Source organism: Hordeum vulgare, chromosome 1H (assembly GCF_904849725.1).
Source record: "Hordeum vulgare subsp. vulgare chromosome 1H, MorexV3_pseudomolecules_assembly, whole genome shotgun sequence".
Taxonomy (NCBI): domain Eukaryota; kingdom Viridiplantae; phylum Streptophyta; class Magnoliopsida; order Poales; family Poaceae; genus Hordeum; species Hordeum vulgare.
Window position 1 is genome coordinate 365,305,088 of NC_058518.1, and position 72,089 is coordinate 365,377,176.

Sequence of the window (72,089 nt, forward strand, 5' to 3'; positions counted from 1 at the left end):
CCAGCGCCTCCTCCCTCAGCCCGACCCCCTCCCCCTCTCGATCCCGCAGCAGCCGAGCTGCTCCACCTATCCACCGGAGTCCCTCGCTGCTCGCCCCCCACCATGCTTGCCTCCCGTGCCAAGCCCCTCCAGGTCCTCTCCGCGCCGCCTCGCTATTCTCCCTCGCCGCGGCCCCTGCCGGAGCCCGAGCTCGCGCGGTCGCCGCCATGGCCGTCCGCCGCCTGCCGCAAGGAGCTGCTCCTCCCCGTGCGCCGCCCTATCCCCAACGTCGGCCCTGTGCCACCACCCCGCGTGCAGGTCTCCTGCACCCCGCCGGTTACTAGCCTCGAGCCTGCCATGGCCCCGGCCTCCTCCTTCCTTTTGATCGCCCTGAGCCGCCTCCAGCTTCCCTGTCGGTGCCCGACCACGTTCCGAGCTCACCAGCCCCGCCGCCACCGGCCTCAGGTGCGCCTCCTGCGGTCCCGTGCCGACCTGCCGCCGCTGTTGTTGTTGTCGTCAACGTTTTGTTGCTGCCGCTGTGCCTCCCGCGAAGTTGCTGTTGCAACTGCTCCCGTCCTTTTGCCGTTGCGTGCCTATAGCCACTTGCTCCTGCCGCCTACTGTCGCAGCTGCTGCCGCCTACTGTCGCAGCTGCTCCTGTGCTTGCTGTCGTCGCCGATGCATGTTGTAGCCGCTGCTATGTTGCTGCTTGCTGTGCTTGCCTGCCTGTGCTGTTACTGCTAGTTGTAGCTGCCTGCTAGATGCTGAAGCTTGCCTGCGCCGATGCATGTTATTGTTAGCTACTATTTCCTGCCTGCCGCCAAAGCTAGTAGATGTTGCTTGCTACCATCGCCGACGATTGTTGCTATGTCTTCCCTGCTGTCGCCATTGTAGTATGCTAGTGCTAGATGCCGCTTTGTTGATGTTGTTAGTTGCTACCGCCGATGTTGCTGTTGTGTCGCCTGCCGTCGCCGAAGACCGCGTGCACCATCCCCGCTACCGTGGCCCGTCGACAACATCACGAGTACCACTACTCCCACGACGTCCTCGACGACCCCGAACCATCTACGGAACCGTGTTCGTCTACCGACGCTAAGAGTACGACTACCGTCGACGAGACCGAGTACCTCGACCTCCACGACGACCACGACCTCCACGACGTCCGCTTCGATCGAACCCCTCCGATTCGCACGCGTTGAAGGTATACCGTGAGAACGTGTCGTGTAACGAACGAATGTGATGTAGGAGTTGTATCGTGTGTTGCATCGTATGTTGCCCGTTGCACGTTGTCCTCTTATGTTGTGCCCGACACATGGGAACCCGGTATCGGGATCAACCCATCTTTATTTACCGTTCCCGCACGCGTTCCCAGTACGTTGGCACGAGATCTCGACGAGTTGTCGGGATAAGAACGTTGTCGTGGCATCGTTTCCGATTTGCCACCATGGTTCCCTCTCACTCGCCGTGGCGACACCTGTTTCTTTCCCTTCTTGCCCGTGTTGAAACTCGCATGCATGATGCATTCATGGCATGTTAATTCTGTGTTGCATGTTCTTGTGCCGTAGCTCGTTCCATGTTCCGCGAGTTAAACCGACTAGGATGACACGTAGAACCGTCGCTTCACCCCTTGCCATGTTAACAACATTTAATATTGCGTGTCAAATAATCGGGAGTGAATTAAATAATTAAACGTGGAGTTTCGTCGATATGCAACCCGTTGCATATCGAGCTTCATTTAATGTGTAGTGTTTGCGTGAGGTGAGTTGCCATGCCATCCCGTGCATTTTGATCTGATCATGCATCATAGTAGGTTATGCATCATGTCTTGCTTTTGCCGTGGTGAATATCTGTGTTGATGTTTGTTTTCGGTTTGCTCCATCTCGATAGAGTTCCGCAAGCTTGTCGGAATGTGAGGACCCATTCGACTACGTTGGCTCGTCTGCTTCACGAGTTGTTCTTCTTCCAAGCGGGATCTCAGGCAAGATGATCATTTCCTCAGATACCATTACTATCATTGCCATGCTAGATATTTCGATGCTACCGATTATGTCTCGTTGCCTACCACATGTTAAATATGAGCCTCCCAACAATGCCATGAAAACCATCAACATGTTCAACCTAGCAAACCACTGATTGGCTATGTTACTGCTTGCTTAACCCTGTGTTAGCGTTGCTAGTTGCAGGTGCAGATGCTTCCATGCGAAAGCATGGGTTCCTTGTTATATCACCATATTAATGCTATTTAATATAATGGACCTATATACTTGGTAAAAGGTGGAAGGCTCGGCCTTTCTAGCCTGGCGTTTTGTTCCACCTTTGCCGCCCCTTAGTTTCCGGCTACCGGTGTTATGTTCCATAATTGAGCGCTCCTAACACGATCGGGGTTGTTATGGGGACCCCCTTGATAATTCGTTTTAGAATAAAGCTGGTCTGGCAAGGCCCAACATTGGTACTACATTTGCCTAATCACCTAATAAAATTGCATAGGGACTTCCCGGGCCCCGAGGATAATTTAATCAACCCCCGGGCCAGTGCTCCTCATGAGTGTTGGTCCAAAACAGAGCACCGTGCGGGGCCACCGCGAGGAAACTCGAGGTTTGGCACTCGTACGCTTCGCTTATCCGTCGTGTCCTGAGAACGAGATACGCGGCTCCTATCGGGATCGTCGACATGCCGGGCGGCCTTGCTGGATTAGTTTTACCTTTGACGAGATATCTTGTGCATGGGGATTCCGGTGATGCTTTGGGTAATCTCAGAGTTGAGGTTTTCCACTAGGGAATCCGACGAGATCGTGAGCTTCGTGATTGAGGATTTCTATGCGGCTTGTGGTAATTTGTGATGGACTAGTTGGAGCACCCCGGCAGGTTTAAATCTTTCGGAAAGCCGTCCCCGCGGTTATGTGGCAACGTGGAAACTTCGTTTAACACTGGTTCTAGATAACCTGAAGTTAACTTAATTAAAATATGCCAACTATGTGCGTAACCGTGACTGTCTCTTTCGTGAGTTCCTTCTCCGATCGAGGACATGGTGGGGTTATGTCTGACGTAGGTAGGTGTTCAGGATCATTCATTTGATCATCTGTAGTTGACGTCCGCTATGCATAAATCTTCCCCCTCTTATTTTCTTGTACTTGTAAGTTTAGCCACCAAATATATGCTTAGCCGCTGCTGCAACCTCACCACTTAACCTTACCTCAGCCATTAAGCTTTGCTAGTCTTCAAACCTTTGGAAATGAGATTGCTGAGTCCCCTGTGGCTCACAGATTAGTACAACACCAGTTGCAGGTACATGTAAAGGTTACTTGACACGAGCGCGTTGATTGTTCATTTGGAGTTTCTTCTTCTTCTTCTTCTTCATCGATCTAGGATGGGTTCCAGGCCGGCAGCCTGGGATAGCAAGGATGGACGTCGTTCTTATTTTTCTCGTTTGTCTTCGTCCGTAGTCGGACCCTGCTCTTGATCTTGATGATTATGTAATGTACTGATGTGACTCTGATGTAGCTTGTGGCGAGTGTAAACCAACTCTGTATATATATCTCTTCTTTTCAGTACATGTACTTGTAACGATATCCATTCTTGCGACACGACGAGATGCGCTTCTATCCCTGGCGAGGCCTTCGTGCCAAATTGAGGATAGGATCGCATCTTGGGCGTGACATCATAGGAACACATACATTGACATGCAGAAAACAGTAGCAATAAACTGACACGATCATATGCTACGTTTATAGTTTGGGTCTTGTCCATCATATCATTCACCGAATGATGTGATCCCGTTATCAAGTGACAACACTTGTCTATGGCCAGGAAACCTTGACCATCTTTGATCAACGAGCTACTCAACTAGAGGCTCACTAGGGACAATGTGTTTCTATATATCCACACATGTATTTGAGTTTCCAATCAATACATTTCTAGCATCGATAATAAACGATTATCATGAATAAGGAAATATAATAATAACCAATTTATTATTGCCTCTAGGGCATATTTCCAATAGTCTCCCACTTGCACTAGAGTCAATAATCTAGTTCACATCACTATGTGATTTTGATAAATCTAACACACATAGAGTTCTGGGGTTTGATCATGTCTTGCTTGTGAGAGAGGTTGTAGTCAACGGGTCTGAACCTTTCAGATCTGAGTGTGATTTAAAAATCTCTATGTCATCATGTAGGTGCTGCTACCAACGTGCCATTTTGGAACTATTCCAAATGACTGCTCCACTATACGAATCCGGTTTACTACTCAGAATTTTCTGGATTAGTGTCAAAGCTTGCATCGGCGTAACCCTTTATGACGAACTCTTTTAACACCTCCATAATTGAGAAAATTTTCTCTAGTCCACTAGTTACTAAGGATAACTTTTGACCATTGTCATTAATCCATTTGTGGATCACTTTCGTACCCCTTGACAATTTCATGGCAAGGCACCCATCAGGTGCGGTACACATCATAACATACTATACAGCCTATGGATAATGCATAGGGGACGACCTTCGTCCTTTCTCTTTCTTCTGCCGTGGTCGGGCTTTTAGTCTTACTCAAATTCACACCTTTGAACAGCCAAGAACTCCTTCTTTGCCGATCTATTTTGAACTCCTTCAAAAACTTGTCAAGGCATGCATTTCATTGTAAGTTTTATCAAGCGTCTTGATCTATCTCTATAGATCTTGATGCTCAATGTTCAAGTAGCTCAATCTAGGTTTTCCTCTGAAAACACCTTTTCAAACAACCCTATATGCTTTCCAGAAATTATACATCATTTCCGATCAACAATATGTCAACCACATATACTCATGAGAAATTCTATAGTGCTCCCACTCACTTCCTTGGAAATACAAGTATCTCATAAACTTTTTATAAAACCAAAAACTTTGATCACTCATCAAAGTACTTATTACAACTCTGAGATGCTTGCTCTTAGTCCATAGAAGGATCACTGGAGCTTGCATACTTGTTAGCATCCTTAGGATTGACAAAACCTTCTGGATGTATCACATACAACCTTTCCTCAAGGAAATCGTCGAGGAAACAATGTTTTGACATCCATCTGCAAGATGCAGCAACTGCTAACATAATTCCAACAAACTTTTAGCATCGCTACGAGTGAGGAAGTCTTATCATAGTCAACTCTTTGAACTTGTAGGAAACATCTTTGCGACAAGTCGAGCTTTCTTAATGGTGACGTTTTGCCATCATCGTCTTTCTTCCTTTTAAAGATCCATCTGTACTTAATAGTCTTACAACCATTAAGTAGTTCTTTCAAAGTCTACACTTTGTTTTCATACATGGATCCTCTCTCGTATTTCATGGCCTCCGGCTATTTGTCGGAATCCGGGCCCACCATCGCTTCTCCTTAGCTCGTAGGTTCATTGTTGTCCAACAACATGACCTCGAATACACGGTTACCGTACCACTCTATAGCAGTACGTGACATTGTCGACCTACGAGGTTTCTAGTAACTTGATCCGAAGCTTAATGATCACTATCATCAGTTTCCACTTCAATTGGTGTAGGCACCACAGGAACAACTTCGTGCACCCTACTACACTCTGGTTGAAGTGACGGTTCAATAAACTCATCAAGTTTCCACCATCCTCCCACTCAATTCCTTCGAGAGAAACTTTTCCTCGAGAAAGGACCCGTTTCTAAAAACAAACACTTTGCTTCAGGATCTGAGATAGAATATGTACCCAACAGTTTTGGGTATCCTATGAAGATGCATTTATCCGCTTTGGGTTTGAGCTTATTAGACTGAAACTCCTCATGACATCCGAGATCTCATCCGGGACTCCGAACAACCTTCGGTAACCACATATACAATTCCCATTACAACTCTAGCGTCACCGAATCTTAAGTGTGTGGACCCTACGGGTTCGGGAACCATGTACACATGACTGAGACACCTCTCCGGCCAATAACCAACAGTGGGATCTGGATACCCATGTTGGCTCCCACATGTTCCACAATGATCTCATCGGATGGACCATGATGTAAGGGATGCACTCAATCCCGTATGCAATTCCATTTATCTATCGGTATGATACTTGCCCGAGATTCGATCGTCGGTATCCCTATTCCTTGTTCAATCTCGTTACCGGCAAGTCTCTTTACTCATTCCATAACACATGACCCCGTGGCCAAATTCTTAGTCACATTGATCTCATTATGATGATGTATTACCGAGTGGGCCCAGAGGTACCTCTCCACCAAACGAACTGACAAATCCGAGTCTCAATTCGTACCAACCCAACAAACACTTCCGGAAATACCTGTAGTGCACCTTTATAATCACCCAATTATGTTGTGATGTTTGATACACTCAAAGCATTCCTATGGTATCCGAGAGTTGCACAATCTCATGGTCTAAGGAAATGATACTTGACATTATAAAAGCTCTAGCAGACGAACTACACGATCTTGTGCTATTCTTAGGATTGGGTCTTGTCCATTGCATCATTCTCCTAATGATGTGATCCCGTTATCAATGACATCCCAATGTCCATGTCCAGGAAACCATGACCATCTATTGATCAACAAGCTAGCCAACTAGAGGCTCACTAGGGACATGTTGTGGTCTATGTGTTCACACATGTATTACGGTTTCCGGTTAATATAATTATAGCATGAACAAAAGGCAATTATCATGAACAAGGAAATATAGTAATAACCATTTTATTATTGCCTCTAGGGCATATTTCCAACAAGGAGTTCATCGTTCTACCACATCTATTACCTTTTGGAGGGTGGTGCCTCCTAGATTGGTTAGGTGTCGCTTGGGAGCCTCCTAATTTGTGTTGTGGAGTTGAACCAATATGTTTGTAAGACAAAGGAGATCGCCTACTTCGTGAAGATCTACCGTGAGTGAGGCTAGTCGTGTGTGGATGGAAGCCATGGTGGAATAGACAAGGCCGCTTCTTCGTGGACCCCTTGCGGGTGGAGCCCTCCGTGGACTCTCGCAGCTATTACCCTCTGTGGGTTGAAGTCTCCACTAGCATGGACTAAATATAGTGCCACCTATCAGAACCATGCCAAAAATTGCCGTGTCAACCTCTTGCATTTGATCTCCCTACCCTTCCCTACTTTACACTTCCATGTTTTACTTTCAGCTGCTATACTCTTAGATGTGGTTGTGTAGGGTGTACTTGACTAGTTATAGTTGTTAAAATTGTCCCACACTAAAAATTGGGAAATGCTAAGTATTTATCTTGTCAAGTAGTCTAATCACCCCCTTCTAGACATACTTTCGGTCCTACAACTATAATTGGTAAAACTTTCCCACAACTAAAATTGGAAAAGGGCTAAATTGTTATTTGGTCAAGTAGTCTAATCACCCCCCTCTAGACATACTTCGGATCCTACAAGTGGTATCAAAGCTCTAGTCTTCTTTGCATTGGTTTCACAACCTAGGAGAGGTAAATTATCACCGTAAAGGTCCATATTTTGATGGTACAAACTTTGCTAGTTGGAAACATAAAATGAAAGTGCATATACTTGGTCATAACTCTGCCGTTTGGGCTGTTCTTCGTGTTGATTGCAAGGTGAATTCTTTGGTGATGGAAGGGAACCAGATCGTGAAGCAACCGCGGAAGAATTGAAGATGTTGCAATACATCACCCAAGCACGCGACATTCTATTCAATTGCCTATGCCACAAAGAGATCAAGAAGATTAGCCGTCTTGAGAATGCTAAGGAAATTTGGGACACTTTGGTTGATACGCATGAAGGTACTGAATCCGTCAAGGAATCTAAGTTGGATGTGCTACAAAGTCAACTTGAGAAATTCAAGATGAAGGATGGTGAAGGAGTCGTAGAAATGTATTCTAGGATTGCTCTCATCACCAACGAGATTGACGACTTAGGAAGCGAAGAGATGACAGACAAATTCATCATCAAGAAGATGCTTATAGCCTTGGATGGAAAGTATGACACCGTGTGCACAATGATCCAAATGATTCCAAACTACAAAGATCTCAAGCCAACGAAAGTCATTGGAAGGATTGTTGCTCATGAGATACCACTCAAAGACAAAGAAGATCTTCATAACAAGTCAAACGGTTCATACAAAGCTTCAAGTGGCACTCCTACTACGTCAAACGCAACCTTGTCATCGATGAAGAGATAAGGCTCATGGTCAAGAAATTCAACTACAAGAATAGAGGCAAAGAGAGAAGCTCCAACTCAAGATATGAAGAGAAGCGTTCATCTAGTCATGACCGAAATTCTTACAATTGTGGAAGGCCGGGACACTAATCCAATGAGTGCACGCCCCCCTCACAAAAGAAGAGAAATGTCATCTATAAGAAGAAGCCCAAGAGATGAGTCACCTCGAAGAGAGAGAAGGAGTATAGAAGATCGTTATGAACAAAGACCCTCCCAAAGAAGCAAGGATTCAGAGAAGAAGGACAAGTAAACCAAGAGACACTCAAGAAGAAGACATCAAGATCAAGTTGGTGAATGGGTATCCGGCTTCAGATCTGACGACCAATCCGAAAGAAGCTACCACTCCAACCCTGACTATAGTCAAGATGAAGGTGTTGCCGGACTAGCACTCGTATCCTCCAATTATGATGTCTACTATGCAACTTTATTCTTGTAGATGTTGTTGGGCCTCCAAGTGCAGAGTTTTGTAGGGCAGCAATTTTTTTCCCTCAAGTGGATGACCTAAAGTTTATCAATACGTGGGAGGTGTACGGTGAATATGGTCTCTCTCAAACAACCCTGCAATCAAATAAAAGAAATCTCTTGTGTCCCCAACACACCCAATACAATGGAAAATTGTATAGGTGCACTAGTGCGAAGAAATGGTGATACAAGTGTAGAAAGAATAGTAGAATAGGTTTTTATAATCTGAAAATCTGAAAACAGCAAGGTAGCAAGGGGAAAACAACGAGCAAACTGTTGTTTAAATGCATGGAAATAAGGCCTGGGGTTCATACTTTCACTAGTGCAGTCTCTCAACAATGGTAACATAGTAGAATCATATGGTCATCCCTTAACGTGTGACAAAAAATCACTCCGAAGTTCATAAGTAACGGATAACATAAGATGAAATTGTTTATGAGTGTCACATAAAGCCCTGGAGTTCATACTAGAATAACACCTATGGTACATATCGATTAACCCTAATGTCACCTAGATACTCCTATGTCACCTCAAGTATCCATGGGTTAACTATATGAGATGCATCAAAAAATTTCAGATTCATTATATTCAATCCAACACAAAGAACTTCAAAGATTACCCCAAGACTTATATGAGAGAACGTAGTATGAAAACATGCAATCAACCCCTATGCATAGATCCCCAAGGTCACCGGAATCCGCAAGTTGACGCCATAACATATATGAGGTAAATCAATAGAATACCCCATTTTCACCACGGGTATCCACATGAAATACATACATTAAGTGTTCTCAAATAAAATATTCAATTCAATATAACAAGATCTCAAGGGGAAAGATTCAATTAATCACATCAAGATAGCAAGGGAAGAACACCATATGATCCAACTATATTAACAAAGCCCGTCACACATCAAGATCGTGACATCTCAAGAACATGAGAGATAGATAGATAGATAGAGATAGAGAGAGAGAGATCAAACACATAGCTACTTGTACAAACCCTTAGCCACGGGGAATATTACTCACACATTATCATGGTGACAAAAAGAGAGTTGTTGATGGAGAGGTGCAACCTCGAAGAGATAGAGGCGGTGGCGGCCACGACACGAGCGATGGGCGGCGGCCACGCCACCGACGATGGGCGGCGGCCCCTTGGCCCCCCTTCTTCCTTGGTCTTGGTGCTATAATGGAGGATTATCTTCCCTCTTGGTGTCTGCCAAGGGAGAGGAAAATTCGTGGCTTTTGGTGGCTGGCACAAAATTAGGGTTTTCCTTTCCTTATATGTGCCTCCGTAGTGCTCTATGGCCCTTCGATGGAAGGACCCTTCATCCAATGGATCTTGGGCACCTCTAGAACCTTACTAGGGACTCCTCGCAGCCCCGTAACTCCCCAAATCATGGCTTGGCTGAATACATCAAATATGATAAGAGTTTGACTCAATCAAATATGATAAGAGTTGTAATCAGATTTCCCCCCCTCCTAGTAAAACAGGTCTAGAGATAACATCGAACACTGTTTTAAACAAATTTGTAGTTCATAATCAATGCCATAAAATTCCCCATATTTTTCTAGTTTCCGATTTTTCCACTTGTCGTCTTCGGGGATCAAACTGATGATCTCTAAAAGTTGTTGGTGGATAAATTTCAGGAAAATCGGAGTCCTCCTCCAACAAGGCTCCTTTTGCACTTTTTCGCCAACTTCCAATTAGTTCCTACACATCAAAGTGTAAAACAAAAACTTGTGCACTTTTGCAACTATTAATAGGTTAGTCCCAATAAACCATAAAACTACAGTAAAAACATAGGACAAATGGTAGAAAGCAAGCATGGAGCATAAAAAATTATAGATACGTTTGGGACTATCAATTCCTATGACATATTTGATTCACCAAATGAAGGAAGTGGAATTTGCTAAATGTAGAAAGGCCCCAAGGTATCACGCCCCGAATACTTTTACTTTAAGAGTGATGAGGATGATTTACTTGGAGATGATGACTTGTTGTTTGATAGAACTAGTAATGTTAGTCAAAATGAACTTGACAATAACCATGCTAGTCAAGATAAGTCATGTGATGATGATAAGAAGGATATTGAGCGTCTAACTAAAGAATTAAACACTCTTAAGTTAGATCATGAATCTACTCTAGGAGCTCATAGACAGCTTGTAAGAACTCATGGGAAGTTACACTCCGAGAAGCTAAATTTAGAAAAAGAACATGAGTTTCCTAAAGCCATCAATGACGATCTTCGAAAGAAGAGTTCTTCTTATCTATCCAAACAATTACTCTTGTCTTCTTTCATTCCTCAGGTTAAATCTAGGAAAAATAGTAAGAAAGGCAAGAAAGGTTCTCCATCTAGTAAAAACAAGACTAATTCTAAATCCTATGATGTTGTTTCTAGTAGCTCTATTGATTCCACTAATGATTCTCTTGGCCAAGTTACACTTGAGCAAGAAAATGATTTATTAAATGGAATTATAGAGAAAGGTGTGTACAATAGTCTTGCCAGAAGTAAGCAATTCGAGGATATTGTATGCAAGCAAGGATGACATCGGAAGAAACAAGGCATTGGTTACTTCAATGCCAATGGAGTTGAATGGGAAGAAGGTCAATACCCCAAGATGAAGTTTGTTCCCCAAAAGGAGAAGTACGAAACTACTCTCCCCAAAGGAACAAATACTCAAGATGATCTTCCACCACAAGATCACAAGCCCAAGAGCAATGACAAGCTTCAAGAGGAGATTGTCTCATTTGAAGAAGAATACGACACCATGGTTAAGTGGGTTCCCAAGGCCATCGCAAGCTCTACTTCATCAAGAACTACCTCAAGTCCAAGGATCCACATCAAGTTGATGTGGGTACCCAAGAACAAGAACTATAGAAGTTATTGAGGGGTGACCCCGCCAACAAAATTCACTCTTATTCATTTTGGCAAGAACTATTTACAATCAACCCCAACCTTATGCATTAGTTCAGGGAGTCACATATTCCCTCAAAGGTAAGCAAGGGACAAGGTAATTAATTTATCAATGGACATCTCTCCTATGTTCTTCACTCCAAGTCCATAGATATCCTTGTATTTGTTCCTTGTGTGGGACAAACCCATGTAGATGAGAAGAGTAACAAACAACAAGGATTGCTCCCAACTCAATATGATCTTCATCAACTTTGAGCATCCACCACTACAAATCCTACATGAAGTCTTCTGCGACAAAACCGATGGTTAATTTGTCCCTATTAGGGGGGTATCACATCAAGAGGAATCTTTACTCCAAGACTTGAGTCAAAGCATCTCATAAGATGTGAACACATTAAAAGCTTTATGTAAAATTGTCAACCCGACTTCTCCTTACGATGAGTATGACCTATGATCAAGTATTATTACTTGGCTCCTAGGTCAATATACTTATATATAGATGACCTCGTCATCGCCAAAGTGCTTGGTAGATGCTAGAGTGGTTGTGCGTGTTTTCCATGTTTTATTTGACATCTTATTGTGTTAGGTATGCAAACTTTTTACTCATTCAAGGATATCCAGTTGTTGTTATTTGGATTTATTTTTCTTTGGCAAATTGGATATACAAGAATGCTTATGTACCCCTCTCTAGTTATGTATACTTTCTCGTATCAAATTCTGTTCATACTTCATCACAAAATTTGAGCTATTACTTTTATGACCCTCTTTGTGAAGATTACTCGGAGTTCCGTTTCGACAAGAGCTAACTTCCAAAACCTCCCATGCGCCACTTGGTGTAACCAACTCCAAAAATTTGGTTTCACCGAAGCACTAGGGTTGATCTGGTTTTTGCACCTCGCTACGACCAAAATCAAAATCTCGGCCTGACCGAATTTCTCTATTTTCTGGTAGTTAAGAAACTCGGTGGCACCGGAATCTTGAACTCGATGCTACCGATAGAAGAAGGGTATATATACCCCCGGACCCAAAATTTCAATTTCTTCAATCCCCCGGTCTCCCGCAAGCCTCTGTTGCCGCACTCGAAGTCTACGAATGTCAACTTCATCTCCTATGCGCCCTCGGACATGTTTTCTGGCAGTTAAGAAGTAGACCCCTCTTGCACTCCCAACTCCAAATCTTGCTCAATTTGACATGTTTATTATCTTGCCATAGATTGAAATGTAGTTACCTACGAGAAAACTCCGTTATAATAGTCGAGCAGTTTTTTTAGGTTCAAGGTTCCGCTATATGCGTCTCGGTGTCATCGAATACAAACGAATTGGTACCGCCAATTTGGGTTTTAGGGCTCTGAGAACAATCTCGGAGAGACCGAGTCACTATTTTTGGAGAGATCAGAAATGGTGACCAAGTCTCTGTTAAGGAGAAAGTCAGTCTCTGAGCCTCCGAAAACCAAAACTCAATGGAACCGAAACCCACATGGCAGAATTCTGAAACTAAATTTTTGAGTTCAAATTTTGCAAAAATAGGTGTGTTTTGTGATGCTCATCTTTTCAACTCTTCCATATCTATTCACAGGGTCAGCTTGTCAATGCAACATGTCGGGTTTAGAGGATAGTCGGAACAACCTTAGAGAGCAAATTGTTGATCTTCAAGCACTAGTCCTAAGGCAAGCTAGTCACACCCAGACACCCCCAGCTCACATGACCTGACCAAGGCAGCCACTAGGGCAAGGAAGAAGCTGAACTCATATAATGAATATGTAGATTCTGTTCCTGATGAGGATACACCCCAGAAAAAGACTAAAAGGAAAGAGAGGGCAACAACTAGAAAGATTCCAGAATCTATTGCAACCAAGAGAGGGTTGTCTTTATCTTCAGAGTAACCAAGTGGAACTAGAAGGACAAGATCTTTGGCAAAGAAGGATAGACAAAAGAGGCAAAGGAACATGTTTGTTAAAGTAGTTGTGCAACCTTCAACACCCGAGTATCCAGATGATGAGGAGGAAGAGGTAGAGGAGGTCCTTGCTGCAAACCCACCTCCTTCCAAGAAGATAAAATTGATGAAAGATGTTACGCCAAGAAAGCCTGCATCTAAGGCTAAACCTTCTGCACCCAAGGTCAAGAAGCCAGCTGCCAGTAAACCGAAGAATACCACAAGAGACATTCTAGCAGCTGAAAAAAACAAAGGAACAACCTCCAGGGAAGCTGCTGCATAAGAAGAGGAGATTGTTATTTTGAGGAAGCTGAGACGTCATTTTCCAGAGCATAATGAGATCATCCTATAACTGAGAACATGAAGGAGAGGAAGGATCAAGGGCTCAGGAAGTGGAGAGCTGATCATCCCTATGCTATAAGCAGAAGGGCTGTTGTTGATGCTTGCTTCCACACAAAGGAGCAACAAGATTTCTATAAAACTGTCTTATTAGACAAGAGTCCAGCTGTCAGTGACATAAGGTATGTTGACTCGAAACCAACGAGGAGCAGAAGAAACTAACAAGTGGTTTCCAGCAAGGTATTCTCTGCACGCAATTAAATTATCGGTAACAGATAGTTGTGTGATAAGATAATTCGTAGCGAGTAGCAAGTAACAATAGTAACAAAGGTGCAGCAAGATGGGCCAATCCCTTTTGTAGCAAGGGACAAGCATGGACAAACTCTTATAAGAGGTAAAGCTCTCCCGGGGACACATAGGAATTTCTGTCAAGCTAGTTTTCGTCATGTTCATATGATTCGCGTTTGCTACTTTGATATTTTGATATGTGGGTGGACTGGTGCTTGGGTGCTGCCCTTACTTGGAAAACCATACCACTTATGATTAACCCCTCTCCCAAGCATCCGCAACTACGAAAGAAGAAATAAGACAAAGTCTAACCATAGCATTAAACTAGTGCGTCCAAATCAGCCCCTTATGAAGCAACTCATAAACTAGGGTTTAAGCTTCTGTCACTCTAGCAACCCATCATCTACTTATTACTTCCCAATGCCTTCCTCTAGGCCCAAATAATGGTGAAGTGTCATGTAGTCGACGTTCACATAACACCACTAGAGGAAAGACAACATACATCGCATCAAAATATCGAACGAATACCAAATTCACATGACTACTTATAGCAAGACTTATCCCATGTCCTTAGGAACAAAAGTGACTACACACAAAGCATAATTATGTTCATGACCAGAGAGGTATTGAATAGCATTACGGATCTGAACATATAATCTTCCACCGAGTAATCCAACTAGCATCAACTACAAAGAGTAATTAACACTACTAGCAACCTTACAAGTACCAATCAGAGTCGCGAGATGGAGATTGGTTACATGAGATGAACTGGGGTCTGGAGATGAGATGGTGCTGATGAAGATGTTAATGGTGATGAGTCCCCTCCGATGAGAGGAGTGTTGGTGATGATGATGGCGACAATTTCTCCCTCCGGGAGGGAAGTTTCCCCGGCAGGACGGACCTGCCGAAGCTCTAGATTGGTTCTGCTCAAGTTCCGCCTCGTGGCGGCGGCGAATCCTCCCGAAAGCCTCCTCTTGTTTTTTTCTGGGACGAAACCCTCCTTATAGCAAAAGATGGGAGCCGGAGGGGCAACAGGTGGCCCACAAGCCACCTAGGTGCGGCCAGGGGGTAGGCCGCTCCTGGCAGGCTTGTGGCCTCCTGTTGGCTCCCCTCCGGTACTTCTTCCGCCCAGTATTTTTTATAAAATCCAAAATAATTCCTCGTTGATTTTCACAGCTTTTGGAGTTGCGCAGAATAGGTATCTCAAACTTGCTCCTTTTTCAGACGAGAATTCCAGCTGCCGGCATTCTCCCTCTTCATGTAAACCTTATAAAATAAGAGAGAAAAGGCATAAGTATTGTACCGTAAAGTGTAATAACAGCCCATAAAGCGATAAATATCAACATAAAAGCATGATGCAAAATGGACGTATCAACTCCCCAAGCTTAGACCTCGCCTGTCCTCAAGCGGAAGCCGAGATCAATAAATATGCCCATATTTTTAGAGATAGAGGTGTCGATAAAAAAATACGGACATGCAGGCATCATGGTCATAATTGGTACAGCAATATCGTCATATAATCTCTTATGCTAAAGTGAAAATTCCTTCACAAAGTAAAGTATGGATCAAGAACCCTATTGATAATTAACAACCAATAGCCTTCAGTCATTGGAGCAATTGCAATTTAACATATTATCAGAAAGAGTCAAATAAGAGCTTGTAAAGCAAATCCACATACTCAATCATCCTTTCGTCTTCTACAATTGCTTAAACTCACGTGGTACTCATGAGATCAAAGTTTCAGTTGGACAGAGAGAAAGATAGGGGCTTATAGTTTCGCCTCCCAACTACTTACCTCAAGGGTAATGTCAACAATAATAATTCATGAATACTTACTTCCAAGTTGACATATGAATATAGATCTTTCCCTAGCACATGACGTTAGCCAAGATAATGGAGAAATAAGGAATTGGCGTCAATCACTCATGTCAGCTGTGCTTCCCCGGCAACGGGCGACATGAATAGTCGTGTCGACGGCACCAACAATCCTTCTGCTACGGCTATGGAGCCTTGCGTTGGTGTTCCCTCGAAGCGGAAAGGGTGATGTAGCACAGCGGTGGTAAGTATTTCCCTCAGTTTGAGAACCAAGGTATCAATCCAGTGGAGGAGTATCACAAGATCCTGCACAAACACAAAGAACCTGCTCCCAACGCTATGAAGGGGTTGTCAATCTCTTATAGATTATTTGGCAAGTGAGAACTGAAAGCAACAAAGTAACAAAGCAAAGTAAAAGCGGAGGTGTAAATGATGGATGTGAATAGACCCGGGGGCCTTAGTGTTTACTAGTGGCTTCTCTCATGAAAGCAAGTAGATGGTGGGTGAACAAATTACTGTCGAGCAATTGATAGAACCGCGCAAAGTCATGACGATATCTATGGCAATGATTATATCTATAGGCATCACGTCCAAAACAAGTAGACCGATACTTTCCGCGTCTACTACTATTACTCCACACGTCGACCGCTATCCACCATGCATCTAGTGTATTAAGTCCAAAAGAACAGAGTAACGCCTTAAGCAAGATGACATGATGTAGATGGACAATCTCATATCAACGAAACAGCCCATCTTGTTACCCTTGATGGCAACTACTTAATGTGTGCCTTGCTGCCCCTACTGTCACTGGGAAAGGTCACCACATGGTAGAACCCAAAACCAAGCACTTCTCCCATTGCAAGAATCATAGATCTAGTTGGGCAAACAAAACCCAAGACTCGGAGAGACTTACAAGGATATCAAATCATGCATATAAGAAATCAGCAAAGACTCAAATATATATCATAGATAATCTGATCACAAATCCACAATTCATCGGATCTCGACAAACACACCGCCAAAGAATATTACATTGGATAGATCTCGATGAAGATCATGGAGAACTTTGTATTGAAGATCCAAGAGAGAGAAGAAGCCATCTAGCTACTCACGAGTCATTGGAGGGGCGATGATGATGATGAAGAAGCCCTCCAACTCCAAAGTCCCCTCCGGCAAGGTGCTGGGAAGGGTCTCCACATGAGATTTCGCGGAAACGGAAGCTTGCGGCGACGGAAAAGTATTTTCGAGGCTCTCCTGATTTTTTCTTGTATTTTTGGGAATATATAGGCCAAAGATCTAGGTCAGGGGGTGGCCAGGGAGGCCACAAGCCCTGACACCGCCGCCTCCCCCTGGTGGTGGGGTGGGGGCTTGTGGGCTCCCAGGAGCGCTCCTGGCTTGGCCCACAGCCCCCCTGATCTTCTTCCGTTCGGGAAAAAATCATTTCAGGGATTTTATTATGTTTGGACTCCGTTCCAAAATCAGATCTGAAAAGAGCCAAAAAACACAGAAAAAATAGGAACTGGCACTTGGCACTGAATTAATAAGTTAGTCCCAAAAATGATATAAAACGTACATAAAACATCCAAAGATGACAAGATAACAGCGTGAAACCATCAAAAATTATAGACACGTTTGAGACGTATCAATCACCATGACTCTTTTAAAGATAAAAAAGTAAAGGAACAAGATAGGCCCTTCGCATTGGGAAGCAGAGATTGTCATGAGCTTTTGAGGTTTGGATGTGTGGCCTCTTAGTGTGAAGGAACGTCACTTTATATTGCCTCCTGTGATAAAGAACTTTATTATGCAGTTTGTCTCTTTTATGTCTTCCTCATCACAGGTTCGTACAAAGCTTATTTTCCACACACTAATAGATCATACATATTTAGGAGCAATTTTTATTACTTGCACCGATAACAACTTACTCGAGGGATCTTCTTCAATCCATAGGTAGGTATGGTGGACTCTCATGGCAAAACTGGGTTGAAGGTTTATGGATGCACAAGTTGTATCTCTACTTAGTGCGGAAGTTTTGGCTGAGATGAGGTGGAAGCAATCGTCACATGCTAAGGGATCTCTAGTCATATAACATTGTTCGGAACCAAGCAAACATAATTCATTATGTTGTCTTCCTTGTCCAACATCTGCTTCTAAGCATGTAATAGTTTAATGAGTGTTCACAATCATAGACAGTGTCAAAGATGATATATTTATATGTGAACCTCTCTTTCTATATTACTTCCTATTAATTGCAACAATGACCAAGGTCTACGTTTGTCCACCCACAACAAGTTTCAATCAACATTCTTTTTATATGTGAAGCCATCACTTCCCATAAGATCATTACATGATCTTTCATGCTTTTGTTCTTTTATTATTCTTTTCTTTAGATCATGGCATGAAGCAAGGCCCTTAAATAAAACACTCTTTATTATATGACTCACGGACACAATTACATTGGGGGTAACACAAAGCAAGACTCAAGCCGAGATCATACTAAGAACTTTATTCTACTAGAGAAAGATAAAACCAAAAAGGATTGAACTAAGATAAAGGTAAAGGAAAAAGATGTGATGGTTATACGATATCGGGGCAACTCCCCCAAGCTTGGCACAAGCCAAGAGGAGTGCCCATACCCGTGCTTAATTGTCTTCCTTCAAAGGTGATGGTGGTGGAGTTGTTGCAATCTGGGGTTGATCCTCTGTCTTCCAAGGCATAGGTGCTCCATCATGGAAATATGATCGAGTCTCCGGAATCCTCAAATCTGTAGCCTACCATATTGATTTAAATCTATACTCATACTCACAGTTTTGGTTCTGCAGGTCGTAGATCTGGGCTTGGAGGTGATCAATTCTGTCATAGAGCCTAGAAACATGCTTCCCGATGTCATTGGCATCGATCTTATGCTTCTTGGTGAACTCCGTGATCATCATGTGGTTGGCGTTGAGTCCGCGTTCCACCATCCCTTGGCACTTCAAAACTTGCTGCTCCATTGCTTCGAGCCTCGCCTCCACGCTTCCGGTCTTCTTCGGCCCCTCAACATCACACATGTGCAGCACCCCCTCATGCATCTCGATAGATTGAGGATGTTGCAGCACTCCCGCGAGGTAGGGATTGATGACCTTCTCCAAGAACTTGTCCTTCAGAACTTTTGGGGATGCCATAGCGATCTAGATCTGTCTGCACAGCAGCTCGAAACGAAAACAAAGGATATTTGCATGATACGAGGGTCAAACCTTTCGGAAGAATATATAATGAATTTTCCTGGACCAGAAGGAGTACTCTGCAAGAAAACAGAGTCCAGGAGGCACATGAGGTGCTCACAAGTCCCCCAGGCGCGACTAGGGGGTAGGTCGCGCCTGGCAGGCTTGTCGCCTCCTCATCCGCTTTCCGGACTACTTTAATTTTTTCTATTTTTCTAAAAATTCCAAAACGGAGAAAAGTTCCTACTCGAAAAGTTTTGGAGTCGGTTTACTTACCGAATCACATACCTCTTCGTTTTTGGAGTCTGAAACACGCTGATAAATATCCCTTATGTACTTCTCCGGAGTTATGGTATTAATAAAATTGCTTTCAACGTTTATGGGAGTAGGTGAGATATAATGCTTGATTTTCCCATTTACAACTCTCGGAAAATTCCCTTCCGTGTTATTGATCTTTATAGCACCGGAACGATATACTTCCTCAACAATGTAAGGACCTTCCCATTTAGAGAGAAGCTTGCCTGCAAAAAATCTTAAACGAGAATTGTAAATCAAGACAGAATCACCTACATTGAACTCACGTTTTTGTATACTTTTATCATGCCACCTCTTAACCTTCTCTTTAAACAATTTGACATTCTCATATGCCTGAGTTCTCCATTCATCAAGTGAGCTAATATCAAATAACCTCTTCTCACCAGCAAGTTTGAAATCAAAGTTAAGCTCTTTGATTTCCCCATAAGCCTAATGCTCTAGCTCAAGAGGTAAATGACATGCTTTGCCGTAAACCATTTTGTACCGAGACATGCCCATGGGATTCTTATAAGCAGTTCTATAAGCCCACAGTGCATCATCAAGCTTCTTAGACCAATTCTTTCTAGACCTATTAACAGTCTTTTGCAGAATTAGTTTAATTTCTCTATTACTTAGCTCTACTTGACCACTGGGCTGAGGATGATAAGGAGATGCAATTCTATGGTTGACATCATACTTAGCAAGCGTTTTACAGAAAGCACCATGAATAAAATGTGAACCACCATCAGTCATTAAATATCTAGGGACTCCAAATCTAGGCAAAAATAACTTCTTTAAGCATCCTAATAGAGGTGTTGTGATCAGCACTACTAGTTGGGATAGCTTCTACCCACTTAGTAACGTAATCAACAACAACTAGAATATGACTATACCCGTTAGACTTTGGAAAAGGTCCCATATAATCAAAACCCCAAACATCAAATGGTTGAATGACAAGTGAATAACTCATAGGCATTTCCTGACATTTACTGATATTACCTATTCTTTGACATTCATCACAAGACAAGACAAACTTACGGGCATCCTTGAAGAGAGTAGGCCAATAAAATCCGGATTGCAGTACCTTGTGTGAAGTTCTATCTCCCGCATGGTGTCCTCCGTAAGCCTCGGAGTGACACTTCTGTAGGATCTGTCCCCGTTCATGCTCAGGTACACAACGTCTAGTAACACCATCTACTCCTTCTTTATAAAGGTGAGCGTCATCCTAAAAGTAATGTCTCAAATCAAAGAAGAATTTCTTCTTTTGTTGGTATGTGAAACTAGGTGGTATATATTTGGCAACAATATAATTTGTATAATCAGCATACCACGGTGTACTACGTGAAGAATTGATGACATTCAATTGTTCAACAGGAAAGCTATCATCAATAGGTTGTGGGTCATCAAGAACATTCTCCAACCTAGACAAGTTATCTGCTACGGGGTTCTCAGCACCCTTCCTATCAACAACATGCAAATCAAATTCTTGTAGCAAGAGAACCCATCTGATAAGTCTAGGTTTAGTATCTTTCTTTTCCATGAGATACTTAATAGCAACATGATCAGTGTGAATAGTAACTTTAGAATCAACAATATAAGATCTGAACTTTTCACATGCAAACACGACTGCTAAAAATTCCTTTTCAGTAGTAGCATAGTTTCTTTGGGCACTGTCTAGAGTTCTACTAGCATAATGAATAACATTCAATTTCTTATCAACTCTTTGTCCTAGAACAACACCAACAACATAATCACTAGCATCACACATAATTTCAAAAGGTAGGTTCCAATCAGGTGGTTTAATAATAGGTGCAGTTATCAAGGCCTTCTTAAGTATTTCAAATGCTGGCTCACAATCATCGTCAAAAACAAAAGGAATATCCTTTTGCAAGAGATTGGTAAGAGGCCTAGAAATCTTAGAGAAGTCTTTAATGAACCTTCTATAGAAACCAGCATAACCAAGGAAACTTCTTATACCTTTGATGTCTGTAGGGCATGGCATTTTCTCGATCGCATCAACTTTAGCCTTATCGACTTCAATATCTCTTTCAGAAATTTTATGTCCTAAGACGATGCCTTCATTAACCATAAAATGGCACTTCTCCCAATTCAAGACAAGGTTGGTCTCTTTACATACCTGCAAAACTCGATCAAGGTTGCTGAGGCAATCATCAAAAGAAGACCTGTAAATGGAGAAGTCATCCATGAGAACCTCAACAATCTTCTCACAAAAGTCAGAGAATATGGCCATCATACATCTTTGAAAGGTAGCAGGTGCATTACATAAGCCAATAGGAATACGTCTATAAGCAAAGGTACCGAAAGGGCAGGTAAAAGTGGTTTTCTCCTGATCAAATTATGCAACTGGTATTTGGGAGAAACCAGAATAACCATATAGAAAGCAAAAGTGTGTGTGTTTACACAATATTTCTAGCATTTGGTTAATAAAAGGCAAAGGGTAATGATCTTTCCTAGTGGCTTTATTCAATTTCCTAAAATCAATTACCATCCTATAGCCAGTAACAATCCTCTGTGGGATCAATTCATCTTTATCATTAGGGACAATAGTAATACCTCCCTTCTTAGGGACGCAATGCTCCAGACTCACCCAATCACTATGAGCAACAGGATAGATAATACCTGCTTCCAGGAGCTTTAGTATTTCTTTTCTTACTACCTCTTTCATCTTAGGATTTAATCTTCGTTGATGATCGTCAACTAGTTTGGAATCAGGGTCGGTTTTAATTTTATGCTGGCATAGAGTGGGACTAATGCCCTTAAGATCATCAAGAGTATATCCAATAGTAGCACCGTGCTTCCTCAGAGTTTTCAATAATTTATTTTCTTCATGCTCTGAAAGTCTAGCACTAATAATAACAGGATATATCTCTTTTTCATCAAGATAAGCATACTTAAGAGTATCAGGTAACTGTTTAAGCTCGAACATAGGATCACCCTTTGGTGGGGGTGGATCTCCAAGTAGTTCAACAGGCAAATTATTCTTAAGGATAGGATGTTGTTCAAAGATAACTCTATCTATCTCATTCCTTTCATCGATATGCATATCATTTAATGCTCAAGCAAGTATTGCTCTTATGGATCAGTAGGAGGTACATCAATAGAAAGCTAGGGCAATAATTTCATCCTTACTAGACAATTCTTTTTCATGAGGTTGTCTACCAAACTTGGAGAAATTAAATTCATGTGACACACCTTCAAAGCCAACCGTGACAGTTTGCTTCTCACAGTCAATGTGAGCATTGACAGTATTGAAGAAGGGTCTGTGAAATATGATGGGACAAAAGCTATCTTGTGTGGTAGAAAGAACGAGAAAATCAACACTATACTTGGTTTTACCACACAAGACTTCAACATCTCTAACAATTCCCAAAGGGCAGGTAGTGTCTCTATTGGCAAGCTGAATAGTAACATCAATAGATTCCATCTCGACAGGTGCAATCTCGTCTTTAATCTCATCATATAAAGATTGAGGTATTGCACTAACACTAGCACATAAACCATGATAACAATGATCTCCTATCTTAACAGAAACAACAGGCGTGCCAACAACAGGCCTATGTTTGTCTCTAGCATGAGGTTTAGCAATTCTAGCAGCATCTTCACACAAGTGAATATCATGCCCATCAACATTGTCGGACAGGAGATCTTTGGTAATAGTAATTCTAGGTTCAACTTTAATTTTCTCAGGGGGTGTAGGTGTAATAATGTAGCCCCTACGTATCACAGTTGAAGCTTTAGCATGATCCTTTATTCTAACATGGAAAGGTGGTTTCTCAATGTAAGCACTAGGAACAATAGGATCATTATAATCAATGACTTTCTGCTCAACTGGATTGTGTTTATCTACATTGACTTCTATGGGAGGATGATATTTAAACCACTTCTCTTTAGGGAGATTAATATGAGCAGCAAATGATTCACATAATGAAGCTACTATCTCAGAGTCAACTCCATGTTTAGCGCTAAAATCACAAAAATTATTCATTTCAACGAAGGATTTAACGCAATCGAACTTAAGATTCATACCTGATTCCTTACCTTCATCAAACTTCCAATCTTCAGAGTTGCGTTTAATTCTTTCCAATAAATTCCATTTGAAGTCAATATCTCTCTTCATAAAAGAACCGTTACAAGAGGGGTCAAGCATCGTGCGATTATCATGAGAAAGCCGAGCATAGAAGTTCTGAATAATAATTTCTCTCGAGATCTCATGGTTGGGGCATGAATATAACATTGACTTGAGCCTCCCCCAAGCTTGAGCGATACTTTCTCTATCACGAGGCCAAAAATTATAGATATAATTCCTATCACGATGTACCAAATGCATAGGATAAATTTTTTGATGAAATTCCAATTTCAATCGGGTGTAGTTCCATGATCCAGTATCATCACATAGCCTATACCATGTCAATGCTTTATTCCTCAAAGATAAGGGAAAGAGATTCTTCTTGACCTCATCCTCGGGAAAACCTGCAAGCTTAAAGAAACCACAAACTTCATCTACATAGATTAGATGCAAGTCAGGATGTGATGTTCCATCTCCTGTAAAAGGATTAGCCAACAGTTTCTCTAGCATGCCCGAAGGAATTTCATAATAAATATTTTCAGTAGGTGCAGTAGGTTGAGGAGCAACTCCTCGTGCTTTTGTTGCAGGTGAAGATACCCCAAACAACCTCCTCAAAGGATTAGTTTCCATAGTGACAAGTGACAATAAATTTCACCACACTATATAAATGTTTTCTTACCAAATTCCACTTACCAAAGGCGCTTCCCTCCCCGGCAACGGCGCCAGAAAAGAGTCTTGATGACCCAAATGTGTAGGGGATCTATCTAGTCCTTTCGATAAGTAAGAGTGTCGAACCCAACGAGGAGCAGAAGGAACTGACAAGTGGTTTCCAGCAAGGTATTCTTTGTAGGCACTGAAATAATTGGTAACAGATAGTTGTGTGATAATTCATAGCGAGTAGCAAGTAACAATAGTAACAAAGGTGCAACAAGATGGCCCAATCCATTTTGTTGCAAGGGACAAGGCTGGACAAACTCTTATAACAGGTAAAGCGCTCCCGAGGACACATAGGAATTTCTGTCAAGCTAGTTTTCATCATGTTCATATGATTCGCGTTCGCTACTTTGATATTTTGATATGTGGGTGGACCGGTGCTTGGGTTCTGCCCTTCCTGGGACAAATATCCCACTTATGATTAAGCCCTCTCGCAAGCATCCACAACTACGAAAGAAGAAATATGACAAAGTCTAACCATAGCATTAAACTAGTGCGTCCAAATCAGCCCCTTACGAAGCAACGCAAAAACTAGGGTTTAAGCTTCTGTCACTCTAGCAACCCATCATCTACTTATTACTTCCCAATGCCTCCCTCTAGGACCAAATAGTGGTGAAGTGTCATGTAGTCGACGTTCACATAACACCATTAGAGGAAAGACAACATACATCGCATCAAAATATCGAACGAATACCAAATTCACATGACTACTTATAGCAAGACTTATACCATGTCCTTAGGAACAAAGTGACTACACACAAAGCATAATTATGTTCATGACCAGAGAGGTATTGAATAGCATTAAGGATCTGAACATATAATCTTCCACCGAGTAATCCAACTAGCATCAACTACAAAGAGTAATTAACACTACTAGCAACCTTACAAGTACCAATCAGAGTTGTGAGATGGAGATTGGTTACAAGAGATGAACTAGGGTTTGGAGATGAGATGGTGCTGATGAAGATGTTAATGGTGATGAGTCCCCTCCGATGAGAGGAGTGTTGCTGATGACGATGGCGACAATTTCTCCCTCCGGGAGGGAAGTTTCCCCGGCAGGACGGCCCTGCCGGAGCTCTAGATTGGTTCTGCTCAAGTTCCGCCTCGTGGCGGCGGAAAATCCTCCCGAAAGCCTCCTCTTGATTTTTTCTGGGACGAAACCCTCCTTATAGCAAAATATGGGAGCCGGAGGGGCAACAGGGGGCCCACAAGCCACCTAGGTGCGGCTAGGGGGTAGGCCGCTCCTGGCAGGCTTGTGGCCTCTTGGTGGCTCCCCTCCGGTACTTCTTCCGCCCAGTATTTTTTATAAAATCCAAAATAATTCCTCGTTGATTTTCACAGCTTTTGGAGTTGCGCAGAATAGGTATCTCAAACTTGCTCCTTTTTTAGACGAGAATTCCAGCTGCCCGCATTCTCCCTCTTCATGTAAACCTTATAAAATAAGAGAGAAAAGTTATAAGTATTGTACCGTAAAGTGTAATAACAGCCCATAAAGCGATAAATATCAACATAAAAGCATGATGCAAAATGGACCTATCACAGGACTACCCACCATAAACACAATTATGAGGTACACCTTGATGCCCAAATAAGGCGATGACAAGATGATCAGGGGGTACTCCATTAATATGTTGTGTCATATAGACACCCACACCAGGATTAGGGTGATGGATTTGATTGTTGAAACAATCAAGATGACTCTTGCTCACCAGAAAAGGTCTTGTGGATATGCTCCATACATTCAGATGTTGATCAACTCCAAGGTTGGAAAGAGCATGTATCTATTTGATCGTGAACACCTGCCCCTCACGCTAGAATTCGAGGATAATGTTGTGGTGATGGATCCACGCCACCCCAGTTCAGCTAAAACACATGTTGAGGTAAAGGCCGAAGCCCAGGAAGAGGCAGCCAGAACCACTAGTGCTTGAGTGCCCAAGAACAAGACTAATCATTTGGCATTTCTTATCAGCACCATCCAAGGGATGGAGAAGAACATCAAAGACATTCTGCTGAACCAGAAGATCCTGGAGAGGATTGTTGGAACAAATTTCATGACCTGGATATCAAGGTGACTGAGCTTACTACCACAGTCAACTTGTTGAAGCAGGAGGTAGATGCAGTACCTACTCCCAGAGACCCTTCAACGGAACTTTGTGTGAGGCACTAATCGTAAACCGTATAGTTCAAGCTCCGTTGCCAATGACACAAACTATGTGCGATGGCAGATCCATCAAATATGATTTAGAAAAGATTTGCCTGTGCGATCTACGACCAACAATTGACCCAAGAAAACTGTTTGGGATGGACCAAATTAATGCAAATAGTTAACTGAATACGAGTGTGTGCGATGTACAACATATAATTCACTCGGATAAACTGTTTGCACTGATTAAGCAGAACACCAACGATTGTCCAGATGATTATGCGTGTGATTAACGGCATACACGTGAGACGTATGTGACTATTTGGGATGATATAAAATAACTCAAACGATCACCGAGATCAAGGTGTGTGTGCTAGGCCGCAAACACGTTGCTCGGATGAACTTTTGTGATGAGCCAATTTTGACACAAACAGTTCCACACATGAAGACGTGTCTGATAAAGAGCATACAAATAACTCACATGATTTTTTGCGATGAGCCAAAATAACACAAATTAAGAATATGATTGCATAACCAAATTAAACATCCAAATACATAAGTGACTACACACATAATATTGACAGACCTGAATAATTTACAAACATAACAACATGATTGCATAACCAAATTAAGCTTCCAAATACATAAATGACTACACACTGAACATTGGTGCACACCCCAATAGACTTTTACATGCATAATAAACTATGAGAAACGATTATCATATCATCTACTTCTTGTGACGCTTGTCGCCACCCCTACTTGCGGCTCGATGCAACATCATCTTTAGGTAGGAGGCACTTTCTCATGTCAACGATCTGCCTAAACATATCGTAGCATGTGTATGCTTCCTTGGCCGCGGTAAAGATGCGATATTCATCTAGTCTCTTCACCCAGGCCATGTGCTAGACAAGCTTATTCTTTTCACACTCAGCCTTCATGTCTCTATAGTAAGGGTTGATGATGGCCACGACGAGGTAAACATGGGAGTCCTTGTCCTTATTGCTGCCCCAGATCTTGTAGTGGTTATGGATGTCCACAAGCATCTGGCATACCAAGCCTAAAGTCTTGAGCACCTTTCGATTGTTGATGGCGTCTACCATAGCAAATCTGTAGTCGAGGCTGTTGACAAACATGGTGAAACGATCGCAAGGGTTTATGTATAGCTAGTAGTGGTAGAGGAGGACGTGATGGCACATACACAACTGGGTGACGGTAACCTTCTGATCATGCCCGGCACGACCGTCGGTGAACGCGAGGTCGAAGCCGACCACTTTGTACTTGTCATCCTCAGCAAGCAACCGCTCGATGGTGTTGATGGAGTCCTCCACCATGTCCCGATCGCCGGTGTACACCACCGTTAGGTCCTTCTTCCTAAAGTGGGTGTCCACATGATGCATGTCGAACTCCATTGGAGTGTCCTACTTCTCAAACAACAGCGCCAGAAATTGACACGTTGACGGAGATTGGGCTTGCGTTGGTTTTTCCCTTGAAGAGGAAAGGGTGATGCAGCACAGGAGCAGTAAGTATTTCCCTCAGATTGAGAACCGAGGTATCGATCCAGAAGGAGGGTCTCGTCAAGTCCAGAGTACCTACGCAAACACAAACAAGCTTGCACCCAACGCTTGAAAGGGGTTGTCAATCCCTTCAAGATTGTTTGCAAAGTGAGATGTGAAGGCGGGAAGTGCAACGAAGTAAAAAGCGTAAGGCTGAAAATATGGTGTGGAGTAGACCCTGGGGGCCATAGTGTTCACTAGAGGCTTCTCTCAAAATAGCAAGTATTACGATGGGTGAACAAATTACTGTCGAGCAATTGATAGAACCGCGCAAAGTCATGACGATATCTAAGGCAATGATTTAGCATATAGGCATCACGTCCGAGACAAGTAGACCGATACTTTCTGCATCTACTACTATTACTCCACACATCGACTGCTATCCATCATGCATCTAGTGTATTGAGTTCATGACGAACAGAGTAACGCTTTAAGAAAGATGACATGATGTAGAGGGATAATCTCAAACCAATGATGAAAACCCCATCTTTTTACCCTTGATGGCAACAACACGATACGTGCCTCGCTACCCGTTCTATCACTGGGCGAGGTCACCGCACGGTATGAACCCAAAACCAAGCACATCTCCCATTGTAAGAATCATAGGTCTAGTTGGCCAAACAAAACCCATAACTCGAAGAGAATTACAAGGATATGAAATCATGCATAAGAGAGATCAGAAGAAACTCAAATAAGATTCATATAGAATCTGATCATAAATCCATAATTCATCGGATCTCGACAAACATACTGCAAAAGAAGATTACATCGGATAGATCTCCATAAAGATCATGGAGAACTTTGTATTGAAGATCCAAAAGAGAGAAGAAGCCATCTAGTTACTAGCTATGGACCCGTAGGTCTATGGTGAACTACTCACGCATCATCGGAGAGGTCATGGTGTTGATGGAGAAGCCTTCCGTGTCCGAAGCCCCCCTCCGGCAGGGCACTAGGACGTGTCCCAGATGGGATCTTGCGGAGACAGAAGCTTGCAGCGGCGGAAAAGTGATTGTGGTCGTCCTCTGATTTTTTTAGGAATATTTGGGAATATATAGGCGCAAGATCTAGGTCAGGGGACCTCCAGGGGGCCCACAAGCCTGCATGGCGTGGCCTCCCTGGACGCGGGGTGGGGGCTTGTGGGCCCCTGGTGCTCCTGTGGCTCGGCCCCCAAGTCCTTCGATATTCTTCCGTTCCAGAAAAAATCTTTTCAGGGATTTACTTCCGTTTGGACTCCGTTTCAAAACCTCCTCTGAAAGGGGTCAAAAACATGGAAAAAAGAGGAACTGGCACTTGGCACTGAATTAATAAGTTAGTCCCACAAAATAAATAAAAGGCATGCAAAACATCCAATGTTTGACAAGAAAATAGCATGAAACCATCAAAAATTATAGATACGTTGGAGACATATCAAGCATCCCCAAGCTTAACTCCTGCTCGTCCTCGGGTAGGGAAGTGAAAAAGAATGAATTTTTGACGTGGAATGCTACCTAGCATAGTTGTCCTTTGCAACTTCTTTCACGTGGCATGAATGTTCAGATCCGTAAGATTCAAAACAATAGTTTGCTATTGACATGAAAACAATAATACTTCAAGCAAACTAGCAAAGTAATCATGAACTTTCAAAATAACAAGGCCAAAGAAAGTTATCCCTACAAAATCATATAGTCTAGTGTCGGGACCCCGATCCTAAGTCATAGGAATCCAGCCTGTAACACATCGCATCTCTTTGCGGTCTCACGCTCGGTTAACCCCACGGCTGCAGCCTTACCTTAGCCGGGACCGTTTGCGCCTTTTGACTCGCATATGCAATTGTGTCGCTAGCAATCCAATGACAAAGAAACCGGATCGACATGTCTAGTCATAAACCAAAGTGGCACTTCCGCACAGGGACATGCATGCATGACCCAGCAAAGCAGGTGTCGGTCACCAGAGAATGTAGACGAGTCGTAGCAAGCTACAAGGACTCCATTACATCGCGTGACATTTCCCCAAAGGGGACAGACACATCAGCTAAGAAGGACACATGCCGGTCAACCAATGTGTCCGGAGCAGTAGCGAGCTACCATGGCTCGTTGGATCACAAAGGGGCATTTCCCTGTAAGGAATGCTACTAAGGTCTACGGCTAGGTAATTGAACCCCATACATAGCAAGTACGACACACATACGCATGGCATACCGATATGTATAGATACATCGATGGCATCACAACATAGCCATAAACATACAAGCTTTATTTAAGAGGCTTGGAAGAGCCACACAGTTAATATTACACAGTAGGGGTCTCACGACCCATCATAACAGTCATTCAAGTTACAAGCCAGCGGAAGTAATTAAACTGTCTGAGTACAGACAGATGAAACTAGTAGGCACATGGCCTGACTATACTACAGACCCACCCTAGGGCCAGATCGTAGCTGGGATACCAGCTACTCATCGTCGTCGATGTCTACGAAGAACCCTCCATTAGGGTCATTAACAACCTCTGCAACAATTATTAAGCAAACATGAGTACGGAGGTACTCAGCAAGACTTTAGAATAACTATCTACTCATGCAAGGTATCAATAAGAAATTGTGGGGTTTCATGCAGAAAGCCAGCATTTGACTCGTGGCTAGACAACTTGCATTTTTAAATAATTTTGACAACTTGATTTCTCGCACACGAGTCCACTAACACCACAACAATACTCCATTGTGGAATCATTCCGTCTCCATACGGAAATGCCATCCACGACACTCACGCTTATCTTGACAATTTTATGAGTAGCCACTGAAGTTATCTATGGACAACATATGTCTCCAAGTAGTCCATATCCGCGGACGCGACTATTCGAATAGATCATAACCCTGCAGGGGTGTACTTCTTCACACACGCTCTCGCCACTTATCGCCATGTGCACGTCATGCACCTCGACAACCTTCAAGCGGAAGCCTAGCGAGGGAGTCGGCCACGACCGTCAACCACACTAGTACCTAGTCGAGGTTTATCGCCTATCTGAGGGTAACCCGCACGGAAGTCCGGCCGAGGTTTCCGCCACGGCCCCAAACGATGTGTGTAGGGTTCCCAAGCCCACCATACGGGTGCCACTTGGTACACCGTGCCACGGCCTACCGCATCACAGCCCACCTCTCAGGTCAGCACTATGCACGGCCTCCAGCATGACTATAAACACCAGAAACTACTTGCAACTCCTGGACCGAGTCTAAGCGATTAATAAGTCGAGAGGGTCGATTAAGTATCCCAACATGTGGTAGTATCTAGTCTTGGATTACATACACGGAACTCAGTTCCTAAGGACAGGTCCAATGAAACAACCCGCCATGTACTCCTACATAGCCTTTCACCGGTACCTTTACCAAATCAGGTTCAACACACAACCTTTACTTACTGAACGCATTCTCACAATTATGTTCATCTCCCAGATGGCAGACCATACACAACTCTAAGCATAGCATGCATAGCAGGATAAGGCACATCATGGCTCAAGCATCTACCAGGTATGCTAGGTTGCAAGGTTCAGCTATTTACTATGACAAAGACAGGTCATGCAAAGGAAGTGGGTTCAACTAACGTGGCAAAAGCATTTGAGAATTTGATCCTAATGCAATAAGTAAGTGCAGGAGTGGGAACATGGGATTTATCGGGATGATCAAAATGGTTGCTTGCCTTGTTGCTCAGAGGAGGGAAAATATCCGTCAATCGGATATTCGGTGGAATCCGGAGGAGCGGAGCCTACCGAAAGGAATGACAACAATCAATAACAAACATATGCAACAAGATGATGCATGAGCATGGCATGAGGATGCAAGGTGGTATACCATTATAGCTAACATCAATTAGGTTTGAAGTTGATTTGAATTAAACTCAAGTATCACTTCAGACGAGGTATTCTCGAATACCATTTTAATTGCTTCGACCTGATGCTCAGATCAACTTGTTTCTAAAATGCATGGAAATGACATGTTAAGTTGCTGGTTTGGGATTGAACAATGTTTGGCCCTATCATTTGAAGTGGAATTCAAATGATTTCCAAATTCCATCTCCCACTACAAGGAATATGCTAGTACACGATGCTATTTTTTCGTCGCTACATCGTCACGGTTTTTCATTTACGACGATCGCACGACGAAAAAACAAGCGTCGAAAACGGAGCGTCAGAAATGAACAGCAACGACGTTTTGGTCAAAATCGTCGTAACTTTACGACGATTCCTGGATTGTCGTAACCTTTACGACGATCCTAAATCATCACTGACAATCAAACCCAATCCTACATGGCAGTCCTACGTGGCAAAATTACGACGAAATCAAAACGTCATGGCTGAAGTCAGCCCAACCCATTTCAATTGATCACATGGGCTCGTTTTATTTTTTTTGGGCTTTTCTTATTGGGCTTCTTTTGGGCCTTAGCCCATTTATAGCCACTTTTAGTTTTTCTTTTTCAAATTTTTTATTTCGGCCCTGGCCTTTTAGTGCCCAAATACATTTGGTCCATTTTCAGTTTTGGCCTTTTTTCATTTTTGAATTCAGCAACTTTTTTTTCCAGAACTTGGTTTCATTTTTATTTATCGGACCTTTCCAACCAATTATTTGTCCAATATTAAATGCAGCACTATTTCGTTTTCAAATCAAGAAAACTCCAAATCGAATTAAAATCATCCATCATATAACATCACATAATACATCTCCCAGGTTTACATAACACAATAACTCATCTCATGAATACATTTCCTTACACATGAAAATAGCAAGAACGGACAGAATTGTACAATAGAACAATGGCACATCTGCTACTATCACAACAGTACAATGGACTTCATTCCACTCTCCTATGAGACATGCTCGAGATGCGACAACTTGTCATCCTACAAAAACATTACACTGCACATGAATCAATCAAAAGGAAATAAATATAAAAAATATTAGAAATAAAAAAGATTTGTGTTCATCCTGAAGATGATGTTAAAAGAAATGCAAATGAAAGACGGAGTAAATCACATGAATATTTTGACACTACGTACAACAAGTATTTAGGAACAGAGGGAGTAAATCATTATAAAGCATAGCATTGCATGAAAAACAGAAGCAGAAATTGTTGTTGACCGATTAGGCATAGAAGTAATCATACTTTAGGATTAAAAAGTGTGTGAAGATGACAAGCAACAGTCTTCTTACAAATATAGTGACATTTCTGTTACATTGTTCTGTCATGAAGATGATTTCTGAAGAACTATAACATGTGCAACTAAGCATATCAAGCATGAGTACTTGACTGTAAACTGTCATCATAACCACATACCAGAGCAGCAAAGAAGAATATCAATGGAAAGGCGCAAGCAAACATCATGATCATCCCAAACTGAAGAGCTAGTTCAAGAAAATCTGCAACAGATTCAACACCATAAGAACAAATGGCATTGTCTTTGAAGAATACAAAATGCCATTTTTAGATCAGCAAAAGTGACACAGACTACATATAAACCAAATAATATGCAAACTACCATAGCAACTGAGTACGGCAACTACTTATTGTTATTACCATCAAACAGACCATCTTCGAGCTCTGCTCCAATGCTTGCAGTATAAGAGAGTTTTAAATATTCTTTCTCCACTTTTGTTGATAATCGAACTGACTTCCCTGATGGTGATTCTCTCTCTTGTATTTTCTTGCTACAAAATGATAGGGGTTTCTTACATTCTTCTATTGGCCTGGAAATAAGAATAGCAGGAGTGTAGGACAAAGAATACACAGGCAAAACTTACCGAACAACACTGTACTTTTTGTAGGAGGTAATAGCACCAGGGATACTACAACTTGCATACAATGTGATGGTTGAATCCTACAACTTGAAAAATGACCCTACCCAGTCAAAGAACTTGCATCCAATGTGCAAACCCAGTCCAAAGTTACCACCGGCCAATAGCAGCGTGCCAACTGGACAGGGCGGGCCAGCTCATGGCACTTTTCACCTAGCCCCCTCCAGTTCATGAGAATTATCCAGCCCATAAACATATGCATTCATGCCAAATAGACTAGCAAATCGATTAACACTCCGGTGAACAAGATCAAAATCAAGATAGATACTAATTCAGGTCGTTCCACGGCCGCATAGGTCTTCAACATACACCTTGATGGATCTTTTCTGTCAGCAGCCTATGTAAAACAATTGGCAATTATCAAAACAAGGCCAAAAATAGGTCCTCCTCTCTTCATGTATGAATATATGGTCAATTAGTTCTTGATGTTCTACATTGGAGTATACTACTCGTTAGACAAAAATATATTAGAAATTTTGGCAACTTTTACAAACTGTACGTAATCATACTAATCTTGTTTAAAACTAGACATAACTATGAAAACTGGAGTGAAGCACAGTTGAATATGATAACACAATGCAACTGTATCAGCAGGTCAGCAGCAAACTGTTCATGGTCAGCTACTTATCAATGATACAAACAGTTTTCTTCTTCTTGGAAGCTACACTCGGAATGATCGGTGCTAATTTATTAAGTATTACTCCAACCATTTTAGGTCCTTCTTTGCACTTTATTTTTTTAGACCACTTACACTTAATTTAAAAAGGAGATGCACATACGCGCAATAGCACACATGAAATATCACCCACGAATGAGGTGTTTAGCTCATCTTTTTTTCTTGGAAAAGGAGGTTAAACCTCCGGCCTCTGCATCAATCGATGCATGCAGCCATAGCTAGTACCGATAAGCCATCAGGCCATTGAATTAGAAATTTAGAATATCTTGCGGTACTCCACTAGATATAGCTAGTTAGCTAGGCATGACACCTAATTATAAGTAGAAACTAAGCATGCATGCTGCATCATTGTTAAGAGGTCCAGTTTGAAACAGACTTCGGTTTCCACATGATGGACCAAGAGTGCCATTCTTTTCCCGTCAATTGACGCATGACATGCATTGTGTACTCCTACTACAAATGTTAAAGGTATGTTCATCACAAGAGTGTGCATGGACACTAACGATAACCAGAGTAAAAGCTAAATAGTGCACCGGGTCGCCGGGATTAATGACTGCGCGCGCACTAAACGAATCAACAACATTTTACAAGCAAATCGGGCAGCCAATCATGGACATTAATTGGGTTCAAACGCATCATTGCACACAGCAAACTAACCAAAGAACCGTGATGGTTTATTCAAAATTGTGAATGCTTGGAAGAAGAAGACCAGCTAGAACACAATGCAGGAAGTGTAGTTAATGTTGCACCTGGCTTGACAGAGAGCAGCCGCTCGGCTACTGGCCGGCGCCGCCCCTCTCGTTGCTGCTGGCGATGCCGGGCTTCAGGAACGGCGAGCCGCCGAGCATGCTGAGGCCTGACACCGATCCAGCGTCGGTCATCACGGCCGCCGAGTACCCGAACTCGTAGCTGCCGTTCAGCCCCAGCCTCGTGATGGGCTCGGCCGCCTCGTAGCTCCTGAACAGCATCTGCACGGCCGTGAACTGCTGGTCTTGACCGAAGCCCGTCACGTCGCCGATGGAGCCGAGCGCCGCGGAGTGTCCCACGTTGATGAAGCTCATCACGCCGTTCGGGACAGCGCTGCCGATGAACTCCGCCATCGCCTGCGACCCGTTTGGCCCTGCCGCTAACTGAAGCAAGGACCACCGTCAAAAACCACCAACAAATGTATGAGCATCAGCGTATGAGCTATGATCGATGGTATGGAAGATCGACAAGTGTGATCACAACCAAATCCATGCCAGAAGGAACGCATGTAAAAAAGCACCGCGTAGTGGAACCCCTGGAGTTATACCTGGATCTCTCTGAGCGCCTCGACCCGCTTCCTGACCTTGGGCTCCAGGCTCTCGAGCACGTCCGTGTGCCGGGCCGCCAAACCCTGCAGCGTGTTCTGCACATCCGAGGCACCGAATCAGCGCGGCTAGACCGCATAAACAGCCCAGAGCACCCCCTGGGACGGACGATGAACGGGATAAACGCGGAACCGCTGCGGGAAACCTCACCTTAATCGACTCCACGAGGTAAGCTTTGTCCTCGGCGCTGAGCTCTGCATCGAACCACCACCACAGAAACCGGTAAGACCTCACAGCCCGCAAACAGTAGCAACAGAGAGGTGGGGAGCGGGATCGAAACCACCAGCAGCGAAACCGATACGACCTCACAGCTCGCAAACAACAGCAATAGAGAGGTGGGGAGCGGGAGCGGCGAACGAACCTGCGGCGTTGGGGACGGCGGCGCCGAGGGCGCAGAGGTCGAGGTTGTCCTTGCCGTCGCTCATGGCTGCTGCTGGAGATTCGGGCTCCTCCTGCGAGCGAGGCGGCGAGGGTGAGAAACCCTAGCGGCGGCGGCGCGTGGGGGTGGGGGGTTGGGAGCGTGGACTGCTGCGTGTGGGGGGAGTGGAGGGGTGGAGTGGGGAGGGTGAACGGGTCGGCTAGGGTTAGCCCCCTCGGGGGCTTTATACCCAAGGGTGGTTATGGGCCCGGGCGGTAGATGGTCAGCTGGGCCACTTGGCCTAGTTGGGCCAGTGGATCTTTTCCTTTTCTTTTTTTAAATACTTTTTTCTATTATTATTTTATTAGTTATCATTATTATTATTTCTATTTTAAATATATAGGATTTTAACCAATTTTAGAATGTCCGATTCATAATTATAATCTACTAGTCGTAGACCCGTGCATTTGCACAGGCATAGTTACAAGACTTATATTTAGGAACACAGGGAGTGCGATATTAAATGGAAATAATTGCAAAAAGTAGTAACTAAAAGGAAAATAAAACCATTTCTCAATCCAATGAGATGTTGGTTGAAAGTACATATATAAAATATTAGTTGACCAAATGATTATGGGAAGAATAGATTATTGAACATTAATTATTCAATACTAATTATTCAACATTAATTATTCAACATTAATTATTGAACGGTCATACCCGTAGTTTTGACCGTGTTTCGAAATGGCCATGAAAAATTCAAAACAAATTAAAAAAATGGAAAACCATTGCATTGTGTCATTGTATGTAACAAAGTTACCAGGAAAAATAATAAACTAGTAATACGACAATTATTTTAACTAAGTGTTCTTAGAAATGGGCTATCATGTGTGAAGATTCATGGCTTTCAAGCCAAATGATCAGTCTTATGGCCACATTCATGACATAGTTTGTTGAAATGATATAATATTATGCACAATGGTGCATATTGCAATGGCAAACAATGTTGATTAAGGAAGTTTTCATTTTCCTTGTATGAAAAATTCATTTTCCATTTTTCAAGTGACCAAAATGAGTTTTTTTGTGAAGTACCTACCATATATTTGTTTCAAAATTGAACCAAATCATCTTTCTAAAATACTAGGCCATATTTAATGTATAATTGACAAAATGGTTGGGTGTTAAAGACTTTTATCGATCTCTCCTAAAAAAGACAAATTTTCGTTGAATCAGCTAAAAGCGGGTCAAATTTGAACTGCATCTACATTATAGTTTGCTCTATATTTTTGCTAAAAACAATTTACAGGTACACAAGTATCTATTTAATCATAGAAACATCAAAACATTTCCAAGATTCAACTACTAGGTATGAACGGTCATACCCGCTATTTTGACCGCGTTTTGAAATGGCCATGAAAAATTCAAAACAAATTCAAAAAAATGGAAAACCATTGCATTGTGTCACTATGTGTGACAAAGTTACCAGGAAAAATAATAAACTTGTAATACGACAATTATTTTAAACAAGTGTTCTTAGAAATGAGCTATCATGTGTGAAGATTCATGACTTTCAAGCCAAATGATCAATCTTATAGCCACATTCATGACATAGTTTGTTGAAATGATATAATATTATGCACAAGGGTGCATATCGGAATGGCAAACAATGTTGATTAAGGAAGCTTTCATTTTCCTTGTATGAAAAATTCATTTTCCATTTTTCAAGTGATCAAAATGAGTTGTTTTGTGAAGGACCTACCATATATTTGTTTTAAAATTGGACCAAATCATTTTTATAAAATACTAGTCCATATTTAATGTACAATTGACAAAATGGTTGGGTGTTAAAAGATTTTATCCACCTCTCGTGAAAAAGACAAATTTATGTCGATTCAGCTGGAAGCGGGTCAAATTTGAACTGTAGCTGCATTATAGTTTGCTCTTTATTTTTCCCAAAAATCATTTATAGTCATATAAGTATCTATTTAATCAGAAATACATGGTGTGGTGCCTTGACGTCGAGGTTTGCATGGTGGTTGAGGGCCCCAACTCCAGAGTGCGTGAACTTGCATGCCAGTCGCATGGTCACCGCCTAACCGTTGCATTGCCACGCGTTGTAGGTGGAATAGTCATGTCTCGTGGGTTGGACAATCCCTCGATAGGTGTTAGCAAGAATAATACAATAGAATAATCTCATGAGGAGACTGAACTAAGCACAAACATGAATTAGCAGCCATGTGTTTGATTAGCGGTGCGGGTAATTCACATAGACAATGGGCCTAAATTTTGGCTGAGGATGATCATCTACTAAGGAGACTCTCTTGGCAAATTTTTATCTCAAATGGATGAATCTAGGTGGCACTTGCTTTGCAAAGTAACACATTGTGCAGAAATATGGATGTTGAAGCTAGGATCAAATGAATGAATGGATTGACCTGAAATTTGGTGTATGATGTTAATTTGGGCATATGAAGGAACTGTATAAAAATTATACCATTTGGACATGCCAAAGTGACACTTCCTTCACAATGTGCCAATCTGGACAGAAAATGATAATTAAAACTGGGCTCACATAGATGATTGGATTGAGCTTAAATTTGGAGGAGGATGATAATTTGGGCACATTAAGGTACTGTAAAAAATTCATAAAATTTGGATAAACAAAAATTGTACTTCCTTCACAATGCTCTCTACTGAATAGAATATTGGGAAAAATATTGAGAGAAACTGGCTGAATTAAATGAGCTAAAATTTGGTGCAGTGAGGTTATATGGTCAGTATCATCCCGTGGTAAATTTTTCATCAACTATAAAGCAATATAAAACATAGTTGCTTCACAAAAGGAAAATATTACCAAAAACAAAGATTGGATGATGAGCTCACATGAATTGTTATATGTGGCTAAAATTTTATGGAGAGCTATGTTTTGGGCACATAGATGATGTGGAAAAAATTTCAACTCATCAGGATATTCCTATCTAGTACTTCCTTCACAAAGCTGTTAGCTGAACACAAACTTTGGAAATTTGTTGGGAAAGATTTACTAGGCAAATCGTCACGAAAGTTTTCATGAGGCAATGATTTGGATAGAAAAGAGTGGCCAAACAATATGAGGGTAATCAAAGAAATAGAAATAGCACTTCCTTCACAAAGTGCTATTCTTAACAGAATAGGAAAATGAATATTTTTGAACTATGGAAGGGAGGGTTTTCACATATTTGAGGAATATATAGTCCAAAGTATTTATGAGAATTTTTCGATAATTTTTGGAATGATAGAATAGTAGGTTGATTCACAAACTAGGATCAGGTGGGATAGAATGGACCCACGAGTGACATGTTGACATAGTTAGAACATGTTATGACATTTTTACAATCGTCGTAAAAGTTATGACGATCTCATCTTATGCGGTTACGACGTTTTGACTCACATCGTCGTAATTTATATGTAGATTTAATCCCCTCAAACGGTTTACGACGATGTCGGATGAAATCGTCATAGATTTATGACGAATTCATCAACGGCATTTTAAAAAACATCACATATGAGCATATTTCTTGTAGTGTCCAAAGTATTCATAACATTTAAGTTATTCATTAGTCTATATGTTTGGGTCCAGTAACATTTTCAAACATGTTTGAAAATGACATATTCAGATTCCTTGGATTTTTCTGATACTTTTTCATATATAAATTATTTTCATTGGAGTTAGAGATTAATTTCTATGATTTTAAGAAGGTTTGGCATTTTTCTAGATTTCTTTTAATCAGAAATCCATTTATTACGTCAGCCCCACGTCATCATGGCATCAGCAGGTCAACTGACCTGTTCAGGTCAAACCTGACAGGGGGACCCACTGGTCAGCGTCTCAGGAGCTAATCCCGCGCTAACCAGCCCCCTCATTGCGTTTGACTTGGCCTGGGGCCCACTGTCTGCGAGTGCTTAGAGCTAAACCACCGGGGTTAGGCCGGCCACGTCGTCCCCCGCCGGAGGCTGACCGGCGGCGACCGGATCCACGGCGGATATTCGCCGGAGACGCGCTAAATCGTGCTGTGGTGCTCGGAATTGGGTGCCGAGAGCACTGGGATGATCCCCAGGCTCGGCCTCATCCAGCACTGGCCTCAGGTAGGGCTATGGGTGGACGGAGCATGCCAGCGACGAGCCTAGGCGGCTGCCGGAGCTCGGGTTCGTTGGTCCAGTGAGTAGGGGGCATGAATCCGAGGGGAAGAAGAGGGGAAATGATCATAGGCTCATGGTGGAGGTGAAGCTAGGCTCAGCCTGCTCGGGGAGGGGCTGTAGCCGGCGATCCACCGTTGATTTGCCGGCGGCCGAAGGTTGAAGACGATGGCGCTGGGGGCGTTGCAGGGCTCGGGGAGACTTCGGCTTTTGCAGGGAGAACCAGCTCGTCGAGGCGGAGCTACTGGACTACTCGGGAGGAAGATCCTGTGGCTAGGGGCACGGCAGCTCGAGCTCGAGCTCTTGGCAATGGCAGCGGGAGGAGGGTGGAGAGAACCCGAGAGGAGGGGGAAATGGAGCACGGGAACGGATAGAGACGCGCTCGGGGAGGATAACCCTGTTGTCGCGCTGTCCTGGGGGGCACCAGAGGTCGCCACGGCGAAGGAGGAGGTGGAGGAGGCCGCCGTGGTCGATCTCTCCTCTGCCAGAAGGCAGAGGAAGAAGACGACCCTGCCCGTGGTGGGCTGGGCCTCCTCAGGGCGAGAGGTAAGGTTTTCCTCAATTTTTTTCTATTTTGTTTCTGTTTTAATTATTGACATTGCTTTCCATTTATTTTGGCTTCACAAGCAATCTATAAATAGTTTGAAAAATGTTGGGGTGTTAGTTGGAATATTTCCAATCACCCATAAAGTTTTCAGCATTTTTGGAAACTATATATTTTTGAATTCAAATTTAAAACTTGAAACCAGTAGTCTTTTGCATTTATTTAAAATTCCAAATGTATTAAGAAAATGGTTTTCTTCATTGCTTATTTGTTTTCAAGAATTGTCAGAAAAGTTGAACTTTTCTTGAGGCCATTTTGGGTTCATTGATTCGAATAAGTTTATAATTCCCTTGAATTTGAGAAGTGGCTAGGGTTTTTTTGAGTTCTCCTTCACCACTTGCTTTGTTCTTGTTGAAATTTTCTTAGATGCAATGCAAAGAAGATATGAGCACAATGCTAACTTGATTAGGGTTTCAGGGATGTGACATCTGGCTATGCTCCATCATCCTCACAGAGCTAATGTAAATCATGCACAACCCCGGAATTGGCCAAGTAATTGTTTTCGCACTCTTACTTTCTCAAACTTTATATAACTATCACGCAATACATGAGCGTGAGCCATGGATATAGCACTATAGGCGGAATAGAGTGTGGTGGTGATTGTGAGACAAAAAGGAGGAGATGGTCACACTGACTCGGCGTATCAATAGGCTATGGAGATGCCCATTAATAGATATCAATGTGAATGAGTAGGGATTGCCATACAAGAGATGCACTAGATCTATAAGTATGTGAAAGCTCAAGAGGAAAACTAATGGGCGTGCATCCAACTTGCTTGCTCAAGAAGACCTAGGGCAATTTTGAGGAAGCCCATCATTGGAATATACAAGCCAAGTTATATAATGAAGGTTCCCACTAGTGTATGGTAGTGACAAAGCAAGAAGCTCTCAATCATGAAGAACATGGTGCTAACATGAAGCACAAGTGTGGAAAAAGATAGTAGCATTGTCCCTTCTCTCTTTTCTCTCATTTCTTTTTTTTTTATTTGGGCTCTTAGGCCTCTCTTTTTTCTTTACTCTTTTTTTGTTTTTGGGCTCTTTGGCCTCTTTTTTTTATTTCCTCACATGGGACAATGCTCTAATAATGATGATCATCACACTTTTTAGTTACTCAAAGCTCAAAGATCACAATGATGATGACTCCATAGGAAATGCCTCCGGCAGTGTACGGGGATGTGCAACGATCTAGTATGATCATGCAATGGCAATATGAGAGTGACGACACAAGGCATGAGACGGAATGGTGGGAGTTGCATGGCAATATATCTCGGAATGGCTATGAAAATGCCATAGTAGGTAGGTATGGTGGTTGTTTTGAGGAAGGAATTTTGTGGGTTTGTGCACCGGCGAGAATTGCGCGGTGCTAGAGAGGCTAGCAATGGTGGAAGGTGAAAGTGCATCTATACCATGGACTCAACATTAGTCATAAAGAACTCACATACTTGTTGCAAAAGTTTTTATTAGTAATCAAAACAAAGTGCTAAACGCATACTCCGAGGGGAAGGGTTGGCAGGTGTAAACCATCGCGTGATCCTGACCTCAACACAAAGGATGACAATCAAAATAAGAGAACTTTGTATTGAAGATCCAAGAGAGAGAAGAAGTCATCTAGTTACTAGCTATGGACCCGTAGGTCTATGGTGAACTACTCACACATCATCGTAGAGGTCATGGTGTTGATGGAGAAGCCTTCCGTGTCCGAATCCCCCCTCCGGCAGGGCACCAGGACGTGCCCCAGATGGGATCTTGCAGAGATAGAAGCTTGCGGCGGCGGAAAAGTGATTGCGATCGTCCTCTGATTTTTTGGGAATATTTGGGAATATATAGGCGCAATATCTAGGTCAGGGGATCTCCAAGGGCCCCACAAGCGTGCATGGTTTGGCCCCCCTGGTCGCAGGGTGGGGGCTTGTGGGGCCCCTGGTGCTCCTCTAGCTTGCCCCCAAGTCCTGTGATCTTCTTCATTTCCAGAAAAAATCTTTTCGGGGATTTTCTTCCGTTTGGACTCCGTTTCAAAATCTCCTCTGAAAGGGGTCAAAAACATGGAAAAAACAGGAACTGGCACTTGGCACTAAATTAATAAGTTAGTCCCAGAAAATAAATAAAAGGCATGCAAAACATCCAAAGTTTGATAAGATAATAGCATGAAACCATCAAAAATTATAGATACGTTGGAGACGTATCAGAGTGCCTCTTATTGTATCGTCGAGGGTGTACTTTTTGTATTGTGGGGTGCGATTGAAAGCGTTAAGAGACTATGGTCAATGGTCGTGGGTATAAATGAGGGTCGGTTGTCGTGTAAAACTGGGATATTTGGATGGAAGTATTTCCAACGCGTGATTTAGTCGTGGAGGACGTAACTTCATGGGGCGACACACGTGGTGCAATCACATGCATAATGAGGCCCGAACATGATCGTGGGCAAGCCCCAACCACTGACAGAGCGTGTGCGAAGGGGCGCGAGAGCAGAGCACGTGCAGGGACACAAGAGAAGACCATTTTGCGCTTGTGTTCGTCAAGCAACATGTCCATAACGTTGGAATTCTCCACCCAGATTGGATGGTTGGTGTACACCATCGAGGGGGCCGTACGTGAACCTTTTTTGCATGTGCACTACGACATGCATGGTGAACGAGCGCTAGTCGCCGGCAGACTCTAGGAGGGCCAATGGAGCTACACAGGATACCCTCAGTCATGGTTGTGCTTTTTAAGGTCCATATATTAATCATCAATTGCATATTAAGGTCGAGATATTAATTGTACATTGCATGTTAAGGAAAAAAATAGTACTACCAAAATACGAGTCACATATGATGCCATTTTAATGATTGTATCACAAATGATAGAAATAGTACAAATATTCAAATTCCAGAATTACAAGACTCAAATTCAAAGATTACAAGGTTCAAACCGCTAATAGAAATGAAATTCAGCTCATGCGGAAACTTTGTCATGCAGCTCTAGATGCCCGTGTTGATCAGCTGAACATGAACATATGAGAGGTTCATGTTGATATTACAACCAGTCTCATAACTTCAAAATATTTGCAAAGGGATCCACGAGTGACATGTTATGTATGGGCTTGACATAAGGACTTCCGAATAGTCTATTAGCTAAAGTTATGAAATGACATTGAGCTTCTGCACAGCCTTTTCCATTTTGTCCTAGTCGCTGGAGCTAATCAGCAAACCATTATTTTTTTGCAGAATAAATAACACACTTTCTCTCACAACAACGAACCTGTCAAATATAATCTCCTGTAAGGTCCCTTGATAGGAGTTCAAAGTAATTTATGAGAGATGGAGAACGAGGCGTCTGATGGGATTGTTATATTGTATCACATTATCCACTACCTGACTTAGTTGTATCTGCAAAGAAGAGAGCGTATTAGTGCTTGGACACACAAGGGACATATATGATTTGTAGGGTTTCCAAAATTGAACTCCATTGTGGTTAACATTTAACATGAAAGGATCATCACCTCGTTGTATAGATCTCCAATAAAAGCATCTGAGGAATCTAGCAAGTTGGTCCACGTCGGGGTTGATAGATAATAGTGCCAAGACCTTCATTGTGTGAAGATAAATGGTCGAGCATGTTGGAATCATCTTCCGGATAACAGACGAACATACATCTTGAATAGAGAAAAAAATATTAATTTCAAGAAGGAAAAGAAGGCAATTGTTGTACCTGGATGATTATGGACCCAATAACAAGTTCACATAAGTTGGCGTGCGAGTAGCCAAACACTGTTGATACATCTCCAACATATCTATAATTTTTTATTGATCCATGCTATTATATTATCTGTTTGGATGTTTTATATGCATAAATATGTTTTTTTATATTATTTTTGGGACTAACCTGTTGATCTAGAGCCTAGTGCCAGTTTCTGTTTTTTCCATGTTTTTGAGTATTGCAGATAAGGAATATTAAACGGGGTCCAAACGGAATAAAATCTCCGGAATGATTTTTCTTGGACCAGAAGAAACCCAAAAGACTTGGAGTAGGGGGCAGGGCACCTGCTGGGAGGCCACAAGCCTGCAGGGCACGCCCTAGGGGGGTGGTAGCGCCCCGTGGCTCGTGGGTCCCCCGCAGGCTTCCTAACCCTATTATTTGGCCTATAAATTCCCAAATATTCCCACATCGCTAAAGAGATTCACGAAAATACTTTTCCGTCGCGAGGAGCCTTTGTTCCCGTGAGATCCAATCTGGGAGCCTTTTCCGGTAATGTATCGGAGAGGGAATTGATCACGAAGGGCATCTACATCAACTCCATTGACCCTCCGATGATGTGTGAGTAGTTCACCATAGACCTACAGATCCATAGCTAGTAGCTAGATGGCTTCTTCTCTCTCTTTCATCTTCAATACCAGGTTCTTCATGATCTTCATGGACATCTATCCGATTTAATACTCTTTTGCGGTGTGTTTGTCAAGATCCGATGAATTGTGAGTTTATGTTCAGATTATCTATGAATATTATTTGAATCTCTTCTGAATTCTTCCTTCCATATGCTGGTTTTTGCTTGACTTAAGTGTGTTTTCCATATTCTTTATGATGCTCTCATTGTGTTTCAACTACTATCCTTCATGTGAGCATCAATACAATCTCAAAGCCTATCTTAACGGCTATAAACAAAGAGCTTGTTGGGAGGCAGCCCAATTTTGTTTTTTTGCTTCTGTTTTTTAGTGCTACACACATTATTACCTCTATAACAATTGTGTTTTATTGTTTTAATTAGTGTTTGATCCAAGTAAGACCTTTGGGATGGTCTACAGTGTTTTCAAGTTGATTTTGTTTAAAAACAGAAACTTTCGCTCTCAGTCCAGGAATTTTGTAAAGTCACTGGAACGTGCTGTTGATCTGAATTTTTACACAAGATTGATTTAAAAATTACCCAGATTGTCCTAATTTTCAAATTTTTGGAGTTACAGAAGTATTCCAAGTAAACAGATTGCTACAGGTTGTTCTGTTTTTGACAGATTTTTTTCTTTGTGTTGTTTGCTTATTTTGATGAACCTATGGGTTCTATCGGAGGGTATGAACCATGGGAAAGTTGGAATACAGTAAATATTACATCAATATAAATAAATAATGAGTTCATAATAGTAACTAAAGTGATGATTTATTTTTCTTATACTAACGGATCTCATGAGTTTTGTGTTGAGTTTTGTGCTGTGAAGTTTTCAAATTTTGGGTAAATATTTGATGGACTATGGAATAAGGTATGGCAAGAGCCTAATCTTGGGGATGCCCAAGGCACCCCAAGCCATACTCAAGGATACCAAAGAGCCTAAGCTTGGAGATGCCCCGGAAGGCATCCCCTCTTACGACTTCAATCCATCGATAAATTTACTTGAGGCTATATTTTTTTCACCACATGATATGTGTTTTGCTTGGAGCGTCTTGTATGATATGCGTCTTTAGTTTTTAGTTTGCCACAATCATCCTAGCCGCACACATCTTTTGAGAGAGACACGCTGAATCATGAATTTATTAGAATACTCTTTGTGCTTCACTTATATATTTTGAGCTAGGCAATGTTGCTCTAGTGCTTCACTTATATCTTTTAGAGCACGATGGAGTGGTGTTTTACGTAAATTATTAAACTCTCGTACTTCACTTATATTATTTTGAGAGTTCTTTAAAGAGCATGGTAATTGGTTTAGGTTATGAATTTAGTCCTAATATAATGGGCATCCAAGAGGGATATAATAAAAACTTTCATATTAAGTGCATTGAATATGCTGAGAAGTTTGATTCCTTGCATATAGTTTTTTGATAGGAAGATGGTAATATGAGAGTCATGCTAGTAAGTAATTGGGAATTAGAAGAAATACTTGTGTAAAGCTTGTGATTCCCGTAGCATGCACGTATGGTGAACCGTTATGTGATGAAGTTGGAGCATGATTTTTTTAATGATTGTCAGCCTTTATGTGGAGGTCGGGATCGCGCGATGGTTAATTCCTACCAACCCTTCCCCTAGGAGCATGTGTCTAATACTTTTCTTCGATAACTAATAGGCTTTTGCAATAAGTATGTGAGTTCTTTATGACTAATGTTGAGTTCATGGATTATACACACTCTCACCCTTCCACCTTTGCTAGCCTCTCTAGTACTGTGCAACTCTCGCCGGTACATTAAACCCACCTTGCTCAAAACAACCACCATATATTTTCCTCAAAATAGCCACCATATCTACCTATTATGGCATTTTCACATCCATTCCGAGATATATTGTCATGCAACACCACCGTCCCATTTTTTTATGAAATGCACCATCACTTCCATATTGCTTATAGAATCATATTTCGTTCTAGATATCAAGTTGTAATCTTTGAGTTTTAAGTAAATAAAAATGTGATGATTCGCATTATTAGAGCATTGTCCCATGAGAGAAAAGGATGATGGAAGCTATGATTCCCTCACAAGTTGGGATGAGTCTACAAACTTTACCAAAAAATAAAAGAGGCCAACGAAGCCCATAAAAAAATAAAAGAGGCAAAAGAAGCCCACCAAAAAAAAGAAAAAAAGAGAAAAAAGAGAAAAAAATGAGAGAAAGAGAGAAGGGACAATGCTAGTATCTTTTTCCGAACTTGTGCTTCAAAGTAGCACCATGTTTTTCATAGAGAGTCTCCTATTTTGTCACTTTCATATAACTAGTGGAATTACATCTTTTTGCACAACCACTTAGTTTTATTTTTGAGCTTTCATACACTTATTCCTCTAGTGCATTTGTTCCATGGCAATCCCTACTCACTCACATTAATATCTATTGATGGGCTTCTCCATAGCCCGTTGATATGCCTAGTTGATGTGAGACTATATTCTTCCTTTTTTTGCAACCTCCACCATACTCTATTCCACTTATAGTGCTATATCCACGGCTCACGCTCATGTATTGCGTGAGAGTTGAAAAAGTTTGAGAACATAAAAAGTGTGAAACAATTGCTTGATTTTCATCAGGGTTGTGCATGATTTAGATAGTTTGTGTGGTGAAGATGGAGCATAGCTAGACAGTATGACTTTGTAGGGATAACTTTCTAAGACCATGTTATTTTGAAAAGAAGCAATTGCCTTATTATTATGCTTGAAGTATTGTTATTTTTATATCAATATTAGACTTTTATTTTGAATCTTATGGATCTGAATAATCATGCCACAATAGAGAATATTATATGGATAAATATGTTAGGCAACATTCCACATCAAAAATTCTGTTTTAATCATTTACCTACTCGAGGACGAGCATGAGTTAAGCTTGGGTATGCTTGATACGTCTCCAACGTATCTATAATTTTTGATTATTTCCATGCTATTACATTTTCTGTTTTGGATGTTTTATATGCATTAATATGTTGTTTTATATTATTTTGGGACTAACCTATTAATCTAGAGCCTAGTGCCAGCTTCTGTTTTTTCCATATTTGTGAGTATTGCAGATAAGGAATATTAAACGGATTCCAAACGGAATAAAATCTCCGAAATGATTTTTCTTGGACCAGAAGAAACCCAGAAGGCTTAGAGTAGGGGGCGGGGCACCTGTCGGGAGGCCACAAGCATGCAGAGCATGCCTTAGGGGGGTGGTCGCGCCCCCTAACTTGTGGGTTCCCTGCAGGCCTCCTAACCCTATTCTTTGGCCTATAAATTCCCAAATATTCCCCCATCGCTAAAGAGAGCCACGAAAATACTTTTCCGCCGCCGGGAGCCTCTGTTCCCATGAGATTCAATCTGGGAGCCTTTTCTGGTAATCTGTAGGAGAGGGAATTGATCACGGAGGGCATCTACATCAACTCCATTGCCCCTACGATGATTTGTGAGTAGTTCACAACAGACCTACGAGTCCATATCTAGTATCTAGATGGCTTCTTCTCTCTCTCTTTGATCTTCAATACCAAGTTCTTCATGATCTTCGTGGAGATATCCGATGTAAGACTCTTTTGCGGTGTGTTTGTCGAGATCCGATGAATTGTGAGTTTATGTTCAGATTATCTATGAATATTATTTGAGTCCCTTCTGAATTCTTATATCCATGGTTTCATATCTTTGCAAGTATCTTCGAATTATTGGTTTGGTTTGGCCAACTAGATTGGTCATTCTTGCAATGGGAGAAGTGCTTAGTTTTGGGTTCAATCTTGTGGTGTCCTCACCCAGTGACAGTAGGGGTAGCGAGGCACGTATTGTATTGGTGTCATCAAGGGTAAAAAGATGGGGTTTTCATCATATTGCTTGAGTTTATCCCTCTACATCATGTCAACTTACTTAATGCGTTACTCTATTCTTCATGAACTTAATACTCTAGATGTAGGCAGGAGTCGGTCGATGTGTGGAGTAATAGTAGTAGATTCAGAATCGTTTCGGTCTACTTGATACACACGTGATGCCTATATGCATAATCATTGCCTTAGATATCTTCATAATTATTATTTTTCTATCAATTGCTCGACAGTAATTTGTTCACCCACCGTATTATTTTCCTTTATGAGAGAAGCCTCTAGCGAAACCTATGGCCCCCGGGTCTACTTTCCATATTATATTTCCAAATCTATAAACAAAAAAATACCAAAAATATTTTGCTGCAATTTATATACTTTTGTTTCCGCAATCTTTTATATCTATCTCTATTAGATCTCATCCTTGCAAATAACTCTGAAGGGATTGACAACCCCTTTATAGTGTTGGGTGCAAGTGTTTGATTATTTGTGTAGGTACTACTATTAGGGCCTTGCTTGTTCCTCCTACTGGATTGATACCTTGGTTCTCAACAAACTGAGGTAAATACTTATATACTTCACTACATCACCCTTTCCTCTTCAAGGGAAAACCAACTCAAGCTCAAAAGGTAGCAACTGCCAACTTTGGCGCATAAATGACCCTGATTATTGTTGGACCTTTTTTATTAACTAGAAGTAATCTCTCAAGTAAAGACATGTTCTCAATGACCATCTGGTAATTCAACTTGTGTGATCTCGTGTTGCAGTACCAACAATACACAAAAATTGTCCGGAGACTCGTGTACGCGATGTGGAGGCTACTCAACCCATTGATAGCCTAAATATGAAGGTACTCGAGCACAGTACAGCCGTAGAACAGGCGCTCCATGTTGTCATTGGGGATGCAGATGGCGACAAGCTCGAGGTGCTTCAGTCGAGGTAGAAAAAGAGTGGGATCAACGTTAATATGGGGGAAATGGCAGTTCATGAACCTAGCGATGCACAATGTTGGTGTGAGGTGCAGCGCGAAGAGTGGCAGCGAGCGCATGTGTCCATCATTAAAAATGAGCTCCTCGAGCCGATCTAGGGTGGTCGATAAGAACCACTTGTCAAGCTTGGCTCGGTCCTTGCCGTTGGAATGGCCCTTGCCCATAGTAAGGCCGCTGATTGGGCACGGTGCGTGCCAGGGATCTAGGACAATGCATTCAAGCGTTTGTGATAGCCATTGCGGAGCATGTGCTTGTTGATGAGGCCGAGAGGGGCACAACACCATACAGGGCACCACCGCTGGGAGAGGACGGTTGTGTGCATGCCATCTTTGATTGGGAGGAGGGAGATGATGACTATCAACATATCATCGGGGATGGTGCTGATGAAGTCTACGCTTGCCGGATGCGCTTGTGTTTCTGGCTCGACCCGCCCCCGCTTGTTGGCATCCTCGGCACCCCCTCCGGAGTATTGGCTGAGGTGGCACTTTTTGTCATGAGTAGAGTAGTGGGAGGATAGTGATTATGTAGCTAGATCAGGGCAGAAGAGTAGTGCGTTGGTAATTACAGGTTACTAGGTAGGAACATATTTAACACATTCAGAAAATGAAATCCCAATTGGTTGCTCAAATACTACACAATTACTTTTATATTGTTACGTGTCAACATTCAGATACTAGAAATAATACTTACTTCCAACAAAGTATGGTCAGATGATGTCATGGGGGAAGTTTGCATTGATCATATATATGTCCGGGCTCTTTTAGGTGCAGCACAATTTTAGAGCCAAGTTTCAGTACATAAAATTTCCAAATTTTTGGCCAAAGTGCTATATCAAATAGGACCGACAATCCTCATCAAGTTTTACAGAAACAACGATTGCAAATCCATGGTTTTTTATCAATATAACATCCCAAGAATCTTCAATAATTTAAAGGCCAAGATTAAGTGCTATAGTTCTTGTTGCAAAGCAAGGCATATACTGTAGGAATTGATACCGTTGTTAAAGAACGGGGTAACATGCTAGTATGGGAGTACTTAAAAGAACAACATATCAATTGATATGAAAGGACAAAAAAATATAAGTAAACAGATAATGTAACCATGTTGTCATGCAAATGTATATGAGAGTAAACGGAAGAACAATACAACATTAATTTACCTAATATAGAAGAAGAAGAATAGGAAGAAGAAGAAGAAGAAGAATAAGAATAAGAAATCACCTTTGACGTATTGCTGCATGTGGCACCTTTGATCCACCCCAAGTTTAAACCACGAGTTGGACCATTTCTTATCATCAATTTCATCTTCCCAGAAGCTTGTGCAACATGTTCACGATCTTGCTATTTAAAATTCATTACTTGATTTATAAGGGAGATGATCTTAGGAGGAGGAAAATAATTGGAAATAAAAGCATCTTTACACTTATCCCATGTTCCAATACTATTATGTTGTAAAGATGAAAACCAAGCTTTAGCTTTCTCTCTTAGTGAGAAAGGAAACAATTTTAATTTTGCAATATCATTATACATGTCCTTTTTCTTTTGCATATCACAAAGTTCAACAAAGGTATTGAGACGTGAAGCGACGTGTAATGCAACATTAATATCAAAGGCATCCGCACTAGTGGCGGGTGGTATATGTTGGGGAACGTTGCATGGGAAACAAAAAAAATCCTACACACACGAAGACCTATCATGGTGATGCTCATCTATGAGAGGGACATCGGATCCACATACTCTTGTAGATTGCTAAGCGGTAAGCGTTAAGAAACGCGGTTGATGTAGTGGTACAACTTTGTGATTCAAATCACCGTCGTCCCACGATCCGTCCCACGATCTAGCACCGAACGGATGGCACCTCCGTGTTCAGCACACGTACAGCTCGATGACGTTCTCCGCCTTCTTGATCCAACAAGAGAGACGGGAAGTAGAAGAGTTCTCCAGTAGCGTGACGGTGCACCGGTGATGGTGATGATCTATTCCTCCAGGGCTCCGCCCGAGCTCCGTAGAAAATCGATCTAGAGGAAGGACTACGAGGTATAGGTTTGAGTTGCACGTGGCAAAGTTGTGTCTCCAAAACCCTAAACCCTCTAGTTAATATAGGAGGAGGGGAGGGGCTAGCCTTGGGGCTCAAGGGAGCCCCTAGGGTGCCGGCCGAAGTGGAGAGGAGGACTCCAACTCCAATTCAGTTTGGGGAAGGAGGAGTCCTCCTCTCCCTTCCCACCTCCCATTTTTTTCTTTTGGTTTTCTGTTCTAGCTCCATAGCCCACTTGGGCTGGCCTCACCAGCCCACTAAGGAATGGTGTGCAACCTAGGACTATTGGGCTCACTCTCGGGTGGGCGGGCCCCTCCCGGTGGAAACACAGAAACTCTCATTCGTCACTCCCGGTACACTGCCGGTAATGCCCGAAATCTTTCCGATGACCAAATGAAACCATACTATATATCAATCTTCATTTCCGGACCATTCCAGAAACCCTCATGACGTCTGTGATCTCATCCGGGACTCCGAACAACCTTCGGTCACCAACACCTATAACTCAACTATACCGAAACGTCACCGAACCTTAAGTGTGCAGACTCTGCGGGTTCGAGAACTATGTAGACATGACCTGAGACACTCCCCGGCCAATATCCAATAGCGGGACCTGGATGTCCATATTGGATCCTACATATTCTACGAAGATCTTATCGGTTGAACCTCTGTGCCAAGGATTCATATAATCTTGTATATCATTCCCTTTGTCCTTCGGTATGTTACTTGCCTGAGATTTGATCGTCGGTATCCCTATACCTATTTCAATCTCGTTACCGACAAGTCTCTTTACTCGTTCCGTAATACAAGATCCAGTGACTAACACTTTAGGCACATTCCTTGCAAGGCTTATATGTGATGTTGTATTACCGAGTGGGCCCCGAGATACCTCTCCGTTACACGGAGTGACAAATCCCAGTCTTGATGCATGCTAACTCAACGGACACCTTCGGAGATACCTGTAGAGCACCTTTATAGTCACCCAGTAATGTTGCAATATTTGATACACACAAGGTATTCCTCCGGTGTGAGTGAGTTATATGATTTCATGGTCATATAAATGAATACTTGACACGCAGAAAACAATAGCAACAAAATAACACGATCACATGCTACATTCGTAATTTGGGTCTTGTCCATCACATAATTATCCTAATGATGTGATCCAGTCATCAAGTGACAACACTTGCATATGGCCAGAAAACCTTAACCATCCTTGATGAACTGACTAGTCAGCTAGAGGCTTACTAGGGACATTGTTTTGTCTATATATCCACACATGTATCTATGCTTTAATTCAATACAATTATAGCATGGATAATAAACGATTATCTTGAAACAGGAAATATAATAATAACTATTTTATCATTGCCTCTAGGGCATATTTCCAACAGTCTCCCACTTGCACTAGTGTCAATAATCTAGTCTCACATCGCTATGCGATTTACATTGGAATGAATCTAACACCCATACAGTTCTCGTGTTGATCATGCTTCGCTCGTGGAAGAGGTTTAGTCAGCGGATCTGCAACATTCAGATCCGTGTGCACTTTGCAAATATTTACGTCCTCTCCTTCGACATAGTCGTGGATGAGGTTGAAGCTTCGTTTCATGTGTCTGGTCTTCTTGTGAAACCTTGGTTCCTTTGCTAGAGCAATGGCACGAGTGTTGTCACAGAACAAGGTTATTGGATTTAGTGCGCTTGGCACAACTCCAAGATCCGTCATGAATTACTTCATCCACACACCCTCCTTAGCTGCCTCCGAGCCAGCCATGTGCTCTGCTTCACATGTAGGATATGCTACGACGCTTTGCTTGGAACTGCACCAGCTTACCGCACCCCCATTAAGAATAAATATGTATCCGATTTGAGACTTAGAGTCATCTGGATCAGTGTCAAAGCTTGCATCGACGTAACCCTTTACGACAAGCTCTCCGTCACCTCCATAAACGAGAAACATTTCCTTAGTCCTTTTCAAGTACTTTAGAATATTCTTGACCGCCGTCCAGTGATCCACTCCTGGATTACTTTGAAACCTGCCTACCATACTGATGGCCAGGCTGACGTCCGGTCTTGTGCATAGCATTGCATACATGGTAGACCCTATGGCTGAAGCATAGGGGACGGTACTCATCTTTTCTCTATCTTCCACAGTTACTGGACATCGAGTGTTACTCAACTTTATACCTTGTAACACTGGCAAGAACCCCTTCTTGGACTGCTCCATTTTGAACTTCTTCAAAACTTTATCAAGGTATGTGCTTTGTGAAAGTCCTATTAGGCGTCTTGATCTATCACTACAGATCTTAATGCCTAATATGTAAGCAGCTTCTCCTAGATCTTTCATTGAAAAACATTTGTTCAAATAATCCTTTACGCTCTTTAAAAACTCCACATTGTTTCCAATCAGCAATATGTAATCCACATATAATATTAGAAACGCTACAGAGCTCCCACTCACTTTCTTGTAAATACAAGATTCTCCAACAACTTGTATGAAACCAAATGCTTTGATCACCTCATCAAACCGCTTATTCCAACTCCGAGATGGTTGCACCAGTGCATAAATGGATCGCTAGAGCTTGCACACTTTGTTAGCATTCTTTGGATCGACAAAACCTTCTTATTGCATCATATACAACTCTTCCTTAAGAAAACCATTAAGGAACACCATTTTGACATACATCTGCCAGATTTCATAATCGAAAAATGCAGCTATTGCTAACATGGTTCGGACGGACTTAAGCATCACTACGGGTGAGAACGTCTCATCGTAGTCAACTCCTTGAACTTCTGAAAAACCTTTGCCACAAGTCGAGCTTTATAAACGGTCACATTACCGTCCACGTCCGTCTTCTTCTTAAAGATCCATTTGTTCTGAATAGCCTTGCGACCTTCAGCTAATACTTCCAAAGTCCACACCTTGTTTTCATACATAGATCCTATCTCGGACTTCATGGCCTCTACCCATTTGTTGTAATCTGGGCCCACCATTGCTTCTTCATAATTCATAGGCTCATTGTTTTCAAATAACATGATAGATAAGACAAGATTACCATACCACTTAGGAGCAGTACGTGATCTTATCGACCTGCGAGGTCCGACAGTAACTTGATCTGAAGCTTCATGACCATCATCACTAGCTTCCTCCTCAACCGGTGTTGCCTCGACATGGGTGTCCCCTACCCTATGCCACCATCTAGAGGGAGGAGAGGTTCTGCAACCTCATCAAGTTCTATCTTCCTCCCACTCAAATCTTTCGAGAGAAACTCCTTCTCAAGAAAAGCTCCGTTCTTAGCAACAAACACTTTGCCCTATTTAAAGGTGTACCCAACTGTCTCTTTTGGGTAACCTATGAAGACACACTTTTCCGCTTTGGGTTCCAGCTTTTCAGGCTGAAGATTTTTGACATAAGCATCACATCCCCACACTTTAAGAAACGACAACTTTGGCCTCTTGACATGCCATATCTCATATTTTGTCGTCTCAACAGATTTTGATAGTGCCCTATTTAAAGTGAATGCATATGTCTCTAATGCATAACCCCAAAACAATAACGACAAATCGGTAAGAGACATCATAGATCGCACCATATCTAACAAACTACGATTATGACGTGCGGACACACCATTACGCTGTGGTGTTCCAGTCGGTGTCAACTGTGAAACGATTCCACATTGTCTTAAGTGAGCACCAAACTCGAAACAGATATTCACCCCCTCGAAACAGACATTGTCTTAAGTGAGCACCAAACAGTCGGTGGAACTTGATCTTCTTGTTACATTGATTTTCAACTTCACTCTGAAATTGCTTGAACTTTTCAAACGTTTCAGACTTGTGCTTCATCAAGTAGATATATCCATACCTACTCAAATCATCAGCGAAGATGAGAAAATAACGATATCCGCCGCGCGCCTCCACACTCATTGGACCGCACGCATCAGTATGTATGATCTCCAACAAGTCACTTGCACACTCCATTGTTTCGGAGAACGGAGTCTTAGTCATCTTGCCCATGAGGCATGGTTCACACGTGTCAAGTGATTCGAAATCAAGTGACTCAAAAGCCCATCATCATGGAGTTTCTTCATGCGCTTTACACCAATATGACCTAAGCGGCAGTGCCATAAAAAAGTGGTGCTATCATTGTTAACTCTACATCTTTTGGTCTCAATGTTATGTATATGTGTGTCGTCACAATCAAGATTCAATATGAAAAAAAATTCACATTGGGTGCATGACCATAAAAGATATTACTCATAAAAATAGAACAACCATTATTCTCTGACTCAAATGAGTAACCGTCTCGCAATAAACAAGATCCAGATATATTGTTCATGCTTAACACAGGTAGTAAATAACAATTATTTAAGTTCATAACTAATCCTGATGGTAACTGAAGTGAGACTGTGCCGACGGTGATTGCATCAACCTTGGAACCATTTCCCACGCGCATCATCACTTCATCCTTTGCCAGCCTTCGTTTATTCTGCAGTCCCTACTTCGGGTTGCAAATATGAGCAATAGAACCGGTATCAAATACCCAGGCACTACTACGGGAGTTGGTTAGGTACACATCAATAACATGTATATCACGTATACCTGGTTTTGCGTTGGCCGCCTTCTTATCAGCCAAATACTTGGGGCAGTTGCACTTCCACTGACCCATCCCCTTGCAATAGTAGCACTCAGTTTCCGGCTTAGGTGTAGCCTTGGGTTTCTTCGTCGGAGTAGCAATAGTTTTGCCGCCCTTCTTGGAGCTACCCTTCTTTCCTTTGTCGTTTCTCTTGAAACCAGCGGTCTTATTGACCATGAACACTTGATGCTCTTTCCGGAGTTAATTCTTATTTCGTAGTTGCGGATGCTTGTGAGACGTGTTAATCATAAGTGGGATGTTTTTCCAAGTAAGGGCAGCATCCAAGCACCGGTCCACCCACATATCAAACTATCAAAGTAACAAACGGGAATCATATGAACATGATGAAAACTAGCTTGACAGAAATTCCTATGTGTCCTCGGGAGCACTTTACCTCCTATGAGAGTTTGTACAGGCTTGTCCCTTGCTACAAAACGGATTGGGACACTTTGTTGCACCTTTGTTACTATTGTTACTTGCTACTCGCTACGGATTATCTTATCACAAAACTATCTGTTACCGATAATTTCAGTGCCTGCAGAGAATACCTTGTTGAAAACCACTTGTCATTTCTTTCTGCTCCTCGTTGGGTTTGACACTCTTACTTATCGAAAGGACTACGATAGATCCCCAAAACTTGTGTGTCATCAAGACTCTTTTTTGGCGCCGTTTCCGAGGAGTGAAGCGCCTTTGGTAAGTGGAATTTGGTAAGGAAACATTTATATACTGTGCTGAAATTTATTGTCACTTGTGACTATGGAAACTAATCCTTTGAGGAGCTTGTTCGGGGTATCTTCACCTTGAACAGAAGCACAAGGAGTTGCTCCTCAACCTGCTGCACCTACTGAAAATATTTTTATGAAATTCCTTCGGGTATGCTAGAGAAACTGTCGTGGTTTTGTCACGGCAGATGTCCTCGTGAAAGGACTTAGTACTAGAGCCATCGCACCTTGGTGGCGACTAAAAGGGGTTAAGCGGGAGAGACACGACGATTTACCCAGGTTTGGCCCCTCGTGAGGAGGTAAAAGCCTACATCCTGCTTTGGTGTGTATTAATGTGGATTTGATTACAAGGAGGGCGTAACTCGCCGAACCTAGCACTCGATGATTTCTAACCTACCCTCTGTCCCCGGGGACTCGCCTTTATATACAGGTTGATTCCCTAGGGTTTACAAGGATTCTCTCCTTCCTACAACTCGTGACCCTACGGTCTCTAAGTCGCCATCTTCCGAAGCTTGGAGACCTTCCAAGAGCCATAACCGTCATACGACCTTGATCCGGCCAAAATGAGGCCCAACTAAATATTTGGATGAATCGCCCAATGGATAACCCGGGCCAACTAGGGCGGGTCATCCACAGGTAATATCCCCAACATTAGGCCCCAAATTGACTTGAACTTTTCTTTTTCATGCCAATACTTCTCCTCCATTGAAGGCGATTCATCCCTCATTTTTCTTCATATGTCAAAAATTGTACACCCGCCATAGGGCACTGAAAATCCCTTAAGTCGCCAAACCATTACTGACTGGCCTCTTTTTACTCCTCGATTTTCGGGAAGACAGTCACAACCCCAACGGATCTTTGGCGCATCGTTATCCCGAAATCTTCGGCACGCATTTATTGAAAATCTTTTTATCCCCCGGCGGTTCCCGCTCACGGCGCCTCGATTCCAGCACCTGTCTTGCTAAATAGGCCAGGGGGGACAGAACTGGCGCTTCCCACCTACCAGTCCCGTCACCTTCCTCCCCACCTGCGCAGCGAGAAAACCTCATCGCCCCCGAGGAATCCGCCGCCGACCGTGCTTTCGGCCTTCACGCGAGGAGCTGCGGTGCTGCCTGTAGACTTTCACCGTTGTCCAGTCTCGTGCCGCAACCAACACATCCGCTGTCATCGCCGTCGACTGCACCGCCGTCGACCACCTCGCCATGTACCACGAACTCTGCCGCCGCCGACGACCTCTTCGCTCGACGGGACGCCCGTGCTTCTCCAACAAACTTCATCACCGTAGGCTCCTTTTACCCGAAAGCGTTAGGTTAGGCCTCCGCCCATTTTTAGGAGTAGATTCAATCTCTACTTGAAACTTTAGCCATTGCCATGTTCTTGATGCTCCTCGCGTACAGACGCCGCCTACTCCGAACTGATTAGTATGAATGTTGATAGGATAGCCAATGTTTCGAACACTTTTACTTATCCGCCTTTACTTGTGAATCTTTGAGAATAATGTTTTCACCAAGCGAAGGGCGTCATCTGATAATAAACTGCTGCGTCTAGTCATTTTTCTTAGGTTTTTCTCGTCTGCCTGGTAGATCCATTCTTTACCTACTGTTTGCAAAAAGTTGTTTATAGTCTTCATACCCTGGCACTTCAAACGAACGCCTTTACCATCTTTAGAACGTAGCCTTTGTGTATAGCCATACTCCGTAAGTCGCCATAGTGACCCAACTCGGCCCTTTGACCTGGCGGGTCAAACCCTTCCTTAATCAAAGTACTCGGCGAGTTAAATGAACTGATTTCATCCCATACAGTAGATGTTCAAGGCATGTAATTTCATAGTTTACTTATTTGTAGCATGGGCGCCGTCTTCAAAAGTGACTGGCTTCCTACCAAGGTCAATGACACCATATTAGCCGATTATGTGAAAACGGGCAGCTTGGATCCTAAGGATGTTATTGGCTGGCGCACCGGGTTCGGAGAAGATCTCCCTAACCCCAAAGAAGGAGAAATAGTCGTCTTTGTTGAACACCTGGAATGAGGTTTTAAGCCGCCCGGATCAAAGTTTCTTAGGGACGCCATGACTTTCATGAACGTCCGCCTCCAGGACTTCGGACCCAATTCCATAAGTAACTTGTGCCAATTCCAAGTTTTCTATGAGGCTTATATGCGGATTGAGCCCTCTATTCCTTTATTCTGGCACTTTTTCCATCTGAATCGCCAAACGGAATTCCACAACGGCCCCAGCTTGGAACTCGGCGGCGTCAATGTCCAACGCCGCAGGGATAGCCCGTTCCCCTCACTCGCCATGCCTAGCCATCCCAAAGGTTGGGGCGAGTCTTGGTTTTACTGTCAAGAGACGTCTCCTGCAGGCGAAAACAAGCTTCTGGGCTACAGGCCAACTCGCCTCCCGACCAACTTCAAGCTTCCAGACAAGCTCACCGAGGAGGAAGAATCGGAATTCATCCCGATACTATCTGAATTGAGATCCTTGACGAACAACGGCCTTACTGGGGTCGACCTAATCCGCTGTTGGGTTGAATGGCGTATCCTCCCTCTGAGCCGCCGGGATGGTCTGATGTGTGAATTTGATGGCACCCTGGATCATCCTCAATGTTATTTCCATACGGCCTTAACATAAAAGGACATTGTTACCATTATCAAAAAGCTAACTGGCGAGCCTGCGGGAAAATGCGGCCAAATCGGCCTCAAGCCTTTCTGTAAAATTAACCTGGCGCCCAAGGTGAACAAACCTAACCCGCCTTTGGTCTTTACTCTTTATGCTTCATTTGTATTATGGTTTCGTAACATATGCCATTTCAGAAAGGCGATAAGTTTTGGTCCAGGAAGCCCAAAAGGCCAACCATGAAGAATGTTAGGCCGCCCTCAAAGAAAACCAAGGGTAAGGGCAAATCTGCTGCGGTTGAGCCATCTGAAGTCGATGAATCTCAAGTCGGCAATGCACTTTCGGAGGTAAAAATTCGTCCTCTTTTCACTCGCCATCCATTACTATTAACCTTTGTATTTATATCTCTCCCTCTCCTTGTAATAGAATGAAGATAACGAAAGCCAGGAGGACTCTGTTGAGGTAATTTCTGTTTCCTCCGATTCATCTCCTTCTCCACCTAAGCCGGCCACGCGAATTTGTGGGAAAGTTCCCTTCTCACATCCAAATGCTTGTTATCAAATGGATCTTCCTGAGTCGCCGAAGGAAACAACGGATACCCCTAAGCCGCCAAGTCCATTGATGACAACAGAAGACCCAGATGTTGTGGTTATTACTGGTACCGGCTTCTCTAAGCCGGCAGCAACAATTCTGTCCAAACATGTAGCATCCTCCTCTCAAGCCATTCCCGAGTCTGGGCTCTCCAAAGCGAAGCTTTCCGAATATGAAAATCTGGAGTTTAAGGAACTCTGCTCGGGCTTTGCAAGTCGCGTGGAGGCGAGCTATGAGATGGAGAAAAGCCTGCTGCGGATGTTAAAAAATAAACATGAGGTAAACTTCGTTATACTATATTATTCTCATTAACCCCCAAGGGTCGAGTCATCAGTAAAAATATGAGCCGGGTCTTGAAAAATTTAGAAAAACTTTGCGACCAGTAACCCCCAAGGGCCGAGTCATCACTAAAAAGATGAGCCGGGTCTTGAAAATTTTAGAAAAACTTTGCGACCAGTAACCCCCAAGGGTCGGGTCATCAGTAAAAAGATGAGCCGGGTCTTGATTTTGTATAATTTTATCTGAAAAAAAATATACATTAGCCCCCAAGTGTCAGGGATATTGCTTGCAGTAGTTCTGAGACTTGCCCTTATTTTGTACTTTCAACAGGAAACCCTTGCTCAGACCGAATCGGCACTGGGCGATTTAAAGAAAAACTTATGTGGTCAACAAGACGCGCGGGCTAAGTCGGAGGAGAGATGTCAATTGGCCGTGGCAGAACTGGAGAAACTCAATGCCGAGTTGAAAAGAGCTCAGGCTGACCAAGATGCCGTCGTGAAGAGAGCAGAGAAGGGTGAAGCCAGGCTGGCCACTGTACAACAGGAATTGTCCGGCTTAAAGCGTCGTATCTCCAACATGACGCAAGCCGTTTTCGGTAAGCTTACTTAAACTTTTTGATCTCCTCTTCTCTTTTTTTTAAAAATAATTCTCATCATAAGTCGCTGATCATCATGATTCCTTGCTCAGGTCCGAGAGCCGCCAACCTTCAAGAAGACTGCGTGCTGATGCTGAAGGCGATTTACACGCTGACAGAGCAACTGTACACAGGCAATGTCTTGACTGTTAAAGCTGTGATGGGTGCCAAAGAACCCATAACTTTCATAAAGAAGGTGCTTGGCTGCTTATCCACACTTCCCCCTCAGATTGGCGAGTTGACTCGATCAGCCGCCCGAAAGGGTGTTCTGACTGCCCTGAGCCGTTGCTTGGCGTATGCTCCAGAAATCAACCTGGAAGAGGTAGCAGCAGGCTTTCCTCAGCTTAAAGACGACGGGTCAGAATTTGTTAAAGAAGACTATCAACATGTCGTCAAGGACTCCCGACTGGCAGCAACCCAACTTGCAGCAAGCGTTGATTTATCAAAGTATCAGGCGGCTTATGATAGCAAAAACAAGAAGGTCAACCCGCCAACCTTTGTGACGACCAGTCTAACTCCTCGGCGACCCAAGAACCCTTTCGACTTGGAAGCTGAACTCGCATCAATCTTGACTGATGAAGATGACTTCGCAGCTTTGGCTAAGTGCAACTGGGTACTGGGCGGCTTGCAAATCGAAGTCGGCCAAAGCTCACATCAGGATGATCCTAAGGCGCCAGCAATATAAACTTTATTGATTTTGGCCTGTGAGCCATGTAATAGATCTTTTTCCATAAGTCAGTACTGTTTTGGTGATACCCTTTGCAAGAATCTTTATATCGCTCTTAAGGCGATTTGAAAAATTTGACCCGCCTTTATAAGAATCTTTTATGATGCTTAATTCGCCATGGATGAAACAATTCTGATCATCCTCCTGACTCAAGCTTTGAAAATAGCATATGTGAAATCAAACAAATGATAAATATTTTCAATAAGCGTCAGAAAGAAAGGCTTAAAAAACCCTCGAGGCTATGTCATGAAGAAAAAATAGCAACATCAATTTTGTTGGCTCATAAGGTCGCGACAGGATGAGGCGAGTCAAAAAGCTCGTGCACACACCCTAAATGCAGGTTTCGTCGGCTCATAAGGTCGCGACAGGATGAGGCGAGTCAGAAAGCTCGTGCACACACCCTAAATGCAGGTTTCGTCGGCTCATAAGGTCGCGACAGGATGAGGCGAGTCAGAAAGCTCGTGCACACACCCTAAATGCAGGTTTCGTCGGCTCATAAGGTCGCGATAGAATGAGGCGAGTCAGAAAGCTCGAGCACACACCCAAAATGCAGGTTTCGTCGGCTCATAAGGTCGCGACAGGATGAGGCGAGTCAGAAAGCTCGTGCACACACCCTAAGTGCAGGTTTCGTCGGCTCATAAGGTCGCGACAGGATGAGGCGAGTCAGAAGGCTCGAGCACACACCCTAGATGCATGATTCTATCGGCTCATAAGGTCGCAACAGGATGACACAATTTCTCTGTAATGAAGAAGCCCCCAAGCCAGGGAGTATTTGTAACTTTATTACTTCATAATGAAATTGAAAAACTTACAAAGTGTAGAGCTTAAGAACTCAAGTGTAATAAGGCCGCAGATGGGCAATATTCCAGGGGCGAGTTGACTCAGCCTCCGTGGTTGGCCGATTTGGCTGGAGATCCACCAAATAATAAGAGCCATTGTGGAGATTCTTGCTGATGACGAACGACCCTTCCCAAGGTGGTGACAGCTTGTGCATGCCGACTCGATCTTGTATCAGCCGAAGAACCAAGTCGCCTTCCTGAAAGGTCCGACTCTTAACCCGGCGACTATGGTAACGCCGCAGATCCACTGGTAGATAGCCGAACGAGCCGCAACCAGGTCACGCGCTTCCTCTATGGCGTCCAAAGAGTCTTGACGCACCAGCTCATTGTCTTGTTCCACATATGCGGCGACTCTAAGCGAGTCATGCCTTATGTCAGTAGGGAGAACAGCCTCTGCTTCATAGACCAGAAAGATAGGGGTGAACCCCGTGGATCGGTTCGGGGTGGTCCGAATACTCCACATCACCGAAGGTAATTCTTCAACCCAACATCCTGGGGTTTTTTCCATGGGAACCATGAGTCGGGGCTTAATCCCCCGCAAAACCTCCTGATTCGCCCTCTCTGCCTGCCCATTAGACTGTGGATGAGCGACTGCAGAAACATCAAGTCGGATATGTTCTCGACGACAAAACTCCTGCATCGCCCCTTGGGACAAGTTAGTACCATTATCAGTAATGATACTATGCGGATATCCAAACTGGAAAATTAGCCTTTTCAAGAATTTGACCGCCGTTTCCGCATCGCAAGCTCCAACAGGTTCCGCCTCAACCCATTTGGTGAACTTATCAACCGCCACCAACAGGTGGGTCTTCTTGTTAGAGAACATTTTAAAGGGGCCGACCATGTCCAGCCCCCAGACTGCAAAAGGCCAAGTAATGGGAATCATTCTTAATTCTTGAGCCGGCACATGAGCCTGCCTCCCATAACGCTGACATCCTTCGCATCGACGAACTATATCCTCTGCATCTGCATGAGCCGTCAGCCAAAAGAAACCATGACGGAAAGCCTTCGATACTAAAGAACGTGACCCGGCATGATGCCCACAATCTCCGGAATGAATGTAATTTAAGATTATGCATCCTTCTTCGGAGGAAACGCATCGCTGAAAGACTCCAGAGGCACTTCGTTTATATAACTCGCCATTGATGATGACCATGGATTTGCTGCGCCGAACGATTTGGTGAGCCAAAACTTCGTCGGCCGGTAACTCGCCCCGAGCGAGATAAGCCAGGTAAGGGAGAACCCAATCCGGAGTGACATGGAGGGCCGCCACGAGTTGAGACTCAGGATCTGGTATCGCCAATTCCTCCTCTGATGGTAAAATTACGGATGGTTTATGTAAGATATCCAGAAAAACATTAGGAGGGACCGGCTTTCTCTAGGAGCCAAGTCGTGAGAGGGCGTCAGCTGCCTCGTTGAGGCGCCGATCAATATGGTCCACCTGGTAGCCATGAAAATGACCCACCTGTAAGCCGCCATCATGGGGTCCCGAGAATCCCAGGTACCCGAAACTTGTTGTGCCACCAAATCAGAGTCGCCAAAACATCTGACCCGTGTTAGATTCATCTCCTTGGCGAGTCATAAGCCATGAAGCAGAGCTTCATATTTCGCTGCATTGTTAGTGCATGGAAACATGAGTCGGAGAACGTAACAGAACTTGTCTCCTTGAGGGGATACCAACACCACACCAGCCCCTGAGCCTTCCAGCTGCCTAGACCCATCAAAATAAATAGTCCAGTAAGTGAGATCGGGCCGGTCCTCCGGAGCCTGTAACTCCGTCCAGTCGTTGACGAAATCAACCAATGCTTGGGACTTGATGGCGGTGTGGGGAGCATACTGTATGTGATGGGGCCCAAGTTCTATCGCCCACTTGGCGATTCGCCCTGTTGCCTCCCGGTTCTGGATGATGTCCCCGAGGGGGGCAGAGCTTACCACCGTGATAGGGTGTTCTTGGAAATAATGCTTAAGTTTTCGGCTCGCCATAAACACCCCATACACCAATTTCTGCCAGTGTGGGTACCGCTGCTTGGAAAGAGTTAGCACGTCACTGATAAAATATACAGGGCGTTGCACTGGGTATTCTTTCCCTTCCTCTTTTCTCTCAATGACCACAGCCACACTTACTGCTTTGGAATTTGCCGCGATATACAGAAGCATGGGCTCTTTTTCAGTTGGGGCGGCCAGGACTGGCGGGTTGACTAATTGGCGCTTCAGGGCTTCGAGCGCCTCGTCTGCCTCGTTTGTCCAAACAAATCGATCGGATTTCCTCAATAACTGATAAAGAGGGATCACCTTCTCCCCCAGGCGACTCACGAAACGGCTCAGGGCCGCAATGCGACCCGCCAGCCGCTGAACTTGATTAACATTCGTCGGCTTTCCAAGGGACATAACCGCTTCGATCTTGTCCGGATTAGCTTCAATGCCGCGCTCCGATACCAGGAAACCCAGCAGTTTCCCTGCAGGCACACCAAAAACACATTTGATGGGATCTAGCTTCATCTGATACACCCGTAGATTATCGAATGTTTCCTTGAGGTCTTCCAGTAGTGTCTCCCCCTGGCGGGTCTTGATCACAATATCGTCGACATAAGCATGGACGTTGCGACCAATTTGGTTACGAAGACAATTCTGGATGCAACGTTGATAAGTCGCCCGCGCACTCTTGAGTCCAAAGGGCATGGACACATAACAAAAGGCCCCGAAGGGGGTTATGAAACCCGTTTTCTCTTGATCTTCCACGACCATCTTGATTTGGTGATATCCCGAATAGGCGTCCAGAAAGCACAATCGTTCGCATCCCGCCACCGAGTCAATGATTTGGTCGATGCGGGAAAGAGCGAAGGGATCTTTTGGACAAGCTCTGTTGAGGTCCGTGTAGTCAATACACATACGAAAAGTACCATTTTTCTTGAGTACCAAAACCGGGTTAGCCAGCCATTTGGGATGAAAAACTTCCACGATGAACCCGACGGCTAAAAGACGGGTGACTTCTTCCCCAATCGCCTTGCGTCGCTCCTCGTTAAATCTGCGAAGGTATTGCTGGATGGGTTTGCACTTTGGGTCAACATTAAGATGGTGCTCAGCGAATTCTCTCGGCACACCAGGCTTGTCAGAAGGTTTCCATGCAAAGATGTCCCGATTCTCACGGATGAATTCGATGAGCGCGCTTTCCTATTTGGGGTCTAGACCCGTCCCAATGGTGAACTGCTTGGATGAATCGCCAAGTACGAAATCGATTGTTTTAGTGTCATCCGTTGGTTTGAACTTGAGGGGCAACTCAGAGTCTGTAGTTGGCTTCTTCAGGGGTGACATATCCGCCGGGTCAACATTAGCCCGATGGTGTTTGAGCTCTTCCGCAGCACAGGCGACATCCGCATAAGCCGCGTCGCCTTCTTCACATCAACCGTGATGGGCCCTTTGGGGCCGGGCATTTTGAGCTTGAGGTAGACATAGCACAGGCAAGCCATGAAGCGGGCGTAAGCCGGTCGCCCAAACAGCGCATGGTAGGGGCTTTTCAATTTGACCACCTCGAAGATTAGAGACTCCGACCTATAATTCTGTGCAGTCCCAAACGCCACTGTCAACCTGACCCGGCCTATGGGATAAGCCGACTTGCCTGGGACAATTCCGTGGAAAACCGTGGTTGAAGGCATCAGGTCTTTTTCCAATAGATTCATCCTTTGGAAGGTGTCGAAGTATAGGATATTGATGCTGCTGCCACCATCCATTAATACTTTAGATAGGGTGTAACCCCCAACTTGGGGAGCCACGACCAACGCCTGGTCGCCCGGGTTATCCACTCTCGGCGGGTGATCCTCCCTGCTCCACGTTATGGTCTCCTCAGACCAATGGAGGTATCTGAGAATCGCTGGCTCAGATACACTATACGCCCGATGACTCACCTTCTTGTCACGCCTGCAAGCATTAGTGGTGAAAACGTGATACTGCCCATTACTTAACTGTTTGGGGTTGCTACGGAAGCCCCCATTATCGTCCTGGTCCTGCGGAGCCCCCTGTGGGGGTGGCTGTTGGAAAGCTCCTGGCGGGTTGTACCGCCGCTGGTGGTGTACCGGGTATTGGCCACCGCCTGGCTGTGGGCCTCCCTGAGCCCCCTGTTCAGGAAAGCCGTCGAAGGGGTTCTGTCTTTGGTTGGGCGCGGCGAATTGTCCTGGCGCTGGTCCGGGTCATCGTGTTGACTCTTCTTGATCGCTTCCGCGCGAAACTCTCGCATCACGAAGCAGTTTTCCCAGGAGTGACTCGCCGGGCCGTCTGTCGTGGCGTGGTGCGGGCAAGGGCCCTTGAGTAGCTCTTCATAGTTACGCGGCCTCTTCCCGCTGAACCCTCGATACTTCTTTTTGCCGTTGTTGCCATTGGTGTTGGCGACTAAGTCCAAGGGCTCCTCTTGTGGTCTCCGCTTGCCATTGGTCCCTTGATTGTGACGGTTACGCCCCTGGAATCGGGCATGATTTTTGGATGACGCGTCCTTCTTAGGCGAATTAGCCTTACCATCCTCGCCAGGATCCTTGGTATCATCGGCCTCGGCATACCTAGTGAGAGTGTCCATCAGCTCGCCCATGTCTTGAACCTTTTGTTTGAGTCACCCTAATTTTTGCACCAAGGGCTCGTAATGGCAATTCTGGTCGAGGATGAGCACGGCTTGAGCCGCCGTAATGCCATCTGATGAATGAATAATTTCTGCAACCCGCCGTGACCAGTGGTGGGCCGACTCGTCCGGATGCTGAACACAGTGTTGTAGATCGACGATCGTCATCGGACGTTTGCAAGTTCCTCGGAAGTTCTTGATGAAGTGCTCCTTTAACTCGCCCCAGGACTGGATGGAATTGGGAGGTAAGTTTTTCAACCAAGTGCGAGCCGACCCCTCAAGCATCATCGTAAAGTATCTGGCGCAAACCGCCTCGTTTACGTCGAGCATGTCCATGGCGATCTCATAACTCTCGATCCATGACGCCGGCTCGAGGTCTGGGGTATAATTAGGCACTTTCCTTGGTCCCTTGAAGTCTTTGGGCATATTTTCATTCCGAAGGGCCGGGGACAAGCATGGTACCCCAACTCGCCCTCCGCCCCCAACGAGGGGGGCCGGGGAATCTTGGATGTTCGGGAGGTCCCGGCCCGGCGGGTTCCATTCAGGCGGGTTGTCTTGTGGGACGTGTCGCGGCCCGCTGTTTACAGCGGATTGGTCCTCCGGCCTGCTCCTGGTATTACTTGCCTGAGGGGTAGAATGCAACCTCTCGAGGCTATGTGAGAACTCGGCGTTTTGAACCACCGCCGTCTTCAACATCTCGATGGCGTTCCTTGCTTCTATCTCGGCAGGAGTGTTGCCGTGAATCGGGAGAGACTCCAGATGGCGGGTTGCGGCAAGCACGTTGTCCACCGGGTTGGAGAAGTGGCCTTGAGGCGTCCGGAACCGGGGAATGTGATCCTCAACCGGTTGAGCCGGCGGGTTAGGTGGGCGACCCGATGCTCCTGCCGGGGCGGCCCCCGTCCCAGGGGTCCGTGGAGTGTCGAACAGGCGGGTCGGATTGAGGTCATGGCGCAGGCGACCCTGGTGTCTCCGCTGATGGACGGCGTCGGACGCGCGCTGCTGTCTCTTGAGCCGCCAGTTATCGGTGTTTAAACGCGCCCTTTCGGCCGTAATTTGAGCTTCCCGAGTCTCGATTCTGGCGGACTCCATCTCGGCGTCCCGATGGGCCTTGGCCACTGCCTCTCTGAGTTTCGCCAGCTCCGTGTTTATCTCCTCTTGGTTTTCTGGTGTGAGGGGAGTCGCCATTAGCCTTGTGATCTCTGCCACTAAATCCACCAGGACTGCGGCCGGACTCCTGGACGTCTCGCCGGTTCCATCGCCTCCAGTAGGGTTTTGTGTTGGTTGAGTCGCCCCCGCCATGTAGATGGCGATCTGGCGGCGGGTTCGGTCAAGGATTTCTAGGTCCATGGCCAGCGACAAGCCCCCGAGACAATCCCCATGAAGAGACCGGATTGAATCTGAGTCGCCCATGGATGATTCGTCATCAGAGTTGACCGGTGTAGTTTCCTGAGTCGTCGAGCGCTCTGGTTCCTCCGATCCCTGCGTGAACCCCACGAAGACCGGGCGAGTTTGGTTTTGCGTTATGATTTGGCGGACGTACCTGTCCGGCTCGATGATGTCGGTGGAGGTGTCCGGCTCAGGCACGGATGATCCGATCATGCCGATGAAGATGTTGATCTTGCCGAAGGGGACCCTATAGCCAGATTCAATTGAATCCACTTCAGGCCCCCATTGCTGGTTGTCGATGTAGGTTATCCCGCGGCGGCTCCGAGTCATGAGCGCCGTCGCGTAACTCCCAAACCCTGGTAGGGCTCCCTTTGAGAACTCAACTCCACCGTGCGTAGGCCCCACGGTGGGCGCCAACTGTCGTGGTTTTGTCACGGCAGATGTCCTCGTGAAAGGACTTAGTACTAGAGCCATCGCACCTTGGTGGCGACTCAAAGGGGTTAAGCGGGAGAGACACGGCGATTTACCCAGGTTCGGCCCCTCGTGAGGAGGTAAAAGCCTAGGTCCTGCTTTGGTGTGTATTAATGTGGATTTGATTACAAGGAGGGCGTAACTCGCCGAACCTAGCACTCGATGATTTCTAACCTACCCTCTGTCCCCCGGGACTCGCCTTCATATACAGGTCGATTCCCTAGGGTTTACAAGGATTCTCTCCTTCCTACAACTCGTGACCCCTGCGGTCTCTAAGTCGCCATCTTCCGAAGCTTGGAGACCTTCCAAGAGCCATAACCGTCATACGACCTTGATCCGGCCAAAATGAGGCCCAACTAAATATTTGGATGAATCGCCCAATGGATAACCCGGGCCAACTAGGGCGGGTCATCCACAGGTAATATCCCCAACAGAAACTATTGGCTAATCCTTTTACAGGAGATGGAACATCACATCCCGACTTGCATCTAATCTATGTAGATGAAGTTTGTGGTTTATTTAAGCTTGCAGGTTTGCCCGAGGATGAGGTCAAGAAGAAGGTCTTTCCCTTATCTTTGAGGGATAAAGCATTCACATGATATAGGCTATGTGATGATACTGGATCATGGAACTACAACCGATTGAAATTGGAATTTCATCAAAAGTTTTATCCTATGCATTTGGTACATCATGATGGGAATTATATCTATAATTTTTGGCCTCGTGATAGAGAAAGTATTTCTCAAGCTTGGGGGAGTCTTAAGTCAATGTTATATTCATGCGCCAACCATGAGCTCTCGAGAGAAATTATTATTCGGAACTTTTATGCTCGGCTTTCTCATGATAATCGCACCATGCTTGACACTTCTTGTACATATTCTTTTATGAAGAGAGATATTGACTTCAAATGGAATTTATTGGAAAGAATTAAATACAGCACTAAAGATTGGGAGTTTTATGAAGGTAAGGAGTCAGGTATGAATCTCAAGTTCGATTGCGTTAAATCCTTCGTTGAAACAAATACTTTTTGTGATTTTAGCGCTAAACATGGACTTGACTCTGAGATAGTAGCTTCATTATTTGAATCATTTACTTCTCATGTTAATCTCCCTAAAGAGAAGTGGTTTAAATATCATCCTCCCATAGAAGTCAATGTAGTTAAACCCAATCCAGTTGAGGATAAAGTCATTGCTTATAATGATCCTATTTTTCCTAGTGCTTACATTGAGAAACCACCTTTCCCTGTTAGAAAAAAGGATCATTCTAAAGCTTCAACTGTGATACGTAGGGGCTACATTAGAACACCTACACCCCCTGAGCAAATTAGAGTTGAACCTAGCATTGCTATTATCAAAGATCTCCTGTCCGACAATGTTGATGGGCATGATATTCACTTCTGTGAAGATGCTGGTAGAATTGCTAAACCTCATGCTAGAGACAAACATAGGCCTGTTGTTGGCACGCCTGTTGTTTCTGTTAAGATAGGAGATCATTGTTATCATGGTTTATGTGACATGGGTTCTAGTCTTAGTGCAATACCTCAATCTTTATATGATGAAATTAAAGACGAGATTGCACCTATCGAGATGGAACCTATCGATGTCACTATTCAGCTTGCTAATAGAGATATTATCTGCCCTTTTGGAATTGTTAGAGATGTTGAAGTCTTGTGTGGTAAAACTAAGTATCCTCCTAATTTTCTCGTTCTTGCTACCACACAAGATAGCTTTTGTCCCATCATATTTGTCAAACCTTTCCTCAATACTGTCAATGCTCATATTGACTGTGAGAAGCAAACTGTCACTGTTGGCTTTGAAGGTGTGTCACATGAATTCAATTTCTCCAAGTTTGGTAGACAACCTCATGAAAAAGAGTTGTCTACTAAGGATGAAATTATTGCTCTAGCTTCTATTGCTGTGCCTCCTACTGATCCTTTAGAGAAATACTTGCTTGAGCATGAAAATGATATGCATATGGATGAATGGAATGAGATAGATAGAGTTATCTTTGAACAACATCCTACCCTTAAGAATAATTTGCCTGTTGCATTGCTTGGAGATCCACCCCAACAAAAGGGTGATCCTGTGTTTGAGCTTAAGCAATTACCTCATACTCTTAAGTATGCTTATCTTGATGAAAAAGAGATATATCCTGTTATAATTAGTGCTAGCCTCTCAGAGCATGAAGAAAAGAAATTATTGAAAACTCTGAGGAAGCACCGTGCTGCTATTGGATATACTCTTGATGATCTTAAGGGCATTAGTCCCACTCTATGACAACATAAAATTAAAACCGATCCTAATTCCAAACGAGTGGCCGATCATCAATGGAGATTAAATCCTAAGATGAAAGAGGTAGTAAGAAAAGAAATACTAAAGCTCCTGGAAGCAGGTATTATCTATCCGGTTGCTCATAGTGATTGGGTAAGTCCGGTGCATTGCGTCCTGATACGTCTCCAACGTATCTATAATTTTTG

At 43.6% G+C, this 72,089-nt stretch overlaps 1 protein-coding gene and 1 long non-coding RNA gene across 2 annotated transcripts; both read right to left on the reverse strand.

The window, feature by feature from the left end:
• Positions 1–32,722: 32,722 nt before the first annotated feature.
• Positions 32,723–36,163, reverse strand: LOC123399267 (LOB domain-containing protein 6-like). Its single transcript, XM_045093689.1, has 5 exons — positions 36,100–36,163; positions 35,889–35,932; positions 35,681–35,776; positions 35,289–35,516; positions 32,723–32,758 (listed from the first exon to the last, which is right to left on the reverse strand). Exons 1-5 carry the CDS (start codon positions 36,161–36,163, stop codon positions 32,723–32,725), a joined length of 468 nt encoding a protein of 155 aa, XP_044949624.1.
• LOC123411182 lies at positions 33,213–33,542 on the reverse strand. Its single transcript, XR_006613198.1, has 2 exons — positions 33,433–33,542; positions 33,213–33,275 (listed from the first exon to the last, which is right to left on the reverse strand). It is a non-coding gene; the product is annotated as an uncharacterized LOC123411182 (long non-coding RNA).
• Positions 36,164–72,089: the final 35,926 nt, after the last annotated feature.

What these genes read in the sequence shown, in the direction of transcription:
- LOC123399267 (XM_045093689.1), bottom strand. Translation starts at nt 36,163, where the DNA reads ATGAGCGACGGCAAGGACAACCTCGACCTCTGCGCCCTCGGCGCCGCC. An exon ending in CGCCGTCCCCAACGCCGCAG is followed by an intron (nt 35,933 to 36,099) that starts GTTCGTTCGCCG and finishes GGTTCGATGCAG; the next exon opens with AGCTCAGCGCCGAGGACAAA. An exon ending in ACCTCGTGGAGTCGATTAAG is followed by an intron (nt 35,777 to 35,888) that starts GTGAGGTTTCCC and finishes TCGGATGTGCAG; the next exon opens with AACACGCTGCAGGGTTTGGC.